Genomic DNA, 72089 nt, shown 5'->3' with positions numbered 1-72089 from the left:
CACACACACCGAGGTCGGCCCGGTGGCCCAGTGATTAGCACTGCTGCCTCACTGTACCAGGGATCCAGGTTTGCTTCCAGCCTTGGCCGACTGTCTGTGTGGAGTTTGCACATTCTCCCCGTCTCTGCGTGGATTCCCGCTGGGTGCTCCGGTTTCCTCCACTGTCCAAAGATGTGCAGGCTTGGTGAATCGGCCACGCTAAATTGCCCACGGTGCTAGGTGCATTAGTCTGAGGGAAATGGGTCTTGGTGGGTCGGTGTATACAGGTTGGCCTGTTTCCACAACGTCGGGAATCTAATCTAATCTAATCTTGGTACAGGTTACAATAATCCCTCACTTTCCTCTCTCCAGCTCCCTTTGATCCTCACTGCGAGCTCCTTCCGGTCCTCTCCTCCAGCTTCTCCCGATCCCCACCGCCAGCTCCGTGCGAAACAACCATCCCATATCCTTTGTACTTCACTGTTTCACCCAGTTCGTTTCCCTGAGTTTTCCTTTGCCCTCTTTTCCGTTTGTCCCCCTGAGTTTGCGCTCCCTCCTGCTCCCTGTTCGTTTGACTGTTTCCTTGTTTTGTTTCCTTTCTCTCTTTGACTGACTGTCCTCCTGTTTCTCTCGCAAACTATTTTGGAACTGCCTGTCTCCCAGTTCACTGTATACTGGCAACTGAAAGCATTATATTCGAGTGCATAGTCGTCTGATATGATAACTGTCCTGCCAAGGAACATAAGACGGCATACAGAAATTTGTGTGCACAGCCCAGACCATCACGGAAGCCAACATCCCATCAATGGACTCCATTTATACTTCTCATTGTCGCAGAAAGTCTGGCAACATCAAAGATCACTCTCGCCCCGATAAATATCTCCTGCAAACTTTTCCGTCAGGCAAAAGTTACTTAGGCTGGAAAACTTGCACCAGCAAGTTCAGGAACACCTTCTTCTGTTCTGTTATTATACTGATGAATCTTCCGCACTAACTTCAAATGATATAAACGTGCTAACGTCGATCTTGCTTTGCACGCCACCTGTGTGGGCTAAACTTGTATGCCTCACCTTGTCTAAGAACCCTGTCATCTCTGTTTTCTTGTTTATGACCACGGGCTTCCACTACTCTCCAAACAAAACCTTCGACTGTACATGGGACTAGGAAGTGTGGACTTTTCTGAATGTTCCTCTCACTGCTCAACTAATGCAACTTTGGAACTTCCATACTGAATACGCTTCAGTAATGTATTGATATAAATTGAAAAATATTTTAATGCAGTTTTATTTGCTTTTAAGCAGTAATTTTTTTCGCTTTTTGGCCTCAGTCCAAAACCAAAAGTGATAAGTACAATGAATTTTTCATTAAGACCTATGAATTACTGAGTCAGATTGAAATGAATATGACATTGGCTGGGAGATAGAATGAAATGTTGGTAGTGGGTGTGGAGAATGAATGAGGAATACAATGATATTCCCCAATCCTGTTCACTTTTTCTGACAGATAGATTTAATCATAATGCACAAGGAAACAGCCAACGCTTGGGAGATGCAATGCTGAATGAGAATGTAAACTGAGCAGGATAATTTTAAATGTGATGAAGTGAACTATATTTTTTATGAATATCATTTAATCATTGGGAATACAGCTTGAGGAATGGTCACCAAAACATAAATATTAATTTCGATTTCTCTTCACAGATACTGCCAGACCTGCTGAGCTTTCCCTCCAACTTCTGTTTTTTTTTCTTGAGATTGATAATATTTATTACATCTGGACAGGATACTTGTATTTAAAACAGACACTGATAAAAAAAAAACTTGAATGGCAAAGGGGGCAATACAAGAGAAAAGCAGTAGAGATACAGATCATTACAAGCTGGAAGACGCGATGGACTGAATTTCCATCATCTTTGCTGTAACAATTAGGTGATATACATTGAAAGGTTTTGGAGAGTGGGGAGATAAGCTTGATAAATGAAGGATACAGAGTGTTCCATCATCAATAATCTATTCCGATTAGTTCATGAAGTTCAGCTGCCTTTAAAATGTCTTTTCAAACAAAGTGGCTTTCCTGAGATTTGCAGGATATTCTTAAAAAGATTTTTTTTTCAGTTGCAACTTCAAAAAGAAACAGACTTTAGTTGTAATACAAGTGTCATAGACGCACCAAATATAATAGGAATAGAAAAGGACTTCATTGTCCAAATATAACCAAGTTCAACATGTAGACCTGTCACATGAAATATAATGATATGAAAATATGAAATACAAACTGAAAATTGTAGAGAAATGCAACAGATGAGGAAGTATCTGCAGAGAGAAACAGAGTTAACATATCGAATATGGCGTGACACTGTTCTGAAAAGTCACATTGGAATCAATGGTTAAGTCTCTGCATCTCCGCGCAGATGTTATCAGACCTGCGAAGTTTTGCTCCAGTCCTTTCTATTTCTTTTTCTTTCTGAACTGTGACAAATTGTCTGATCTGATTGATAAAAATTAAGCCGTTATCTCAGTTCAATCTCGAGTAATTTGCTATGGGCATTAAATGAGAAATTGTGAAGTACCCACGTTTGATAAGGCTCTTAATATCGCTGAAGTATTGCACAGTGAGAATTTGCCTGAAAATGTTGAAACAAAAGTAGAAGTTGCTGCAAAACTCAGCAGGTCTGGCAGCATCAGCACAGAGAAATCAGAGTTAATGTTTCAGGTCCAGTGACACTTCTTCAGAACTGAAGCTATCTAGGAAAATGTTGTTGATAAGCAGAAGAGGCTGGATAGCTGTTAATGGAGACTATTAGTAGCTAACAATAGAGGGTGAGCAATATTAGAACTAGGCCTGGCTTATGGGCAGGGGGCAAATACATTGGGTAGCTCAGGCCCTAAAATTATTGAACTTGATTTTAAGTCTGAAGGGCTGCAGGGTCGGTACGTGGAAAATGACGTGTTGTTCTTTCAACTTGCGCAGAGTTTCCCTGGTACACCATAGCAAGCCTGGCACACAGATAATGGCCAGTAAATAGGATGGGGTATTAAAATGGCAGGCAATTGGAAAGTCAGGGTCTTTTGCAGATGTTCAACGTACATGTTCTGCAAAGTAGCCACCTAGCCTACTCTTCATTTCCCCAGCATAGAGGCGACCACATTGTGAGCCGCGGTTGTAGTGGGATATATTGTGGAAAATGTTGGTAAAGTGCTGCTTCAACTGGGAGGTATGGTTGGGTCCTTGGATAATGAGGAGGGGGGCAGTAAATGGAGAAGTGTTACACCTTCGGTAGGGGAAAGTGAAGTGGACATGTCGTGGTGGGTGCAGGGAGGTTTTGGGAGTGAATAAAGAGCGGATAGTTGTGTCCTGGAGGGATTGGACCCTGCAGAAGGCGGACAAGGGAGGGGAGGCGAATATGTGCCTGGTGGTGGCATCTCACTTGAGTTGGGGGGGGGGGAGGATGCGGCTGATGGTCTTCTGCAAATTAATGCTGGTGGGATCGTAGGTAAAGACAAGGGAAACTGTGCTGCAGGAGGGAACGGGAGGGTCGGCTGGACGTGCAGGAAATGGGTCAGACCCGGTTAAGGACACTCTTGCCAATATCTCTGTAAAATCTTTGTTTGAGGAACATTGTGGGCATTTAAAAGGCGTCCTTGTTGAATTCGGCATCATCAGAACAAATGCGGTGGAGAAGGATGAACTGGGAGAATGGAATGGTGTCTTTTTCAGGAAACAGGGTGTGAGGATACTCCAGATAGCTTTAGGAGTCCGTCGGTTAATACTGAATATGAGTGGTTGTTCTATCCACACAAATGAAAGCAGAGATGTCGAGGAAAGCAAGGGAGGAGTCACAGATAGAACAGGTGAAAATGAGGGAGGGGTGCAAATTCAAAGTTAAATGAATTCTGAACAAGAGAGAGAAGCAGCAACAATGATAACATATTTGTATCGGAGAAAGAACTGTGGAAGGGAGCTGGAATAGAACTGGAACAAAGAACGCCCTATGTATGTCATGAAGAAACAGGTAGAACGCCGCCACGTGTGTATCCAAGCACTCCCTCTGTGTGGCAGGAGCAGGCTGTATCAATGGGTCTACTCAGGCAGTTCTGTTTGTGGATTTTCAGCATGAGATAGAAACGAGCTCTGCTGTTAGACAGCCATTAGCGTGCGGCCGTTCAGGGGGGAGGGGTCAAGTGGGGCGGGAATCTCCAGATGGAATGTGGTCAATTATCGTAGTTGAGACAATGGCCTGATGTGCCATGTTGGGGTCATGGTCCAGGGAAAGATAGGAGGTGGTATCTGAGAGCGGGTGCTCAGTCTCTGCAATGTTGAGGCCTGTCCACCAGACTGCAGCAACACCACCCTTATCAGCACAGGCTGAATAACACAGTCAGGGTCGAATCTAAGCACATGGAGTGCAGTTAGTTCAGAGGGTGATAAGTTGGATTCGGAGAGGTGGAGAAGAGAAATAAAGACAACCAATGTCACGTCTAGAGTTCTTAATGAACAGATTGAGTTCAGATATAAGGGTAGAAGGAGGAGTCCAGGTGCGGAGAGAGTGTTGGAGCTGGGTGACCGTGTCTACGGGACATGGAGAGGAATCTTGTCCAAAACACTGGGCACAGAGGCGAAGACAGCAGAAGAACAGTTCAACATCAAGTCAAGCCCGAAATTCGTTCAGGTGGTGGCACGGAGAGGCAAAGTTCAGATCTTTGCTGAGTTCAGAACATTCAGTACCAGAGAGTGGAAGTTCAGGAGGGATGGTGAATATATGACAGGCGGTGGGGTGGGGGGAGGTCATGGAGTCTGAGGGCAGGGTATGGGATGACAGGAGGCTTCCAGAGTATCACGGGCATCTCTACATTGTTGCCAATTGGGGGCTAGTACATCTGGTGAGTATGGCGAATGAGCTGGGGAATAAATTAGAATAATGGAGTGCTGCAGCCTTGACCCAATGTGATGCGATGCTGTTGGGCAGAGAAAATGTTGATCACAATGGCACTGCCATTGTACGATCAGTCCTCAGAAAATAACTGATTGAAAATAATCGGGATCATAACCGTATTGAAACGTACTGACTTTAGTGGAATGGCACTCAACCTGCAAGCTCTTACCTTTCTGAGAGTTTTGACCAAACTGTGAATAATTCTTGATGCTATTAACAGGACAAATGTATCCATGGTTTTGGAAGGCACTAGCAAGGGCAGAGTTTATTTATCATTTCCAATAGCTCTGGGAAGGTGTCACTGTACAGTGAGGAAATTAACAGCACAGAACTTGCTTCGATTCACATTGACCACAGTTCACTGAGGGTCCCTGATGCCACATGAGCCAAATATTAATTTGATGAAAGGGACGTTACCTTGATCTCACGCAACTGACATTGGAAAATCAGTTAAAATAATAAAGAGCAAAAGGATCAAACACGTCTTGCTTGAACAATGTGTTCCCTCTCTTCACAATGTTGAAAGAAAAACTGATACATGGACTTCTGGTTCTGAGGATAGCTTTGTCCTATTTGTGATGAGGCTGTTTGTTTAAGTGCTGTGACACTCCACTCTGTACTATGGGCAGCAAAAGCACCCTGTTTACGGTGCATCAGACAGTGACAGACACACACTATTGTCTGTTCCTTTTGGACATTGAACGTCTCAATCTTAAAATTCACTGATGACCAATAGCAGCAGAGAAACAAGTAGCTCACATCATCCCAGTTGGAAAGCAAAAAGGAAAAGGGATGGCCATGAGAATTTGGAGTAACCGGGAAATTGGTGTAACTTACAGTGGCAGCAGCAGAAGTGTGTGAATGGATATCGTCAGTGGAAGAGAATGTACCAGCGCAAGGATGTAGGATTTTAAGGAAAGAGTAGGAAGGAGAAGCACGAATGGTTGATAAAGTTTTAGTAACAGGGAAAAGCTTGTTTTGGGGAAAGTGAGATTGGGTGAGAAAACATCACTGTTCAGGAAACTCGAGATCCGGTTTGTATTGAAAATTAAGAAAAGATTTCCTGTACTTTATTTTCTATCATTCGATTCTTGTTTGGATTGTACGTGTAATCTATATTTCGGCATTTCCACCAAGTGCAGACGACATTTTTTGTCTCCTCCAGTGTGATGCTTCAACATTTTTGAATTTTTTTATGTATTTATTTCCAATTCAAGGTAGACATGAGAATATGATTTGCTCTCTTTCAGTTTGTCCATAACATAGAATTTAATTGAATATTTATCCTCATCACACTAGCTGATTTAAACAAACAATGAATGAGTCCATGTCCATCCTGCAGATGAAAAAAATCTTCAGCTCTGGCAATTTCAGGGAATGTTACAAATAACAGTGCCACACAAAATGCTAACCTTCCAGGGCAAGGTGCCAAACCCTAGATTATCCTGAATTAGTTAACACTTTATGAAAAACGCTGCACAGGGGCAGAGTGCAAAATATGAATTCAACTCTGTGTACAAAATGCTATTTGTGCCACCCTCATAAAAGATCTTAACTACATCACTCTGTAAATTCACCAAAACAGGAAAAGGAAGAGACTGGAATTCTCAAATCTTCCTATGAATAACATTTGGATGACAGGAAGGAAATCATGGTTTGTATGTGATATCCATAAATGACGATGGTGAGAATGTGGAAGATGGGAGCAGTCGAATGATGAATCGTGTTGTGGATGACACAAAGTTGAGCGGTGTTGTTCACAGTGAGGAGGAAACTGTTAGGCTACAGGAAGATTAAACAGATTATTCAGATATGTAGGTTCATGACCGATTAAATTTAACACTGATAAATGTGGGTTGATGCACGTCAGGAGTAATAAGACAAGTGAGCACTCAAGCTGTGAATAGGGAGGGCTATATTTGCTCGTGTTTTCTTTGCAGCAGGGAAGGTTGAGGAGAGAACCTGCTACAGGTGTACAAGAGAGTAAGGGGAATGGAGAAGATGAACAGTCAGCAGCTGTTTGCCATACTTGAAGAATGGAAAACAAAGGGACACACTTTTAAACTAAAAGGCAGGGGATTGCGAGAGAATTTGTGGAGTCTGTTTCGAACTGAGAGGGTGGTAGGAGTCTGGATTGTATTTCCGAGGAGGGTGGTTGACGCAGGTAATCTCACAGACGTTTAAAAGGACTGTAGATATGCACTTGCTGGCGCAGACGTGATTGACCTGTTTTTCGTTGTATGATTCTATGCTGTGGCAGCCTTGAACACTCTGATATATTCTGAAGCAATAAGCAATGGCAATTGCTGGTTTGTTCCTTTGACTGTACTCGATAAGTTGCTATATTACAAACCAGCATCATCTCACGTAGCTTCAGTACTTACTAACACCAGGACAGCCCAGTCATCTCTGGGAAAATTCAGGATAATTCAAAGGGTCAGTACAAGTATGGCCCAACAACAGCAGTGAAATTATTCCAGCTGTTTTCCACCATTATGATAACTACAGCAATATCATGAACACAGTTTTTCCATCAATATAATACAGATGTCTTGCTATACGGGTGGTATTTCTCTAAAGTATAATAAATTCCTTCCCAGGTATTCGCTTTGACACACAGCAAGTTTTCATGTGCTTTGATGCCAGTTGTTCACCACAGCATCCCCCACCCCACTGCACCCAAAACCCTTTCTCATTTAGTATTTTCTTGTGCACCGTCTTCCTGATCTCACACAGTTCAATCCCTCACATTCCTCACACTCGCCATCGTTATTTGTTAATCCCTGAAAAAAACCTTTGCCTCATCTCTATCGTTTATTCCAACTTCCATATCACATTTTGAACGGACATAACTCCTTCTCTCAGCGTGATCATTAGACTGGTCCTGCCTGATGCCCTATTCACTTTTACATTGTGCTCAGTTTCTGACTAGCTGCTTTGGTTCCCACTCTCATTTTTTCAGTTTAAATCCATTCGACTTGCACTAACATACTTCCCCACAAGGATGTTAGTGCTCCTCCAGTTCTGTCCTGTCCTTTTTGTACAGGTCCCACCTGTCGTGAAACAGATCCCAATGATCCAAAAATATGAAATGCTCACCGCTGACCTAGTTTATGAGCAACATGTTAAGCTATACTGCCTTCCTAACCCTTACCTCTTTTCCACATGGCACGGGGAGTAATTCAGAGATTAGAGACGTTTGCTCTGTCTCTCTCATACGCACACGCATTCACACACACAGACAGACAGACACAACATTACTTTTCAGAAGAATACAAATGACCTTATAAACAAACAGAATGAAAACTGGAATGAAGGATTTAATTAAAGGAATGATGAGAGAAATCGAGTTTATTCTGGATGTAATTTTGCTGGCAGGGCTGGAAGGTTCATTTTCATAAGTTTCATCACCATACTAGGGAACATTATCAGTGAGTTCCGGTGAAGTGCTGGTGTTATGTCCCACTTTCTACTTAAGTGTTTGGGCTTCCATGAGTTGATGATATCGTTACCTGTGTTGTTGATGTCATTTCCGGTATTTTTTTTTCTCAGAGAATGGTACATGGAGTCAAAATCAATATGTTTGTTGGTGCAGAACCGGTTGGAATAACATGCATGTCAGAATTCTTTTGCATGTCTCCGTCTTGTCCTCAGATGAATGTGCAGACTCAGTCAAAGTGGTATACTTTCTCATCTGTATGTAAGGATACGAGTGATAGTGGATCATGTCTTTTTTGTGGCGGGTTGATTTTTATGTATCCGGGTGGCTAGTTTCCTGCATGTTTTTCCAATGTACCGTTTTTTACAGTTCTTGCAGGCCATTGGGCTTATTCTTCCTGGAGCAGAACAGACAAAGATGTGAACTGATTGCGGTGCTCAAAATTAAGAAAAAAAGTTGCAGAGTAAAACAGGAATACTCTGTTTCCGATAGTTGGCATTACAGCATCAATGAGTTCTAATTTCAAGGCTTTCAGCAATAGAGCTAGCAGTGAAATAATGAAAAACTTATTTATTGAGACAGTTGTTTGGATTTGGAATGCACTATCTGGGAGAATTGTGGATGAAGATGCAATGGATAACTAGATATATTTGGAAATTATGAATTTAATGGGCTACAGAGATAGGGCCGGCAAATTGGAAGGACTTGGGAGATATTTCTGAAGCTGAGGCACACACAGTGGCAAATGGTCTCCTCCTGTACTTTAAACCTTTGTACTCTGTCATGTGTCAGATGCGCATAAAAGTAGAATCAGGTTATTTTCCATTGTAAATTCTCACAAACATTTGATTATTTGGTGCAGCATAAGCATTTAAATGCAAATATTGCAAGGTCAACTTCATTATGAAATCTAATTGTTACTCAGATTATGAATACTTTAAATGTTGTATTCCAATTGCTAAACGAAATATGCTATCGTTTATGCACGAATCTCTTTGAAAATGTCTGCTTTTGCACTCACATTTATTATCAAATTTCATACTTCCTAAAAATTGAAAGTTTTCAACTTATTGTTCGCTAAAATTTGATAACACTGATTATTTATTTAGTTTAATAATTAGTGCATGCTGAATTATTACCATTTCTACACTGCTGACAAGTAGCTGAAGCTTGTACATTTCAGTGAGAAATTAAACTGATTGATTATATGTGATTGTATAAGAACGCTAATTCCATTTGATTGTTTAATCGTTTGCTCATTCTGAACATGTAATCATTCAGAAGCAAACCAATTTCAAACTATTTTAGTCACAGTGCATTGTTCTGAATCCTGATATTGAATATGTAATTCTGACCACCAATAAAGTTAGATACCATTTTGTGTTTTTCGATATAATATAAAATGTACGTTATTTACTTCTGTGTTAGAAACTTTTGACAGGAAGTTATATTTTAGTTCCATAAATGTAGAAACAAAACCTAATTGGATTAGATTACTTACAGTGTGGAAACAGGCCCTTCGGGCCAACAAGGCCACAGCGACCCGCCGAAATGATCTAATTAAATCTGATTAATGCATGGGTCTCCCAACAGATTATATCTGAAGAAAACACCAGTCAAGAATCACGTTAATAACTCAACTTGGCGACTTCTGTCTGGTGTATGTCATCACATACACATTTTGTACGAGCACTCAGATGACAGCACGCTCCATAACTGGACGTTTTGGACTAATGCCCCTCTCAGATTCTTGATCTCATGCACATCACTCCCCCACATGTTCAACAATTAATGAGAATCCACCAGATGGGTGAAACAGGAAACATGGAACAGTGCAGCCCAGTAAAGGCCCTCCGGCCCTTGACGTCCAGCCAAGCTTTTATCCTACTCGAAGATCAGACTAACTTGCATACCCTTCATTGTACTATCATTCATGTGCCTATCCAATCGTCGCTGAAATATCCCTAATGCAGACTCTACTGCAAGCGGCAGGTAAGGGTAATCCTAATGGTCGATGCCAGTGATAACATTCTCCACCCATCCTCCAGCTTTCCAAGCGGAGGGAGCTGAGGTTACCTGACGTACGCAGGGCAGCTGAAAGTGTGCCAAAGTATCCTGCCTGAGTATCCGTCACCATCTCCGAGGTTATGGAGGTGATGGACGGGCGCCTGTTCGGGGAAATGTCCTCAGCGTGGAGTCGGGCAGCTACCTCAGCCCTGCGAGGGTCCAGCAGTTCGCTTACACCACAGGAAAGCAGACAGCTACCCCAGAGAGCACGACCAACAGCAAATAGACACTGGTAACATCATAAACGGTTAAAATGGGGTTCCAAATTGCCAGCATTGATGCGCATAGCATTAAATCTGCTATGCGATGTGTTTCTACATTGGCCTTCATGGCCAATGTTAAAGCTGATGTCCTGTTTCTGCAGGAATGTGGGATATCGCACCTCACTGGCTACCGGAGATGGTCGAGCTTCTGGACCCATGGGCCGTCGGTTTGGTCGTGGTGCAACGATATCCGTGCCTCCAGCCTGAGTATCCGTCATCATCTCCGAGGTTATGGAGGAGGTGGTCGGGCGCCTGTTCGTCACTGTCTTCATATACAGGAATGCTACCCAGAGACTGATTTATGTGTCCGCCTCAGTGGGTAAGAGTGAATGGTTGGCTCTTCTGTAATAGCTTCCTCTGTTGCTAACTACGTCCAGGCAGGGCGTTCTGGCCGTAGACGTCGACTGTATCATTGATACAGATGGACGATCCGGGGGTGGGGGCAGTAAACTGGATGCCCTGATCGAAACAGAGCCCTGAGGGAAACAGTGAAAGATGCCAAGCTGCACGACGTCTTCAGCACCCCTGCACATGGAGCACTATGTAGATATATGTTGTCCTGGGCAGACGATTCTATGCACTCAATGATAGATGACCTGTTTGTATCCCGAACATTCTCCGTCAGATCCACCGACGTCAAGCTGGTGTTCTTCTCTGACAACTGCCTCCTGCTGGTCGACTGTCACCTACGGGACGAGAAGTGGTCTGGTAAGGGAACGTGGAAGCTGAACACAAAGCTGTTGACCGCAGGTAACATTGAGGAGCTCAGGAGTTACACCGCAGGTTGGAGAACCATGAAGCCCCTTTTTGAGTCTCCAGACTGGTCAGACACAGTAAAAGGGAACATCAAGAGTTTCTTCACCCTCAAAGGTGTTGAGCAGGCGAAGGAGAGGTGGGCAAAACTGTCCCCATTGCAGGATGGTATGCAGAACCTGCTTCTGCTGCAGACGATGGGGGTCAATGTCATGGAGGATCTCTAGGAGGTAAAGGGCCAGCAAGCCTCGCTCTTTGCCTCAGAGGACTCCAACATAATCTTCCGGTCCAGGGTCTGCTCCGTGGATCAGGACGAGACGGGCGCACGTTTCTTCTTCCAGAAGGTGTACAAAAAAGGAAGAAGATGGCTCACAAACGTCATCTCTGGATGACTCCATGAGGATCAGCAAATCCTTCTATGCCAGTCTGTATGACTTGAACCCAACCGACAGCGCAGACTCCCAATTATTCCTTCGGTCTTAGATGACCGAACACTGGAGAGACTGGACCAGCCGTTATCTCTGGATGAGCTGACCAAGGACCTCGAGTCCTTCGAAAAGAATAAAACTCCCGGAAGTGACGGCTTCCTGGTCGAGCTCTCATCTGCTTTGTGGGACTTGATTGGCCAGGACCTGCTGAAGGTGTATGTCAGTATGTTTCCGGCATATACTATAAGTGAATGCATGAGGAAAGGCATCATCACCCTCATCTACAAGTGGAAGGGGGAGAGGGAGGAAATCAGAAATTGGAGACAAATCTCACTATTGAATGCGGATTACAAAATTCTGTCAAAGTTTATCGTCAACCGGGCCAGGTCTGCCCTGGGATCAGTGATTAATCCTGACCAAACCTATGCTGTATCGGGCAGGAAGATCGCTGAGAGTCTCGCACTCCTCAGGGATACGATCGCCTACGTGCAGGATAGGAGGTTGGACACCTGTCTCATCAACATGGACCAGGAGAAAGCCTTTGACAGGATATTGCATACATATATGAGTGATGTTCTCTCTCAAATTGGCTTTGGAGAGGGAGTCTGCAATTGTATCAGACTGCTCTACACCCACATTGTCAGTACAGTCTCAATCAATGGGTGGGAATCCGATTGCTTCCCTGTAAGATCTGGAGACAGACAGGGCTGACCTCTCTCTCCTTCCTTGTTTGTGTGTTGCATAGAGCAGTTTGCCGAGTCCATCAGGAAGGATGCGACCCTGACAAGGCTGACTATTCCTGGCAGTGGGGGCCTACAGGTTAAGGCCTCGCTCTACATGGGTGACGTCGCAGTTTCTGCTCGGATCCATTGTCCGTGCACAGACTCGTGCGTATGCGACCTGTTCGAACGGGCCTAGGGGGCCAAGATAAACCGAGGAAAGAGTGAGGCCATGCTCTTCAGGAAATCGACCGACCAATACTCCATCCCCTTCACCGTCAGGACCGACCATCTAAAAGTGCTGGGTATTTGGTTTGTAGGGGCTGTGGCATGTGCCAAGTGTTGGGAGGAGCGTATCAGGAAAATGAGCCAGAAACTGAGCAGATGGAAGCTGCGGTCGCTCTCCATCGCTGGAAAAAACAACCTGGCCATCACATGGGAGGCACTGTCTTTGCTGTTATATTTGGCACAGGTCTGGCCTATTCCAAGAACCTATGCTGTTGCAGTTACCCATGCTATCTTCCATTTTATGTGGAGTTCAAAGGTGGACTCAATGTATAAAGATTTGGGCAACGGGGGAGAATACACGACCAATGCTACCCTCATCCTGATGGCTACCTTTGTGTGTGGCTGCATCAAGCTGTGCGTGGATCCCCGGTACGCAAACACCAAGTGTTCCCGGTTTTGGGAAGGATTGGCCTGGCCTCGCAGCCGTGGAATGCTCCAAGTTGTTGGGCTGTCCCACATTAGCTGTCCTTTGTGAAGAAAGTTATGAACAAAAACTCCTATGGCCACAAGTCCATCAGGAAGTGGTCAGCACATAGTGTCCTTGAGACCCTTCTGGAAAAGGAGAGGGCTGATCCTGTTGAGCGGTTTCCTGGGCAGACTATCAAAGCTATTTAGCAAAATGCCTCATCGCCAGAACTTTCCAACAAGCACCAAGATATGGCCTGGCTCGTGTTGAGAAGGGCGCAGCCTCTGAGATCCTGTATGCAGTCCCGGATTCTCTGCCTCTCTGCACACGGCCTTCGAGGTGGTTGTGGAGGGGATGAGACTGTCACACACCTCCTTCTGTAATGTGTCAATGCAAATGAAGTCTGGAGAGGAAAACAGTGGTGTTTGTTGAGGTTCGTTCCGAGCAGCTCCGTGCTTCAGGACTCCATGGTCTACGGTCTGTTCCCTGGGGTGCACACCGAGACGAACATCAACTGTGCCTGGAGAATCATCAACTCGGTCAAAGACGCTTTTTGGTCTGCCTGAAACTTGTTGATCTTTCATCTGAAGGAGTTGAGCTCGTCTGAGTGTTGCAGACTTGGACATTCCGAAGTCCAGGATTAGGTGATGAGGGACGCACTGAATCTTGCGACAGCTGCCGCCAAGGCACGGTAATGTCTGTCCAACAAAGAAGAACGGGGGGCCCACTCAGTAAGTGGGCTCTGCTGACACCTCAGCTAAATATAGGGATGGTTAACATACAGACTTGTACATACTAAATATTAATTCTAATCTCTGTATCTAAAGAAATGTAATGTGCACATAAGAATTGCATCGTCGATTGTATAAATCATCAAAATATTTTATGAATAAAGTATATTTTTGAAATTAAAGAAGTGTTTCCCTCCTTCCTTAATCAAAACTATGTGGAGTTGTCGTTTAACATGCTGTAAGAGGATTCAGTGAGCAGCAGCTCAGAGAAAAGTGCAAGTAAGTTCAGGAAAAGTCCCTTTAATGCAAGTCTGACAGCAATCGAGATGGCAGGTAGGGCAGTCACATGTTCTACCTGCGGAATGTGGGTGCTCAGGGAGACTTCCACTGACCCTGATGACTACACGTGAATGGGAAGTTTTCAGGAGCTGTAGTTGGCTGCTCTTAGGGTTATCTGAGATACGGAGAACTTCATGCATAAGAGCTTTAGTGAGGTGGTCACACCCAACTCCCTCACTTAGCCTGTTTCTGCAATGACTGTTATATCCCAGTCCCATGTAAAGATCCATGCCCTGAGTTTATCTGCCTGAATTGTCAGCCCTGTTGCCTTTAAATAAACGCTATTTAATCCAACAGGCGTTCTTGCTTCCTGTCGTGTTCCAGGTAGAGAGTAGGTGGGCGACCATTAGGAATGGCAAAAGGAGTAGGGAGAGAGTGCAGGAATTGCCTGTGGCTATTCCCCTTGAAAACAAATATATCATTCTGGGATACTGATTTTGGGGTTGGGGGAGTGGGTGAGTGTCGGGAAATGACCGTTCAAGGGAAAGCAGCAGTAGCCAGGTTGGTTGCAGTACAACTGGCGCTGGTGCACAGCGGGAAAGGGTAACGATAAACAGGGTCTTAGAGGTAGAAGAGTCGATTGTTAGGGGGACAGATCGGAGATTCTGTGGCCTCAAACGGAAATCCAAGATGGTGTGTTGCCTCTCAGGTGTCAGAGGACAGGATGTCTTCGAGCGGCTGCAGAACGTTCTCAAGAGGGAGGCTGAGCAGCCAGATGTCATTGTGCGCGTTGGCACAAATGACAGAGGTAGATATAGGAATGAGGTCCTACAAAGTGATTACAGAGAACGAGGAGGAATGTTAAAAACCAGGTCATCGACAGTGGTAATCTCCAAATTACTTCTAGTGTCATGAGCTAGTGAAGGTAAAAATAAGAGAATATGGCAAATGAATATGTGACTAAAGATGTGGTGCGGGGGCAGGGATTCAGATTTTTAGATCATTAGGATCTTTTCTGTGACAACGGTGACCCGTTCAAGAGGGACAGGTTGCACATGCACAGGAGGGGGCAGCAATATCTTCGCAGCCAATTTTGCTAGTGCTACAAGGAAGAGTTGAAACGAGATTGGCAGGAGGTGATATCCTCAAGAGCAGGAAGCCAAGTGCGATCCTGGAAAGAGATACTGTAATCAGGATTTGTAATATGAAAGGACAGGTCAGGCTGGAACCAGGCGGGGAGCAAGGAATGCCTGTTGGATTAAATTGCATTTATTTCAATGCAAAAGTGCTGATAAGTAAGATCGATGAATTCCGGTGTGGATAATCTAATCTAAATCTAATCTAATCATAAGTACGTGGGGCTGGGATAGGATAGCTATTACAGAAATATAGTTTAGGAATGACAGCTTAACATACCAGGGTAAAGTGCATTAGGCGGGACAGAAATGGTTGGAAGAGGGGAGGGGGACTTGCATTTCTGATTAAGGGGATTATCACAAAACATCAGAGAAGAAAGAACTAAAGGATCAATCAGGGTCTTTTTGCTGGTGGAACTAAAAAAATAAGAAGTGGATGGTGATATTATTGGGGTTTTACTATGGGCCCCCAAATAGTCAATATTAATTGGAGGAACAAAAATATGTAGAGAGATTGGGGAGACTTGCAGGAACAATAGGGTTGTCATAAAACGAGTTTTACTTTTTATAACACAGACTGGGACTGCCAGAACATTAAGGGCTTTGATGAGATGGAATTCATTAAGTGCATCAGGAAAGTTTCCTCAAGCAGAGGGTATGTAGAGGGTCCGAATCGGGAAGAGGCAAAATTTGAACTTTTCTTAGGAAATAGGGCAGGACAGGTGAGTGAGGTGACAGTGGATGCACAGTTTGGGACTCATGACCATAGTTCTATTAATTTTTTAAATAGTTATGGAGATGTGGGAAAAAAAACTTGTCCACAGATTGAATTTCTAAATTGGGGCAAGGTGAATTTTGACTGAATTAGGAGCTTGACGGGTTTGATTGCAGTGGTTTGTTTGCAGACAAAGGGACCTCTGGCAAGTAGGAAGCCTTTAAAAATGAGTCAGGTAGAGTTCACTGGACAATGGAGTAAGACGATAATATACAGCCCTTAAAACTACCCTTCGTTCAGAAAGGGCACGGCTGATCTGCACTCGACCGCAATTTCTCTTTCATGCTCAATTCTTTGTAGCACTCAACTTTCTCTCGTGTCAATTTTCATGAACACCGCGACGTGCCCCCAAATACTTCAATGATGTAGCTCCCCCGAACTGTCTTGGATAGAGAGGCCCCAACAGTCGCAACCCTCTGAGAGAAGGAAACACTCTCCACACATATACCGTGACTTATTGACATGAACATGACAACAACATGAACACAGCGTCAGATTGACTCTTCCTGACATCACGGCAGGATTTGACTGAGCAAGATGTCAAGAAGACTGAACAAAATTGAAATTAATGAGAATCAGTTGTAAACTCCTTATTGGTTGGATAATTCAGACACAGTGTGGCTGGTGGACACCAATACTCTCAGTCCCTGGATATCACTGTGGGTAATCCTCAGGGAAACTTTATCGGCACAAACAATTACATCTCGTTCATCAATTCTTTCCCTCTGTCATACCATCAGAGGTGGGGATGTTCAGTGAAGATCACACAATGTTCAGAACAATGTGTCATCTCCTCAGGTGCTAAAGTATAAAAACCTGGACAACATTCAAGCTTGTGCAGTTCAAGTGTCGTTAACATTCATGTAACAGTGGGACTAGACCCTGTACATATCCGGGGTAAAAATAAGAAGCTCATGCAGCATCTCAAGCTGCTTTTAAAGGAATTTGAGAAAGTCATTCAGCCCATCAAAGCTATTGGATAAGAACAGACACTGCTCTTTCGCTTTCTCTCGCCTATTACACAGGAAGAGATTTTGAAAAAAACCTGCAAATGTTGAAATGCAAAGGAACCAGGCAGAAGGCTGGAAGAACGCAACAAGCAAGGCAGCATCAGGAAGAACATAGAAAAACACAGGAAAAATACAGCGCAGCACTGGCCCTTTGGCCCTCGATGTTGCGCAGACTGAAGCCGACCGAACCTACACAAGCCCAATAACCTCCATATGCCTATCTAATGCCCGCTTAAATGACCATAAAGAGGGAGAGTCCACCACTGCTACTGGCAGGGCATTCCATGAACTCACAACCCGCTGAGTAAAGAATCTACCCCTAACATATGTCCTATACCTACCACCACTTAATTTAAAGCTGTGTCCCCTTGTAACAGCTGACTCCATTAGCGGAAAAAGATTCTCACTGTCAACCCTATCTAAACCCCTAATCATCTTATACACCTCGATCAAATCTCCGCTAAACCTTCTTTTCTCCAATGAGAACAGCTCCAAGTGCCTCAGCCTTTCCTCATACGATCTTCCTACCATGCCAGGCAACATTCTGGTAAACTTCCTCTGCACTCGTTCCAATGTCTCCACATCCTTCCTATAGTAAGGGGACCAAAACTGCACACAATGCTCCAGATGAGGCCGCACCAGAGTCTTATACAACTGCAACATGACCTCAGGACTCCGGAACTCAATTCCTCTACCAATATAGCCCAGTACACCATATGCCTTCTTCACAGCACTATATACCTGGGTGGCAACATTCAGAGATCTGTGTACATGTACACCAAGATCCCTCTGCTCATCCACACTACCAAGTAGACTACCATTAGCCCAGTAATCCATCCTCTTGTTACTCCTACCAAAGTGAATGACTTCACACTTAGCTACATTGAACTCCATTTGCCACCTTTCTGCCCAGCTCTGCAACTTATCTATATCCCGTTGCAACCTGACACATCCTTCTTCGCTGTCCACAACTCCACCGACTTTCGTGTCATCCGCAAACTTGCTCACCCAGCCTTTAAGCCCCTCCTCTAGGTCATTTATAAAAATGACAAACAGCAATGGTCCCAAAACAGATCCTTGTGGAGCACCGCTAGTAACTGCACTCCAAGATGAACTTATACCATCAACTACTACCCTCTGTCTCCTTCCAGCCTGCCAATTCCTAATCCACACCTCTAATGCACCCTCAATGCCATACCTCCGTAGTTTTTGCATTAGACTGCCATGGGGTACCTTATCGAACGCCTTGCTAAAAATCCATATACACCACGTCTACTGATTTACCCTCGTCCACTTCCTTGGTCACCTACTCAAGAACTCAATAAGGTTTGTGAGGCACGACCTGCCCTTCACAAAAACATGCTGACTATCCTCGATCACATTATTCTTTTCCAGATGTTCATAAATCCTATCCCTTACAATTCCCTCGAACACTTTGCCCCCAACAGAAGTGAGACTCACTGGCCTATAGTTACTAGGGCTATCCCTACTTCCCTTCTTGAACAAGGGGACCACATTCGCTATCCTCCATTCATCTGGCACTATTCCCGTAGACAACGACGACATAAAAATCAAGGACAATGGCTCCGCTATCTCCTCCCTAGCTTCCCAGAGGATCCTAGGATTAATGCCACCAGGCCCAAGGGACTTATCTATTTTCATCCTTTCCAGTATTCCCCAGACCTCTTCCCTACATACCTCAAGGCCATCCATTCTAATCACTAGTGAATCAATATTCACATCAGTAACAGTGTCCTGTTCCTGAGTGAATACTGACGAAACGTATTGATTTAGTGTCTCTCCAATCTCCTCCTCCTCCACGCACAACTTCCTACTACTATCCTTGACTGGACCGATACCTACCCTAGTCATCCTTTTATTCCTGACATACCTATAGAAAGCCTTTGGGTTTTTCCTAATCCTACCAACTAAGGACTTTTCATATCCCCTTCTCGCTGCTCTTAGCTCTCTCTTTAGATCCTTCCTGGCTACCTTATATCTCTCAATCGCCCCAACAGAATCTTCCCGCCTCACCTTCACATAGGCCGCCCCCTTCCCTTTCACAAGGGATTCTAATTCCTTAATAAACCACGGCTCCCTCACAAGACCCTTTACTCCCTGCCTGACTAGTACATAATTATCAAGGACACCCATTAGCTGTTCCTTGAACAATCTCCACATATCATTTGTGTTCTTCCCTTGAAGCTTATTTTTCCAATCCACGCATCCTAAGTCATGCCTCACCGCATCATAATTTCCCGGCCCCCAGCTATAACTCTTGCCCTGCAGTGCACACTTATCCCTCTCCATCACTAGAGTAAAAGTCACCGAGTTGTGGTCACTGTCCCCGAAGTGCTCACCTACCTCCAAGTCTAACACCTGGCCTGGTTCATTACCTAGAACCAAATCCAATATAGCCTCACCCTTGTTGGCCTGTCTACATATTGTGTCAGGAAACCCTCCTGTACACATTGGACAAACACCGACCCATCTAACAAAGTCGAGCTATAGCTTTCCCAGTCAATATCTGGGTAGTTAAAGACCCCATATCAACCACCCTGCTACTTTCACTCTTCTCCTGAATCATCCGCGCAATACTTTCCTCTACTTCTCTCGGACTATTAGGAGGCCTTTAGAAAACTCCTAACAGGGTGACCTCACCTTTCCTATTTCTAACCTCAGCCCAAACTACCTCAGATGACAAGTCTTCCTCCACCGTCCTTTCCACCGCTGTAATGCTATCCTTGACAAGCAATGCCACACCTCCCCCACTTTTACCCCCATCTCTGACCCTACTAAAACATTTAAACCCTGGAACCTGCAACAGCCATTCCTGTCCCCGTTCTACCCACGTCTATGTAATGGCCACAACATCGAAGTCTCAGGTACCAACCCACGCTGCAAGTTCACCTACCTTATTTCTTATACTTCTGGCATTGAAGTGTACACACTTCATGCCAACTTCCTGTTTACAGGCACCCTCCTTCGAGATCGATGCCATGTTCCTAAACTCCCTACACTCAAGGTCCTGTACCCTAAAGCTACAGTCCAGGTTCCCATGCCCCTACAGAGTTAGTTTAAACCCTCCCAAAGAGCACTAGCAAACCTCCCCCCAAGGATACTGGTGCCCCTCAGGTTCAGGTGTAGATCATCCTGTTTATAGAGGTCCCACCTTCCCCAGAAAGAACCCCAGTTGTCCAGAGACCGGAATCCCTCCCTCCTGCACCATCCCTGTAGCCACGCATTTTACTGTTCTCTCTCCCTATTCCTCGACTCTTTATCACGTGGCACGGGTAACAAACCAGAGACAACAACTCTGCTCGTTCTAGCTCTGAGCTTCCAACCTAGTTCCCTGAAAGCCTGCCTAACATCCTCATCCCTCTTCCTACCTATGTCGTTGGTGCCAACGTGGACCACGATCTGGGGCTGCTCCCCCTCCCACTTAAGGAACCGGAAAACACGATCAGAGACATCACGTACCCTTGCACCTGGGAGGCAACATACCAATCGTGAGTCTCTGTCGCCACCGCAAAACCGCCTATCTGTGCCCCTCTCTAATGAGTCCCCAATAACTATCGCTCTACCTTTCTCCACCCTTCCCTTCTGAGCAACGGGGACAGACTCCGTGCCAGAGGCCTGAACCTCGTTGCTTTCCCCAGGTAAGTCATCCCCCCAACAAGTATCCAAAACGATATACTTGTTCATGAGGGGAATGACCGCAGGGGGCCACTGCACTGGCTGCTTCCTCCCACTCACCCTCACTGTCACCCATCTCTCTATAACTTTCGGAGTAACTACTTCCCTAAAGCTCTGATCTATGACCATCTCTGCCTCCAGAATGATCCGCAGTTCATCCAACTCCAGCTCCAGTTCCCTGGAGGTTTTGAAGGAGCTGGAGATGGGTGCACTTCTTGCAAGTGTAATCAGCAGGGACGCTAATGGCTTCCCTCACCTCATATTCTGTTTGCACCTGGGAAGGGGAGAAGTCAACTGATTGGGGATAAACACTCTTCAGGACAGGGGTGGGGTGAGGTAGCTTCAGATAAAGAGGCAGGACGAGAGAGGAGGATACAGGGTGGTTAGGTGGGGATGGATGAACACAGGTAAAGGGGTACCACTGGGTTGGACGATGGGAGGACTGAATTCAGTTGAATCTGAAAGAAGGGTAGCTAGAATGAAAGGGAGGAGAAGTGTGTGGGGAAGGAGTTGGGGGATGGGAAGGCAGGTTATTTGAAATTGGAGAACTCAATGTTGCCTGACTTGCTGTGTTGTTCCATGCTCCTGCCTACCTGCCATTACACAGGAAGATAATGAGCTCAGTCAGTACATTACGCTGGTAAGCAGGAACCAAGGGTCGCCCAATAATGTCTGTGAACCTTTTTCCCTGTGACCAGAAGGAGGACTTTCATGACGAGAAGGAACTATTCAGCCCCTCCATTCTGTAACACAAAGTAGGATGTCACCGATGCTCCAACATTGCAAACCAATGAAACATAGACTGCACAGACAGACTGGTCCATGTTGTTCCTCCTAGCACCATTTGCTAATGGTACATATATGTTATGTTAACGATACCGTGGTTTGCTTACAGTGAGGATGGACAGATAATGGTTTGTGCCAAGTCTCAAAGAAGTGTCTCCCAGAAGGCAGGCTAGTGTTCTGTATGCAGGTCAGAAGTTGGTGGGAATGGCAAACTCTATCAAAGTGTGGTTTGTGAACAACATGAGGTTCTGTGCAACGTCACACACTAACTGCACATTGAGGCAGTGAAAGTTCTTTTAGAGCCTGCAGCTCTCGCTTAACCAACATGAGGTCCCATTCAGGTAAGTATAATATCATAGAATCGTAGAATCTGACAGAATGGAGACAGGCCGTTCAGCTCAAGTTGGTCCATGCTGACTAAAATGTCCATCCATGCTCACCCCATTTCCGTACACTTCTCTCACATCCTTCTAATCGTTTTATTTCTGTATATTTCCCCATGTGAAAATATGTATCATGCAAAAACATATGTTTTAGTGAACACTGACAATGTTTTCTTTTGAAAATAATGAATGCTGTCCATAACTCTCAAGTTTTAATGAAATCGCCTTTATTTTCTTTTGCAGTGATACAGATTATTTCCTTCACAGCCTCCTCTTGATAACATCAAAACACCGATTAGTCTGTTGAAACTCCTTTACAATGACTCTGTGTGGCAAGGTGATAATTCCTCATAAAGAAGAGATAATCTGTACACGGTGCCCCAATTACCTTCTGAACAACACTCTTGCACTGCAGGAAGGTGTCTCACTCCTATTCTTGATTCATTGTGCAATGAAGGACAGGATACAATTTACTGTGTTGATTACTTGTTGTGTGGTATGAATTCTGATTGTGATTCCTGACCAAGGAACTCACCTCATTTTCGCCAAAGGCCGTTCTGATCCTCTAATGTTATAATTAGTACAAATTTAAGAAGGGTGGTATGTTTTGACAAATCATTCCTTAGCCTTGCGACTAAGTGTGACTCAAGCACAACCACACAAACAGCAAAACCACTATTGCCAGTTGAAATGGTTGGCGATGCGGGGAAGGCAATGTCCTCACAGTATTATCTCCAGCTTATTAATCCACGGACCCGGGTGCTGATTCCCACCCCGAATCCGAATCCTGGCATGACAAATTGTGGCATTTGAATTCAATAAAATCAAATGAAGCTATGAAACCATTGCCGATTATCAGAAAACCCTACCTGACACTCTAATGTTCTTCAGGGAATGAAATTTACCACCTTCAGGTGGTCAGGCTGACATGTGAATTCCGCAATGCATTTGACTCTGACTTGCTTTGAAATAGCCAACCCAGCTGCTCAGTTATATTACTCACTACAAACATCAAAAAAAATGAAACCGGGCGGACCACAGCACTGACTGATTACAGCCCACAGACAGCAGTGGATCTGGAAGGCAGCTCACCATCACTTCCTCAAGGATAAATGAGCAAAGGGAATTACATACAGGCCCAGCATCCCCTTAATAAATAAATAAATAACACTCAGGGAAGAAAGACAAAGGAACATAACTCACTTTAAACAGGGACATTGATGTATACCCTACATGGGCATGATTTTCAGTAACAGGAGAAAAAAATAAATAAGATTAATCTTTTTATTATTTCCATTCCAGCTGATCATCTTCAATCGCTTTGTTTGCTTATTTTCTTTAATCTCTTTCTTTCTCTGTCTGTTCAACTCTGCCTTGTCCCCTTCATAATAGACATCCCTGTCACCAACATCACTCACAATATTGTCAAGCTGTGTTCAGTTCTGATGGTAGGTGAGCGGACTCGTAATGTCAATTCTATTCTTCCCTCGACCCAAGGATGCCAAATCTGATCAGTTGCTGCGGCAACTTGTCGTTCGTTTGTTTTTGTTTCTGATCTCTTGCATCATTCTTTCTTTTATTTAAACTTCAATGTTGTTATGATATGGGATGTCTGCATCGCTGGTAAGGGCAGCATTTATTGACCTCAGTAAATGTCCTTTATTGTGAGGTCATTCCTACAGACAGTATAGAGCCAAGCACATTGTTGTGGGTCTGACGTCAGTGTTAAGACAGACCAGCAATAACGCTAGATGTCTTTACCAAAGGACATCAGTGCTATAGATAAAAGTATTGACAAAATACTGGTGCTGTTATTGTAATATTAGTGAAATTATCTTTTCTTTCCAATTCCTGTCATTTGATTTTAAGCTCTGGCATATCTGAGGTAGGATTTAAAACAGTGTATTTTGTGCAGTAACCTGGGCCTCTGAATTACAAATCCACGGACCTCACTTTACTGACACACTATTCCTTTAACCCTGTTACTTTAGAGAGAAGAAAAGGGTTGTGATGGTCATATTTGTAACGGAAAGACTGCTTGTAGAAGAACTGGACCATAAACTCTGAATTTCATCAATGGATGGATAATGGGTTATTTAATACCCGCACTGACGTCAAGGTGGAGACTGCTGATATTATGGAGCTGGTAGTGGGTAGGTTTAGTGATGGAGAGAATACCTAGAAATCAATCAATTCGGGTTCGAAAGTTACTTTGGGATTGTTAACAGTCTTGTTCTCAGACGGGCCTGTTGGGCGGTTCAGAAGTTTATGGTAATGAATGGAATTTATATTTGAAACTGAAGACATTAAATTCTGTCTTTGTCAAATATAGATAACAGAAATAGCAATGAGGTTCACCATGCTTTATGGGACTAATAAATGGATAGAGATGAATAGACTTACCAGGATCAACAACAATAGCGAGCATGGGATAGTTGCCCGCCCGAATAATCATCAGTGCACCCATATATCCGACCTGATAATGCGAACACAGACCAGGAAAAATAGGAAAGACCACAGGATAATCTCCTGTCCATTGTTGCAGCATTCCAGTCTAAAATTATCAAAATCTGATCCATTTATGGAACATTCCAGACTATTCTCAGGTTTTTAACTCTCCTCTCCCTGTCTCTGCAGCTGATGATCCCTGTTCGTGTTGCAGGTGATGCATCTGCTTCTAGAATGGGATAATGCATTGCAAGAAGCTCCTTACTATAAGAAGAGGGAAACCATACACTGCCACAGTTAGGATCGATGAAGTCTGACGTCAATCACAGTCACTGAACAAACAGATCCAATTATCTCCTTTCAGTCTGGTACTTTCCGTTCACAATAAGAACTGGTCTGGATTAAATGTTGGCATCACTGGCAATTGGTCATATCTTCCATCACCAATTACTGTCGTGACGTTAGTTGTGAGGGACAATGAGGATGTTTTCCTATCACAAGTTAGATGATTCTGCTGTGTTGTCCGTTTGCAATGTTATAACCACTTGAATCTCCCATCACCACCCACCCCACCAAAATACACAATCCAGATGTAGTTACCGAACTGATGACTCCTCCACTGGAACAGGGGCTAGCCAATAGATTTACAGTGGGCATATTTGCCCTGACCATACACAGGAAGAGCGTATATGTCTGGACATTTCTCCAATTGCTCTAATTAGACAACCTTGTATCTTAAATACAAAATGCCCTTCAGCACTGTTTTATATAAACTCACAAAAACGTCATTTTTAAAATTCATTTCAAAGCCAAATGTGGCATGTTATCACAAAGCTCGTTCGTTTACAGGGTTATGTCGTTCTTGATCTTTTTTTATCAGAGAGCTTCTAAATGACCTGAGATTCCAATATGGCTGATATTTAAAAAGGTTTATTGGCGTTTTTTCGTTTCTACATAACAGATAATGCCTCAGGCCGAACGCTTTCACGTCTTTAAAAAAAACCCTGCATAATCAAGAGGATGTGGCCAGCTCTGTAGCTGGGCAGGTCTGTTCAGTTTGGGGACTAGTTGAGTCAGGGTCACTGTTGAAATTGGATGCTCACCCCCTCCTTCTGCACTTCTGACCTCATAGCCTGCAAGCATTTTGTGTCAGATTTACTGTTTGTGCTAAGGAGTTTGTTTATTGCGATTGGTGCAAATATTTTGGTGCAGCATCCTTAATTCAGGATAGCCTGTCGGTTGGATAGGATAAGTTATTCGGCTATTCTAGCTTCAGTTCGTGCGCTTCATGTTGTAATTAGGGAAATAAATACTGGTTGCTGAAAATACTGCAGTCTGACCACTTAACTCACTCTGCGAATATCCACTATACACTGACCTTTAACAAATAATAATGTTACGGTCTGTGCTACTTGCTTAACATTTTTTGAGGGGTCTGAACATGTCCATAACTGATTGGTGGCACTGCAGGATTTAGGCAGCGAGTGGCAGGCGTTAGTGTATCTTAATTTGTTGGTTGATTTGGTTTGATAAACAGAGCTTCAAATGGCAATGGCTCTTGCAGGAACCAAGGATGTTTTGGAGATGGAAGAATCGACTTTGGGATTTTAGAAAATGCACAAAAGTCCAAGCTGGGGAATTAGTCAACAAGCTGCAGTTGAAGCTGTCTCCTAATGTGAGGAAAGATGAGATGATTGCAGCAATCGCTCTGCATTCAAACTTGCTGGAAACTCCATCGGGATCTGTACAGATGATTAAACTCCCAGCCTAAAAAAGCAGCTTGTGTTAGAAGCCGAAATGAAGCAGTTTGCGTTGCGACTAAAATCAGAAGAGAAAGAAAGAGGACGAATAGGTTTAATCCAGGAAATAGAAAAAGAAAAAAAATAAAACAAACGTTTAGCAGGAGAAAAAGAAAAAGAGCGTTTGAGTTTCAGAGATGGACATTTGGAATGGAAAGTCAGCTTATAATGATGGAAATAAAGGCTGAAGATAAGCTTAGGGATCTGGGGAGTATGATGATATAAAGAAAGTGCACATGAACTTGTTCCAGAAGCCGATAGACAACATTTCAGGAATCTGAGGGGTTGCCCGGGTCAAAGGTATATTGTGTTTGAAATGATCAAATAAAGTAATTTTGCAAGATGGATAAGAACATTAAAAATCAAGCAAATCTGTGATGCCCTTAGAGAGTAACCTTTTGGAGGTATTCAAAAATTCGCTGCCTGAAATAGTGCAAACTCATGTGGGAGAGCAGAGAGTGTAGATAGCAAGGTTAGCAGCTGTAGTAGTAGCTGAAGCTTATGAAATGGCCCATAAAACACAGTTTGGCACACAGACTCAAATTCAGTCTATGAGGGAAGTAAACTGGGGCAAAGAGAAATCCTCCTGTGGAAAGGGATATTAGATCTCAGTGAAGATCATAAAGATAACTTACCACAGGGGTAAAAAGGAAACCCGAGAAGAGGGCAAAGAAGTTAATAAACTCTTCTGTTTTCATGACAATACATGAGGTCACAGGGAATCACTCTCTTGTGCGCTAGAAAAAAAAGATGTAGGAAAACAGGATAAGCCTGGGAGTTTTGTTGGAGTGGTAACAGAAAGCACAGTGGAGGCGAGGAAGCTGCATCAGAGTGTACAAGCTGATCGGAGATTGGTCAAGGAGGAAGTGCCGAATCTGTTTATAAATATACCTTCAAAGGGAAAGTTTATTCACATAGGCCAGAAATAGCAGGTACACAGGATGCAATATTAAGGGACACCCCGGATCCTCTCAGTCTGTAATGCTGAAAGATGAGGAGATATGTACTCCTGAGGGACTATTTCCAGAAAAGGTACTATTAAAGGGAATTCATTGTGAGACAAAAAAAAGCACATAGTTATGATAAGCGAGGGTAGAGTGTCCAACGAAGTGTGAAGAAATTGTGATAAGAGTACTGGGCAAACTCTCGGCTCCAGGAATACAATTTTTCCTTGTATAGTATGCAGCTGATTCACTGGCAAGAGTGCTGCCTGCTCTGGTTAAAAGCCAATGGAGACACAGCCAACTGAAGCAATGCCTTTTCTGGGAATCTTTTCTGAATGTGGGGTAACAAGGTCCCAATGTCACGAGTTCAAACACGAGAGTCAAAAAATGTAAAGATAATATCGCTGAAGTGGCATTAGGAGAGACTTCGTTCCATCAGATAGTTGAGACAAAACAGGAGAAAATAGGTGATCATGCAAACATCTTCGAGGAGAAAGAGAGGTCTGCAGATGCTGGAGATCAGAGCTGAAAATGTGTTGCTGGACAAGCGCAGCAGGTCAGGCAGCATCGAAGGAACAGGAGATTCGACGTTTCGGGCATAAGCCTCCTTCATTCCTGAAGAAGGGCTTATGCCCGAAACGTCGAATCTCCTGTTCCTTGGATGCTGCCTGAGCTGCTGCGCTTTTCCAGCAACACATTTTCAGATCATGCAAACATGTTTAGTTCAGTTAAACCATTTGGGTTACAGCAGAAAGATCAAATGTTTAAGTAGTTGTATCAAAAGGGCATATACATTAGCGATTCTGAATGTATCCCTGAATGTTATTACCTTAAAAATGGTGTCTGCATGAGGAAATAGAAACTATCACACACTGAAGGAGATTAGAAATGGGCAGAAATTCATCAAATTGAATTGCAAATGGGTTACAGAAAGGAGGAGCTGCGACTGAAGTATGGATTACCACGTGGAGGTCATTTCAGAGTGAGGTCATTTCAGAGTGAGGAAAACACAGTCTAAAATAGAAGGCATTCTTACTAGCCTACACTGCGCCAGCATGTTGTTGAATTTTGCCAGACGTGAAATACACGTCAGGTAATTAGAAAACCACAGGTGTTAATAAAACCTGCATCTTAAATAACGATTCCTGCAGTTGAGGAACCTTTTACAAGAGTTTAATTGACTGGCTAGGTCCCCGATATCAAACAAAAAAAAAGTGTGAATCAGTATTTGTTAACAATAGTGGATGCATCTACGAAATTTCCAGAGGCTATTGCATTAAGCAACATCACAGCAAAAAGGATTGTAAAGGCAATACTCTTTTTTAAAATATATACAGACTACCAATCGAGATACAGTGCGACAAAAGTTCAATTTTGACATCCAAACATTTCAAGGAAGTTAAGGGCAGCTCTGTAATAAATCAATTTAAATCCACTGTGAACCATCTAAAATCGCAGAGAGCATGAGAAAGGTGACATCAAACATTAAAATTCTTGTTGAATGTTTATGGTAAGGATTATCCAACTGATTGGGGAAAAGGAATTCCAGTTGTGCTTTTTGTGATCAGAGATGCACAAAATGAATTGACCAAATTCTGCCCATTTTAATTCGGTTATTAAGAGGTAGGATCGTTAAAGTCGAGTAAGGAAAAATTAAAATCAGAAGTAAAAGGCCATACTATTGGACTATGTCTCAAATTTTCCAGAACGATTAAAAAGCATTGGGAAGTTGGTTAGATGGCATTTAGAAGTATTGCAGAATACATCTAAACAGGAAGTGGACAATAAATCAAAAAAATTACAGTTTTGCTATCGGGGCTAAGGTATGTATGTTACTTCCAGTGATGGGTGAATCTTGAAAAGCAAGGACTGGTGAACCTCATCAAATAGAAAGAATATTGAGTGAGGATAACTATTTGATAGGGACTTCAGACAGAAAGTAATCTCACAGAGTAGGTCATGTGAATATGCTCAAAAGGTATTCCGACAGGGAAGGAAGACTTTTGAGGGAAGGTGGGACAAGCAACTTGCATTTGGTATTACCTACATCTGATTAAGCAAAGCCTTTCAAGGTGGCTATAAATGCGAGTGATGTGAGTGTCGGTGCTGCACACCTGCAGGAAGACGATGAGAAGATAGAAAGACTTAGTAGTATTTATCCAGCAAGTTAAACATTTATTGGTAGAAATATCCAATAGCTGAGAAAGAGACTTTGAGCTTCGTGTTGGCACGACAAAATTTCAGTTTTTATATTATCAGCAACGCAGCTGAGACGACTGTAAGTACTGATCATAACCCTTTAAAGCTTTTAGAGAAATTTAAGGACAAAACTGCGAGTCTGTTTAGCTCGAGCCTTTAATTTCAGCCACATAATTTGAAAATTGAGCATGTGACAGATCTTGAAAACATGATTGCCAAAGCATGATTGCGAAACTTGAATGACAGATCGACACACTCAGTGGCAGGTGTATCACACACTGAATTTGGATGTAGCTCTGCAGGTTTGCATTTTTCTACTAAGTGAATGCATATGTGTGTTTTTGTGTACTAACCACTACTTTTGGTGATTTTGAGAACTGAAGATATCTTTGGATATCAACGATTCAGTTTTATATTGTCCCTTCACAAGGCTATGTTGTGCTTGATTTTTTTAGAGCTGTTCTAACCCACCCAAGGTTCCAACATGTCACAATTTTGAACGGCTCATTGGGTTCCTTTGGTTTATACCAAACTGGTAATATCTCAAGAAGAAGGCTTTCAAGTCTTAATGAAAAACTGGTGTAATCAAGGTGACGTGGCCAGCTCTCCACCTGCGCAGTTCAGTCAGTTCGAAGGTTATTTAAATGAGGGTCACTGTTGAAACTGGACGCTCTTCCCGTTCTTCAGTCCTTTGAATTCGTAACCAGTAAGCTTGGTTTGTGTAATTTTTACTGTTTGTGCCAAGGGGTTTGTTTATTGGGAATGTTGGTTGGTTGTTCAGTTGGTTGTGTTTCATCACTTAATGTTTTAAATAAATTCCTTTTGTTTAAAAATCAGCAGTCTGACCAGCTAATTCACTCTGGGGATATCCACTATACACTTACCTTCAACCATTAGCAAATCTACTGTCGGGGCGACCTGCTTAAAATGTTTTGAGGAGTCGGGCATGGTCCATAAAAATGCACAATAATCTTGTTCATCAAAAGTTATGATTTAACGAGTAAGGGAAGGAACGAATATGATATTGGCTATGACACAGAAAGGATTGGGGCCAACAACTGAGGAGACCCCCTCAGTTATAAAAAGTTCTTGATCAAATGGTCAATCGGCTGACAAATAGCAGACAGATTTCAATCTGGATGAATGCGAGGTGCAGGTAGTAGTGTGTGTTGGCTACTGTCTGATGCACCAGGAATGGGATGATTTTATTCCCCATCTCCTGGGTTCAGCACATCGATGTCCTTCATGATCTTTGAGAGGCCTTACTCTCCTGGTTAAGTATTGCTGTTAATGTAGTTGCACAATATCTTTGAATTATCATTAACCTTATCTGCCCATGTTATCTCATATCTCTCTTTGCCTTTCCTTATTTCTGTCAAAATGGTGCCCCACTCTCTTTATATTGATTAAGAGATTCAACTCAATAAAGTTGTCTGTATCTAAAGTAAGTCTGTCTTTTATTTTTGAGTGGAACCTCAATAACTTTAGTCATCAATGGTTCCTTAACGTTACCAGCTTTACCCTTTACTCTAGCAGGAACATAATGCCTCTCAACTCACGTCGTCAGACTGTTAAATGCCTCCCCTTGTCAGACATCATTTTACCTGCGAAAGGCCTATTCCCATCAAACTTGGACAGTCTTTGTCCCATTCCATTAAAGATGATGGTACTTCAATGAAAAAGATAATATTAATGGAAGGTGTATTATTTTCCACTATTAGTTATGATTGCAAGATCCAAAAGTATTCTCCCTTGTTTACTTCAGTCGCTTGCCCAACCGATTTCACAAAAACAGGTCTCGGTTTTCTTCTTCTCTGTTAGGATGATCCTCGTACTGATGAAGAAACGTTTTTTCGACACATTAGACAAATTCATCATGATTCAACCCTTTAACACTATGGTGGTCCCAAACATTTCTTCAGAAAATTAAAATCCCCATTACTACAACATTATTAAGTTTTCATATATCCGAGATCTCCCTACATGTCTGTTTCTCAATTTCTTTCTTACTGTTGGAGAGCATATGGTGCAACAACATCAACGTACTCTTCCCTTTCTTGTTTTTAAGTTCTATCAATATATTTTCATTGAACGATTTGTCACAAATGAGCATATAGTACAATCTCTTCAAAGTGATCTTAAATTTATTATTTTTAACACTGATTTTTGAGAAATGAGTTCTCCAGTTACACCAATAATTTATCCCTTAATCTAAAACGACAGGCCTCCCTCTCTCCACCCACCATATGCAACTTTTTCTATCCATTCTATGACACCTATCACCTTGAACATTGAATTGATAATCTTGAACATCTCTCAGGCGAAAGTGAGGACTGCAGATGTGGAGATTAGAGTCGGGAACGTGGTGCTGGAAAAGCACAGAAAGCCAGGCAGCACCCGAGGAGCAGGGAAATCAACGTTTTGGGCAAAAGGCCTTCAATAGCCATTTCCTGATGAGGGTCTTTTGCCCGAAGATTTTCCAGCACCACACTATCGACTTGAACACCTCTTCACAAACTTTCAGTAATAAATATGATATCCCAATCCTACGTTTTTAAACATGCCCTGAGTTCATCAACCTTCCCCATAAGACCCCTTACATTGAAATAAATGCAACTTAGTGCTTCAGAATTACTATATACTCTGACTCTCTCATATTTCGTTTCTAATGGACATGCTGTATTCACATTCCTAACCTTCTCCATCCATCCATCCATTAACACTGCCAATTAGAATAACCCCCTTGCCTTCTCTATCAATGCAATGTTTCCCTATATAGAGTGAGCAATTCTCCCTGCTAAGATATTGGTTGATTTCCAGTTTAGATTAAACCAATCTTTTTTGAACATGTGTTTGCTATTCCAAAACACATTCCAATTTCCCAAAAATCTAAATCCCTCAACCACAACCCAGCTCTTCAGCCATTGATCTTTCTCCTTTAACCTTTCGTTCATCCACCAGTTGAGCTTGGCATTGGGAGTTAAACACAAATTACTACATTTAAAGTTTTATTTTAAATCTATCTCACCTCTTAAATTCACTCTATACTGCTTTAATCTTTTCCCTAAAAATGTCATTCCTAGCAATATGTACAACAATCTATGACTATTCAATCTCATCTTTAACAATGTGCTTGAAAGGTTTAGAGCCATTCTTAAGCCTAAAACAAACCATCATAAACTCATGCTCACTGCCTCAGAATCTCCTGCTGATTCCTCTGACTGAAAAGTTCACTGTAGCAAAAATTCTATTCAATCTTCTCTAACGCCGCCTAATATAAAATGGTGCCATCAGTCCAATAACTGATGGCTCTTCCATTTACCTCAGAAAGACTACCTTCTTCAACATTTCCAAAAAGTGAAAGTCTTTTTGATAGCAGAATAGTCACCGGAGACATTTGAACTACCTTCTTATCTTTCCTGACAGTCACCATTTATCTGACTGCTTTGCTGGGTAGTACTTTTTTCTAAATCTTCTTGCCATCCTCTCTGTGGCATAAATAACATTATGACTAAAAGCAGGATTTTTCACACCTTATTTATATGTTACCTTTCATTACCTATAGATAATAATGTTAAAATGGAAGAAAAACAAATACACATCAAACATATAAAATTAGGTAAAATCTACCCTTTAGCTAATTCACTCAATATAAATACTCATCTTCAATATATCCCTAGACGAAAACACTTCTCCTTAGCCGAAAACAGACAAGACTCTCTGGAATCAAGGCACAAATCCGTATTTTAAAAGAAGTGTTTAATTTTTCGAAACGGCAGCAAACTTTCGCAGCGTTAAAATTGAAACCTTTAAAACAATGTGAAAACAGGAAGTGCTGGTTTTGCCTATGCCATTTCTGGGTTTACTATTATTATCTCGCTGTTTTCATCCTCTAAGTTGCTAATGTTTAATGTTAACATTCTTTTACTTTTTGTCTTCTGCGAGAAATGTTATTTATCAATTCTTATGCTTTCTACATATTTTGCTTCTTAGCCATTTTGATGTTTTTCGTCACCGTTTGCTGTCATTTAAAGCGTTTTTCTTTAATTTATTCATAGGATGTGGGAGTCGCTCGGTTCGACAGAATTTATTGTCCATTCCCAGAGGGCAGTTAAGTATCAAACAAATTTGTGTGGGTTGAAGTCATACATAGATGAGACCTGGTAGGAATGATGGTTTCCGTCCCTAAAGGATATTCGTGAAATGTATGGCTGTTTCTAACAATGAACAATGCTTTCGTGATCATGAATAGACTCTTAATTTCAGGTTCATATTGAATTTGACAGCATTTGAACACGAGTCCCAAGAACATTATCTGGATGAGCAGTCGGTGATAATACCACCAGCCCATCACTGTCATGTTATTGTTCACATACGGATCACTTTTCATCTTTTTACAATTCCTTATCCATTAAGGATTGCACTTCAATTGAGGTGTTTTGATTATCTTCTCAAGTAGTTAACACTTTTGTTCAACTGTCCTGCCCTTTAATGTTTTTGCCAAGTCCACTTGGGCAAATTGCTTCCTCAGGCCAGTAAAGTTATCATTGCCCAACACTAAACCTCTCGTATGTGACTGTCTTCACTGTTTCAATCTGAATGTGAACCTCCAGCATGCTGTGCCACTCTTTCTAAGATGATCCTTACGACAATATGATTTATCACTCCTTCCTCATTACGTAATACCAAGTCAGTTTTCTGGTTGGTTCAATGACACGTTAATCGAAGAAATAATCCCTTATAGATTCGATGAGTCGTTCTTTGTGTCTCCCCTTGCAAATTGATTAATCCAGTTAATATGCATGTTCAAATTACCCATAATCACTCATATGCCCTTGTCTCAAGCCATCATTATTCCCTGGATCATGCTATTCCCTACTTTGAAAGTAGCTTGCAGGGATGGGGTGGGGTTGTGGGCTGGAAATGTTCCTCCCAATGGGTTTCTTTCAATATATTCTATTTCGAACCGGAATGAGTTATCATTTTTGTCCCACGTGTTAATATCATTTCTTAATACAACCTTGACATTACCCTAGACCAATACAGACACTCCATCTACTGCTCCTCCTTGTCTGAATACTATGTACCCATGGACACTTAACAACTCAGTCCTGACCTTCCTGTAATCACGTTTCAGTAATCTCCACCATTCCATATTTACTTATCTCTGTTTGAGCTGTCATTTCATTAATTTTATTCCAAATACTGCACGCTTTCAGTTAAAAGTGTTTTTTAACATAAATTGCATTGATATGTCTTTAGTTTTTAATACTTTTGTGCGCAGGCACTCCATCCTTATTTATTGATCGCCAATAACAGTGAGCAGATCATTTACTCCAACTTTCTACTCATATTTTTAAATTGTTATAACTCTTTCCCTCAGCATGTTCATTGTACTGGCCCTGCTTTTTTATTCGACCACCCTCTACTTTCTGTTCAGTTTCTGACCTGCTGATTTGGTTCCCAGCCTCCTGAGTTGCACGATCAAACCTCCCTTCCAGGATGTTGGGGCCCCTCCAGTTAAGGTGCACACTTTCATTTTTGTACAGTTCCCACCTGACCTGGAAGCAATCAGAATCATCCAAAACACAGTAACACTCCTACCAGACCAGTTCTCTACCTCCACTCGACTATCTTCCTCTTCGTTGTCTCACTTTCAGGTGCACAGGGAGTAATCCCAAGAATACAAACCTGGAGATTCTGCATTTTGTACTCACTCCTAAGTCCCGAATCTTTCTTTGCAGAACCTTTCAACGTTCCATTCTTCTTACCTATGTCATTGGTGTCAATGTCAAGGATGACCGCTGGCTGTTTACCCTCCCAATTCAATATGCCCTGACCATGCTCGGTGGCATTCTTGATCCTGGCACTGACCGCCCTTTTTATGAAGAAATCATAGAATCACAGAAACCCTACAGTGGGGAAGCAGGCCATTTCACACAGCTCGTCCATGCTGACCCTCCGAAGATTAACTCACCCTGAACCATTCCCCCACTCTATTACTCTGCACCTAACCGGCATGTTGCTGAACACTATTAGCAAAAAGTTAACAACCCAGACCCATTCCGCAATGCTATGCTGAATCTGCATTCTCACGACAGATACTGCCAAAACTACTGAGTATTTCCAGCAACTTCTGGTTTTGTCACCAATGATGATTGCATTTTGATTAAAAAAAATGTATGTAACTCAGACTTGAAACAAAGCTGAATTTAAACTCCCAGGAGAAAACTAAATATCTGATCATTCGATGACCCCAGTAAAGGTTCAGTAAATGACTTCTGTTTGTTCGTCCTTGTCTGAATACTGTGTACCCATGGACACTTAACAACTCAGTCCTGACTTTCCTGTAATCACGTTTCAGTAATCTCCACCATGCATTATTTACGTATCTCTGTTTGAGTTCTCATCTCATTAATTTTATTCCAAATACTGCACGCTTTCAGTTAAAAGTGTTTTTTTTTCACATAAATTGCATTGATATGTCTTTATTTTTTAATACTTTTGTGCGCCATGAACGTCATTTGTTCATTTTCCCAATCAATGGATAAAGGCGATTTTTTAGTATCTTCTTTGATGTCAGAAAACTTGGAAACGTTGCACTTTTACTCCTTCATAGGGGTGTCATTACATCTCATTCTTTCATCTTAGTGCAACTAAAGATGATTATTCACAAGACAAACACACACACACACACACACACACGCACACACACACACACACACATTGTAATACTTTTTCGAAGAATGCAATTAAGATTGTAAGTAATTGAAATGATAACTGGAAAGAAGGAAATAAGTAACGGAAAGATGAGAGAAAATGAGTCTTTTTTGGAACAGAAAATACTTTTATGTGAACTTACTAATTTGATCAAATTTATGAAAGCCTATGCAGGGCAGAATAAAAGATATTGTTATGAAAGTGTAGAGGTATACTATATACAGTTAAGGGAGACAGCAAGCTGGTACAACGTGTTCTGAAAGAAGTTAAAATGTAACATTTGACTGTGAAACCAATCAGTTCCATGGAATAAAAACAAATGCGAAATCAGCCAGACAGTTTAAATTATGCACCAACAGACTGAAATCAAATAGAGATTGAAATATAATGTATTTGATGACATCAATATCAATGAAATTATCCGATGATTTGTGGTATAAAACTGGATATTTTGAACATTTAGGGGGACAACTGCTAAAGACATCCACAAAGATAGACAGCGAGTTGAAGAGCTTCCTGAAGGCACCTGTCCATAAGACATTTGCACAGCACAGCATCAAAGCCGACGGTGAGTACAATCTACAGAGAAACTCTACAAGGGAGAATCGACAAAGTTGGCTGGTTTTGAAACATGATTATATTTATTTGTCAACGTTTATCGGTGTTTTCGTTTCATCAGACCAGTGTTGTAGAGTGGGAGGTAAAAGATACGTTTAACACAAGGGATTTCTAAATCATTGTTTATTTAACTATTCTCTGTTGGACTTAAATAACAAAATTGCTAATTTTACTTTAACTTGTGACTCTGTAAATGGATTTTTGCCTCTCGACACTTAAGATATCATGGCATGAGGTGAACTTTTTTTTATGTGGCTGGTTTAAATTAGGAGAGCGGTTAAACCTGTGTTGTAACAGCTTGGGGGCTTTCGTACACGATTTGGACAGGTTGAGGCAGATCCAAACTGACATTTGGGTAGATTTGAATAGATTTGAGGTATGAGAAAAGCACAATATATTAAAACATTTGCATGTTCGTGTCCGAGATCTTTAAGTAAAACGTCAGTAAGACAACTTGTTCAATTTCGATGAATTGTGGTTGGTTAAAGAAAAAGTGAGAGAAATGGTTCTTTAAAAAAATAAGAGGGGTTTGAAGATGATTCTCAATTTTTCCAAGGAAGTTTAAAAAGAAAAATAAAGGGCAAACCTTTAGAATTAGAAAAGAACATAGATTTGTGTTTCACCAAGGACAAAATAAAGCTGAAATTTTCGGGGAATTACTCAAACGCTAAGGTGTGTCAGAGAAGCAGACAAGTGCAGTAGAGTGAGAAAACCTTAAATTATAATTGAGGAAAATGGAGTTTAAAGATAAACAAAGGAAGAGAGAAAGAGAGAGACGAAACAGAAAGCAAGAGAGAGGAGAGAGAAGGGGAAATGGAAGGAGAAGGTTCGTAGCTGAGGAAAGAGAGAAGAAAAAGAGAAAAAAGAGAGAAGGTTTTTAGTTGAACAAAAAGAGCGAGAAGTTGAACTTTAAGGTACGATGTGGTCAACAAAGTCAAAGTAACAGGATGGAGATTAAAGGGGAAGGTGGTGATACATACAGCTATGTCAAAACGCTGCCACATTTTAATGAGAAAGATTTTGAAGCCTTCTTTGTTTCATTGAAAACTTGGCTAGGCAGATGGAATGGTCCAAGTAATTATGGGTAATGCTAGTTCAGACTAAACTGGTAGGCAGGGCGAGTGAGGTATTTGCTCCGGTGTCAGAGAAGGGTCAAGAGATACTGAAGATGTCAAACAAGCTATTTTAAGAGCTCACGAATTGGTACCAGAGACATGTAGACAGCAGTTCAGAAACGTTAAGAAGTAAACAAGTCAGACTTATGTTGAGTTTGAAAGAATTAAACATCAGCATTTTGACAGATGGATGCTTGCTTTAAAGATGAATATGACCTATGAGGTTGTAATGGAGATTTTTCTGCTGAAGATGTTGAAAAACACACTTCCAGAGATGATACGAATTCATGTGGAGTAACAGAAAGTTCAGGAATTGAGAAGGGCAGGAGAATTAGCAAATGAATACATTTTGCTGCATAAGACAAACTTCCAATCAAAATTTGGTCCTGCGAGGGATCGAATTTGGGAGTAGCGGAGATGCTACACTATAAAAGAAAGAGTAGAGGATAAGAGTTGACCACAGGTTAAAGAAGATGCCCAAGAGGGTGGACATAAGGAGAAAGGCCTCAGGTGTTTTCACTGTAATAGAGTGGGACACGAAAAATGACACAGTGTCCAATGGTTTCAGAAGGGCACTAATGGAAGTATTAAAGGAAACAGGGCGAGGGAATGACAGGGTGTGATTTCCAGGAATCCAATTTATTCTCGGGAATGATTTAGCACGGTCGAAGTTGGGAGCGACACTGCTTGTTGTGGAAAAACCTAAGGAAGACCAAGAAACTGAGGAGTTAAAACAGACGTTTCGTGGTATTTTCCCAGACTGCACAGTAACCCGGTCCCACTGATATAAGTCACAGCATGAAGCACACAAACTAAAGACAAAGATGAAGGAGTTGAGGTTCAGTTGGCGGACAGCCTGTTTGACATAATGGTGCAGGGAAAACTTGAACAGGCAGTAGGTCAGACAGAGGTATTTAGTCATGTAAGGCGAATGGACTTGCAACAGACAGACAAGACGATAAAATATATATATATGTGGATGCGTACTCTGAAAAGAAGGCAAATGTATTCCTGAGGGTTATTATCTGAAAGTGACCACAACTCGGTGACTTTTACTTTAGTGATGGAGAGGGATAATCGTGCGCCGCAGGGCAAGAGCTATAGCTGGGGGCAGGGAAATTATGATGCAGTGAGGCATGACTTAGGATGTGTGGATTGGAAAAACAGGCTTCAAGAGAAGAACACTAATGAGATGTGGGGATTGTTCAAGGAGCAGCTACTGCGTGTCCTCGATAGGTATGTACCAGTCAGGCATGGTGTAAAGGGCCTTGTGAGGCAGCCGTGGTTTAGTAAGGAATTGGAGTCCCTTGTGAAAGGGAAGAAGGCGGCATATGTAAAGATGAGGCGTGAAGGTTCAGTAGGGGCGATTGAGAGTTATAAGGTAGCCAGGAAGGAGCTAAAGAGGGAGCTAAGAGAAGCGAGAAGGGGACATGAAAAGTCTTTAGCTGGTAGGATTAGGGAAAACCCAAAGGCTTTCTATAGGTATGTCAGGAATAAAAGGATGACTAGGGTAGGTATCGGTCCAGTCAAGGATAGTAGTGGGAAGTTGTGTGTGGAGGCGGAGGAGATTGGAGAGACATTAAATCAGTACTTTTCATCAGTATTCACTCAGGAACAGGACACTGTTGCTGATGTGAATATGGAATCACAAATAATTAGAATGGATGCCCTGGAAATATGCAGGGAAGAGGTTTTGGGAATATTGGAAAGGATGAATATAGATAAGTCTCCTGGGCCTGATGGCATTTACCCCAGGATCCTATGGGAAGCTAGGGAGGAGATAGCAGAGCCATTGGCCTGGATTTTTATGTCGTCATTGTCAACGGGAATAGTACCAGAGGACTGGAGGATAGCGAATGTGGTCCCATTGTTCAAGAAAGGGAGTAGGGATAGCCCTAGTAACTATAGGCCAGTGAGTCTGACTTCAGTGGTGGGCAAAGTCTTAGAGAGAATGGTAAGGGATAAGATTTATGAACATCTGGGTAGGAATAACGTGATCAGGGATAGCCAGCATGGTTTTGTGAAGGGCAGGTCGTGCCTCACAAACCTTATTGAGTTCTTTGAGAAGGTGACTAAGGAAGTGGACGAGGGTAAAGCAGTAGATGTTGTGTATATGGATTTTAGTAAGGCGTTCGATAAGGTTCCCCATGGTAGGCTAATGCTAAAACTTCGGAGGTATGGCATTGAGGATACATTAGAGGTTTGGATTAGGAATTGGCTGGCTGGAAGGAGACAGAGGGTGGTAGTTGATGGATTATGTTCATCTTGGAGCGCAGTTACTAGCGGTGTACCACAAGGATCTGTTTTGGGACCATTGCTTTTTGTTATCTTTATAAATGATCTAGAGGAAGGACTTGAAAGCTGGGTAAGCAAGTTTGCGGATGACACAAAAGTCGGTGGAGTTGTGGATAGTGAGGAAGGAAGTGGTAGGTTACAGCGGGATATAGATAAGTTGCAGAGCTGGGCGGAAATGTGGCAAATGGAATTCAATGTGCGAAGTCGTTCACTTTGGTAGGAATAACAAGATGATGGATTACTGGGCTAATGGTAGGCTACTTGTTAGTGTGGATGAGCAGAGGGATCTTGGTGTCCATGTACACAGATCTCTGAAAGTTGCCACCCAGGTAAATAGTGCTGTGAGGAAGGCATATGGTGTACTGGGCTTTATTGGCAGAGGAATTGAGTTTCGGAGTCCTGAGGTCACGTTGCAGTTGTATAAGACTCTGGTGAGGCCTCATCTGGAGTATTGTGTGCAGTTTTGGTCGCCATACTATAGGAAGGATGTGGAAGCTTTAGAACGAGTGCAGAGGAGGTTTACCAGGATGTTGCCTGGAATGGTAGGAAAATCTTATGAGGAAAGGCTGAGGCACTTGGGGCTGTTCTCATTGGAGAAGAGAAGGTTTAGGGGAGATCTGATAGAAGTGTATAAGATGATTAGGGGTTTAGATAGGGTAGATACTAAGAACCTTTTACGCTAATGAAGTCAGGTGTTACTAGGGGACATAGCTTTAAATTAAGGGGTGGTAGGTATAGGACAGATGTTAGGGGTAGATTCTTCACACAGCGGGTTGTGAGTTCATGGAATGCCCTGCCCGTATCAGTGGTGAACTCTCCTTCTTTATGGTCATTTAAGCGGGCATTGGATAGGCATTTGGAAGTTATTGGGCTAGTATAGGTTAGGTAGGATTCGGTCGGCGCAACATCGAGGGCCGAAGGGCCTGTACTGCGCTGTATCCTTCTATGATCTATGTTCTAAGACGGAAATGGCGACCGTGACAAGTTAGTGCAGAGGAGAAATGTGCCGAGGTACACCATATCTTTTTGCCGTGAACATAGAGAAGGGAAGCGTTAGTGTAGCACATGAACTACCAGTGGGAGGTCATTTCGAGTAGAAAGACTCCGACTAAGGGACAAAAAAATCTTATTAACCTGCAATGCACAAAGATGTGGTTAACTTTTGGCATACATGTCGTACATGCCAAATGGCCACAGGCAGTAATGAAACTAACACCTCTGTTGCAATTCGCACATTCGAAGACCCCTTCATGTGCGTGTGTAAATGAGTGTGTAGGTCCCCTCCTGAAAAGTAGAGGAGAGAGAGAACTGGAGAAAGAGGTGTTAGTTACTGCCTCACAGAGTGAGGAATCGAATCCAAATGTTCTGGATTTTGATATGCCCCAAAATATGTTAAAAATGAAGAAGTCCTTGAGCACTGTGGCATATTCATAAACTATCTGTCTCAGGAGCATAGAACGCAGCTGAAAAGTTTGCTATTGCACTATGAGGACATATGTAAGAATCACATGAGGAGGAGTAATGCTATTGTACATGAAGTAGACGTAGGGAATACTGTTCTGAAAAAAAACAACACACATATCGACTTATCCTCTCAAAGCCAGACAGGTCCAAAAGGAGGTGGAGGCCATGCTCAAGGAGAACATCATCAAACCAAGCCCAACGGAGTACAGCTTGCTTATGATTAGATTAGATTAGATTAGATTAGATTAGACTTACAGTGTGGAAACAGGCCCTTCGGCCCAACAAGTCCACACCGACCCGCCGAAGCGCAACCCACCCATACATTATCCCTTACCTAACACTATGGGCAATTTAGCTTGGCCAATTCACCTGACCCGCACATCTTTGGACTGTGGGAGGAAACCGGAGCACCCGGAGGAAACCCACGCAGACACGGGGAGAACGTGCAAACTCCACACAGTCAGTCGCCTGAGTCGGGAATTGAACCCGGGTCTACAGGCGCTGTGAGGCAGCAGTTATAGTCTTAGTTCCCAAAGTGAACGGTGTTGGCTGATGCTGTGTGGATTATTGGAAGGGTCTGTTTGCGATGAAATGATAACTCATCTTTTATCATTAATTCTTTATTCTCCTCAATTCATTTCCAAGTCAAACATCCTCTGTAAATTCTTTCAATGATCTAATTTCCTGAACTTTCTTAAACAGAAAATTCCTGGCATTGATGTGGTGCTGTTGAACACAGCAGCAGCAGGAGCAGAATTATATTTAATACAATCAGTAACTTTTTGCCTGGGATAATCCTCAGCAGAGGCCTCACCCTCATCCCCCTGTGTTCCCTGATGAATTAGTTCAACACGCGGCAAAACATCGAACAATTCTTCCAGCGCCTATGCCTCCACGCCTACTTCTTCAATCAGGATTCTAAACCCACCTGCTCCTGCCCCACCGAACTCATCCCTGTATACCTCGACACGGTTCTGTCCTCCTTCCTCCAACAACTCCCCACCTACGGTCTGGACAACACCCACGCCCTCCACCTCCTCCATGATTTTCGCTTCCCGGGCCGCCAAAGCCTTATCTTCACCATGGACATCCAGTTCCTGTACACGTCCACCCCCCCATCATGAAGGCCTTCAAGCCCACCGCTTCTTACTTTCCCGCCGTCCCAACAAGCACCATCGCACTGACAACATCGTTCGACTGACTGAACTGATCCTCACTCTGAACAACTTCTCATTCCAAGCCTCCCACTTGCTCAGAACCAAAAGAGCAGCCTGGGCACCCGTATGGGCCCTAGCTATGGCTGCCTCTTCGTTGGATATGTGGAACAGTCCATCTTCTGCAGCTACACTGGCACCACCGCCCCCCCCCACCCACCTTTTCCTCCGCTACACCGATGAGTGTATCGGCGCTACCTCGTGCTCCCACGAGGAGTTTGAACAATTCATCCACTTTACTAACACCTTCCAACCCGACCCCAAATTTGCCTGGACTCCTCCCTCCCCTTCCTAGAACTCTCCATTTCTATCTCTGGCGACCGACTCAACACGGACATTTCCAATAAACCGATCGATTCCCACAGCTACTTAGATGACACCTCCTCCCACCCTGCCCCCTTAAAAACGCCATCCCATATTCCGAATTCATTCGCCTCCGCCGCATCTGCTTGCAGGACGATCAGTTCCACTACCTTACAACACAGATGGCCTTCTTCTTCAAAGACTACAATTTCCCCTCAGACGTGGTTGACGATGCTTTCCACTGCATCTCTTCCACTTCCTGCTCCTCTGGCCTTGAACCCCGCCCCTCCAATCGCCACCAGGGCAAAACCCCACTGGTCCTCACCTAACACCCCACCAACCTGCACATATATCCTTGGTCATTTCCACCACCTACAAACAGACCCAAACACCAAGGATATATTTCCCTCACCTCCTCTATCAGTGTTCCGAAAAGACCACTCCCTCCGCGACTCCCTCGTCAGGTCCACACCTCCCACCACCCTAACCTCCACTTCCGGCACCTTCCCCTGCAACCGCAAGAAATGCAAAACTTGTGCCCACACCTCCCCCTTACTTCCCTTCAAGGTCCCAAAGCCATATCCGTCACAAATTCACCTGCACCTCCACACACGTCGTTTACTGCATTCGCTGCACCTCATGTGGCCGCTTCTACATTGGGGAGGCAGACCGCCTACCTCCGGAACGTTGCAGAAAGCACCTCTGGGACACCCGCACCAACCAACCCAACCACTCTGTGGCTGAACACTTTAACTCCCCCTCACACTCCGCCAAGGACATGCAGGCCCTTGGCCTCCTCCATCGCCAGACCACGACAACACGACGTCTGGAGGAAGAGCGCCTCATCTTTCGCCTAGGAACCCTCCAACCACAAGGGATGAATGCAGATTTCTCCAGCTTCTTCATTTCCCCTACTCCACCTTACCTCAGCCCCAACCCTTGGAACCAGCACTGCCTTCTTGACCTGCAACCTTCTTCCCGACCTCTCCGCCCCCACCCCCTGTCCGGCCTATCACCCTCACCATAACATCCTTCTACCTATCGCATTCCCAAGCCCCTCCCCCAAGTCCCTCCTCCCTACCTTTTATCTTAACCTGCTTGGCACACCTTCCTCATTCCTGAAGAAGGGCTTATGCCCCAAACGATGATTCACCTGATCCTTGGATGCTGCCTGACCTGCTGCACTTTTCCAGCAACATATATTCCAGCTCTCACCTGGGATAATCCATCAGACTACCATTACCAACAAGCCAATCTATGTTTCAGTGGAAGTGAATGGAAGTGAATTTTGTTCTGGTAAATTCTATGCTTTCCTGGCCTAGCCTAAAAGTGACTCCAGAAACACAGACATGTGATAAACTTTTCAATGGTCTCTAAACCGGTCAAGCAAGACACTAAATTGTAATGATGTGCTCCGAGGTTTGGAAGGGTAAAACCGACAGAGCACACAGCTGCATCCTCAGTATCGGAAAAGGGAATGGGAAACACAGTCATGTTGACCCCGAAGAGACCTTCCTAATATCTCTGAGCTTGTGACAGCGGTTCCCCAGCTGTTTTAAGTTCCCTTTAGTGTCTAGAAATCGTTATTTATATCCCGTGTTTTGGCTTCCACAGCCTGATGCGGTAGAGAATTTCCCAGGGTCACCACTCTCTGAGTGCACCACTCTCATCTCAGTACAGAGCGGCCTGCCTGCACCTAATACTGTAACCTCTTGTTTTAGACAACCCAGCCAGAGATATTACTATCCTTGCTTCCAATCTGTCTCGCCATGTCAGTGTGTTAAATATTTCATTGAGATCTCTACTCATTTTCGTAAAGCCCAAGGAATACAGGCCCAGTCGCCCCAAACTCTGCTCCCTGAACAAGTCTGTCATCCCATCGATCAGTCTGGTCATCCTTCACGACTCTCCCTCAATGCCAGGATTGTCCTTTATTAAGTAAGGAGACCAACATTGCACACAATACTGCAAAATGTTCGAGATAGGCATCTCCCCAATGGCCTGTACAATTGCAGTAAGACACCCTTACTCCTGTGTACACATCCCCCTGAAATGACGATCAACACACCGTTTACCTTCCTACCTGGTTTGTGTTTCTGCAATATTGCTATCCTGACTGTTGTACAGGGAGATCCTGAACTTTTCAATGTAGCAGCTTCCCACTTGGTGGGTCTATATACATTGGTTAGTGTGCCAATATCATTCCCAGTATTGACTTCTGCCTTCAGAACTCACTGCTCTGCACTGACCATGGAGGTCTGCGCAGAAGAAACCAAAAAAAAGGCATAAATCCCTTTAAAATCAAAATATTTCGCCCAACCCATTTTCAAATTGTCGGTTGCTGTTCTATTGTTTCCACCAAAATACAAACCGTTACATCCACCCCATTGCTCTTCATCTGCCACGTATTTGCCCATTCACTCTACTTGTCTCAATCACTTTGGCCCTTTTTTTATTGTACTCCTCGTCCACTCACAATCCGACATCATTTAGTGCCGTCAACTGACTGGTTTATACTGCATTTGATTCTCTCAACCAAATGTTTGTGATGCATTGGGAATAGCTGGAGCCAAAGCACCCATACCTGCGACACTCAAAGATCCATGCACTTCAAATAGTCCGGACAGAGTTGTGGGCAAAGTGCAAACATGCTGTGGGGCGAATATGGGGCTGAGTTCATAAGGATAACCCTGAAGTCTGAGTATCATCCTTGCAGAGCACAATACCTGTTAAAACCCGAAGCCATAGAAGGAATTACTCCAGTCTTTGAATCCCTCTTGAAGGCTGGAGTGATAATTCCCTGTGAAAACTCACCAGTGACAACCCCCATTTTTTCCAATCAAAAAGGCAAACATTCCCGATGAACCGGAGGAATGGATATGTTTTCAAGACCTGCAGGCAGTCAATAACGCTGTTGTTCCACGCGCCCCACATGTTCCCAAATCCGATACAATATTGGCTAAAATTCCACCGGACAGCAAATGGTTCTTTGATGTGGATATATCAAATGCATTGAGCTCTGCAGGCTGATCCATCGAGGCAAGAAGGAAGACAGCCTGTGGCCCAGAACAGTGCTTCTGTCAGGACCTTGGGGAGTAGTTGCGGAATTGCCAGTTGTACTGTAAACTTTTTTTGTATTTGTGCGTCTTGTTTTGTTTAATTCTTTACAGGACATTGTTCACGATTCCGGGTTGAGGCGATCGGTTTGCGAGAATCTATTGGGCTGACTGAAGCGCCAGCCCCCAGGACAGTTCAATCCTGTTCTGTTGTGCAGGCCGTACCTCGTCTTTTGCCTCCTCAGGGGCCATCGTGAAGCGTCATGGTAAACAGGCAGCACACCCCCAACCCCAAAAACCATTCGAACATTTACAGATGGATTTTATTGAACAAACACGCAGCGAAGGGAAAGTGTATTGTCTGGTAATAGTTGATATGTTTTCCAAATGGGTGGAAGCGTTCCCCACGTCTAAACAGGATGCCAGTGCAGTAGCCAATGCGTTGCTAACTGAGATAATTCCGAGATGGGACATCCCTGAAACGCTTAGTTGTGACAATGGGACACCATTTGCCAATAATGCCTGACAGCAGATCAGTGATTATTTGGGAATAAACATGGGACAACACTGTGCTGGCCAGTCAGCGAGCGGTGGGGCAGTGTAAAAAGAAAACACAGCCATAAAAATAGACAAAATATTGAGGAACTATGTGTGACATGGAGAAAGGCACTTCCAATGATGCTAATATATATGAAATCTAGGAGGAGAGGAAGAGCTAATCTGAGCGCGTTTAAGATTGTGTTCGGCAGGCTGCCCAAAACAGGAATTGGCACAAGACCAAAGGTAAGACGGAAAACAGGCCACTGTGAGGATGAGATATTGTGTTACTATATAAAACTCTCTGCACGTTTGACTGAAATACAGAACCAAGTGAAAGCAACACTACCCCAACCAGCAAGAGGGAAGCTGCACGATCTAGAACTTGAAGACTGAATAGTGGTGAAAGACTTCAGGAGGAAAAAAAATGGAAGGTTAACAGATGGCTGGGACCGTTTCAAGTGCTCCTTACAACACAGATAGCAGTTAGGATCGCATAAAGAGCCAAAGGGATACGCACCCGCCATTGCAAACGTGCAGCTGGGCCTGAGGATATGTCAGACAGCACCGGAAACAATTAAGTGCAAGCGGTGATTCGAAGCCTCATACGAATATGGGTCTCCTCCAACTCACACATTTAGCAAACACCCTGGTAGGACTATACGTAAGGGCATGGGCATTGCGTGGATCCTACCCTACCATGGCTTTAACGAATGTGACGTGTGAACATGGGGTTTGTACCGGGCAAGTGATGAAAGCACCACAAAGCTGTGTTTCGGGTAGATAGTGTCTGAGGAAAGGCCTGGTGTTTTTTAAACATTTTCTGATGTATAGTTATTCTGGCGCTTTTTTAAATGTTGCTGTAGTTCTTGTTGTCATAAAATGACAAAAAGGGTGAAATGTAATTGAAAATTATCCACTTACTGTGAAATTAATTATCCATTTACTGTGAAATTTGAAAGAGAATGCTTTTCTTTAAATCAATGCTGTACTGAACTTTGTAAACGATGTTTTGATGAAGGTTTGCAGTTATCTTATCTCTGTTTCAATTCTCTAAACATTCACCTCGACCTTGCAATAGTCGAACTCTCTGAAAGCTGAAGAACTGTTATGTCTATGGCCAGGGGATGAGAGGATAACAACTTGAGTTTTCCCAGTCTTTGCCATTGGGAATGTGATAAGGAACTCTATAAAGCAGGAGTCAGTATAATGTTTCAGTACTCCTTGCATTGAGGCCTCTGACTTAGTGTAATGAGTCAAAATCCTGCAGGAATTTAATAAAGACCCTTTCCTTGCTTTTGCTAATAATTGAGTCAAGTCGATTTAATTTCCATGACACAGGAATGGCCTCAGAAATGAAAAGCCTAACGTATGAAGTCTCTGGGATTAAACTCGCTGATGAGGGGGTTCTAATTGAATCATAAAAATACTAAATGCCTGGTCAGAGTATATATCAGAAAGATGCTTCCATTATTAGGAGGGAAAGGACCCAATGACATAGTCTTAATGTTAAGGGAAGATATTTTATACCGGAGATAAGGAAAAACGCCTTCACCAGAGAGTAATGAATCTATGGTAAGGATGGAAGTTTCGTCCTTAAAGGACATTAGTGAACCACATGAGTTTTATCTTACAATCGATTCATGATCACTATCAGTCTCTTAATTCCACATTTGGTTTCAAGTTCCATAATCTACCGTGGTAGAATTGAAATCCATGTCATCACAACATTATCTGGGTCTCTCGCTTAACAGTTCAGCGATAACACCACCAACCCACTACCTTGCCCAGTCCTCCAGAGTGTGACTAACCTGTGTAATATGATTTTCCCGAGACTTTTCCCACATGCTCTTATTGATTTACTTGTCAAATCATGGATGACTTTTATTCTATTCCGCAATTCCTCTTCATCTCACCAATATACTTTAATTGTGAGGTTATTTAATATCTCCTTGCGTCTTTGCCTGTTTTTTTTATCTGTCTTGCCCTTCATTTTTTTCCCTGGCCAGTCCACCCAAGCCAACTCCTTCCTTCGCCCAATATAATTATCATTGCCTAATATAATTACCATTGCCCAATATAATTATCATTGCTCAAAAGTAAAACCGTCATAAGTGACTCTGTCCTCATTCATTCAATCTGAGGTTGAAACTACAGCATGTTGCAGTTACTGTTTCCAAGAGGATCCTAAACTGCAAGATCTTTTTATCAATCCTTCCTTGTCACATAAAATCAAATCTGAAGTAACCCGTTCTCTGGTTGAATCCATGACATGTTGCTCTCAGAAACAATCCTTCATACCGTCTATGAACTGTTCTTCAAGGCTACTTTTGCCAAGTTGATTAATTGAGTCAATATGCATGTTCATCCCACTGTTGTGTCCTTGTCACCAGCCGTCATTTTTTCCGAACTCAGAAATACTTAGAGGGGACAGTAGCAAAACATTACTCTTCACAAGAGGTTTCTTCTCTTGATTTTTATTTACACCTGGACTGATTAGCATGACGTTCCCTCATGCCAACATCATTTCCTAATGCAGCCTTGATATCATCCTTAACCAATACATCAATTCCACCTCCTGCTCCTTCTTGTCTAACCTTCTGGAATAGTGAGTTCCCGTGGACATGTCACTGCCCAGTCCTGATCTCCCTGTAACCATGTTTCTGTAATCCGCACCAGGTCATACCCACTTCTCTCTATATCTATTGTCAGCTCATCGATATTTTTCCAAATACTGTGTTCTTTTAGGTACAAAGTTTTTAAATGCGTTTACTTGGTTTGTCTTTCCCTTCTAATACTTTTTTGTACACCAGCTTCCTGATCTCACATACGTCATACCTCACATCCCCCACAATATTCAACCTTATTTGTTAATCCCTGATAACTTTGCGCCTCATCTCTATCATTTATTCCAATCTCCAACTCACATTTTGAATTGACATGATCCATCCTTCATTGTGTTCATGAGACTGGCCGTGCTTGATGTCTTATTCACCTCTACCTTCTGCTCAGTTTCTGATCTGCAGCTTTGGTTGCCAACCTCTTGGTTTATTAGTTTAAATCCATTCAATTCCCACTAGCAAATCTCCCTACAATGATGTTGGTGCTCCTCCAGTTACGATGCAACCTGTCCATTTTTGAAAACCCTCACTTGCACTGGAACAGATCCCAATGATCCAAAAATTATAACCCTCACCCCGTACGAGCTCTTTAACCACTCATTAAACTCTCCCACCTTCCTAATCATTACCTCTTTTCCACGTGGGACTGGGAGTAATTCTGACATTACAGTGGATTGTTCTCTCTCTCTCTCTCTCTGTCTCTCTCTGTCTCTCTCTCTCTCACACACGCACATAAGCAAACACACACCATATTACTTTGTAAAAGAATACCAGTAACCTTATAAGTAATCAGAATGACAACTGGACTGAACGTTTTACTTAAAGGTAGGATGCGAACAATTAAGGTTACTCTTCATTAAGCAGAACAGACAAAGATGTGAACTTATTGCAGTGCTCAAAATTATGGAAAAATTGCAGGTTAAAATACGAATACTCTATTTCTGTTCGTTGGCATTACAGCGTCTAGCAGTCGTAGTTTCAAGATTGTCAGCACAAGAGCTAGAAGTTAGATAAGGACAAACTTCTTTATTGAGAGAGTTGTTAGCATTTAGAATGCTCTGCACTGTGAATGAAGATTCAAAAGGGAAGTGGGTATATATTTGTAAGTTAAAAATTTAAATGGCGACAGAGACCAGGTGGCAAATGGGAGGAGTTTGGGAGACATTTCCGGAGCTGATGCATACACCGCGCCCCAGTATCCTCCTTCTGTACATTAAAGTTTTGTACTCTATCACATACAGATGCAAGTCAACATCAGTATCTGATTATTTCCTGTTGTAAATGCTGGCAAATATCTGATTATATTTGCTGCAGAATAACCATTTAAAAGGCAAGTATTGAAAAGTCAGCTTGATGATGAAAACTAATTAGTACTCAGCACACCAATATTTTAAATCTTGTATTCCAATTATTAAAACAAATTATTCTTTGCTCTGGCACAAACGCTTTGTAAATGTTTGAATTTTCACTCATACGGAAATACATTCATTGTTTTTATTCATTAACCAAATTTTGCATTAAATGCCATTAATTATTTTAAAAATGGGAGATTTCAAAGTATTGTTCTCTACAATGTAATATCACAAATCATTCATTTACGTTAGCATTTACAGTGCATGTTGAATGATTGTCATTTCTTAATTGTTGGCAAATAGCTGAAGCTCGGACACTTAAGTGAGGAATTAAACTGATTGCTACTTAAATATGTAAGAACGCTATTTCTATATGATTGTTCAATCATTTTCTCAATCTGAATCTATAACCGGTCAGACACCAACCACTTCCTAAATGTTGGTGCGACAATGTATTTGTTTGAATACCGACAATGAAAATGTAATTGTGATCATGTATATGTCAGGTAGCATATTCTTTGTTCGATATAAAACAAAATGTATATTCTTTATTTTTGAATCATAAAATGTTGCCAAGCATTAGTTCCATAAATATAACATCAAGCTAATTGCTTTAAGAGAGGATGCAATTATTGTTCGGTTGAAAAATCATACTTCACTCTCACTTTTGCGTAATTCATGAAACATGGCAAATATCTGATTATTTTTCGGATCACTAAACTCATAACTTTCGTTGAAAATGAATTTAGAAGGATCTGAATTCAGGCAGAGTGTTATTGAAATCATAGTTGCCTTTGCATTGAGTGAGATACTGGCCTGCACCGAAATGTATCCGGAGCATTACCACGTGGTTCAGGGCAGTCATTCAAGCATTATTTCACAACAAAAATTTGTAATCCATCTTGAGCCATGTGGAAAATAGCCAAATTGGACATCTATGACTGGCTAGCAACCATACTTTACAAATTTATTTTCAGTTAGACCCTGGTGCAGAGAGCAAATGTGTAGACATGGAGTGTCAGAAGCACATCACACAACTTACTTACGGTGATGTCATCTGGCCCACGTCCCAGACTCCATACATCTGCAACCTGGACAGGTACTGAGTGGAGATGTTAACAAGGTGAAAGAGAAGACAGCAGATGCTGGAGGTTAGAGACGTGAGGGTTGAGCTGGAAAAACAAAGCAGCTCAGGCAGCATGCAAGGAGCAGGAAAATTAACGTTTCGGACAAAAGCCCTTCATCAGCAATAAGACAGGGAACCATGAGGGTGTAGAGATAAATTGGAGGGGGTGGGACTCTGTAAAGGTAACTGAGAGTGCGATAGTTGGATAGAGGTGTGGGGAATGGTAATACATGGGAGGGGAGTGTGGAGTGGATAGGTGGCAAGGAAGAAGGACAGGTGAGTCCAGTGGCTTAGTGGTTAGCACTACTGACTCACTGTGCCAGGGACCAGTTTCGATTCCAGACTCAGGCGACTCTCTGTGTGGAGTTTGTACGTTCTTGCATGTGTTTCCTCCGGGTATTCTGTTTTTCTCCCACGTTCCAAAGATGTGCAGGCCAAGTGAATTGGCCACGCTAAATTTCCCATCGTGAGAGGTTCATTAGTCAGAGGGAAATGGGTTACTCTTCGGAGGTTTCGTATGGACTTGTTGGGCCAAAGGTTCTGCTTCCACTCTGTAGGGGATCTAAAAGAACTTACCCTTTCCCACTTTGAATAAAAAGAAGGGACAGGTCGTGACGGCGGTGCTAAGCTGTGTGTTTGAAACTGTGATAAGTTGGGAGAAGGGGAAATGAGGAAACTGGTGAAATCCAAATTGATACCACGAGTTTGTACGGTCCTGAGGTTGAAGATGCGGTGGTAAGGGAGTGGCGATGGATGAAACCCTGGACCTGCATGTCCTCAGCAGATTGGGAGGGTGAGTTGAAGCGATCGGCCACAGGGCAATGAGGCTGTTGGTGCGGGTGTCCCAGAGATATTTTCGGCAGTGCTCTGCGAGTAGGTGTCCTATCTCACCAACGTATAGAATACCACATTGCGAGCAACGGATACAGTAGCTGACATGTGTGGAACTGTAGCTGAAACCTTGATGAATGGGGAAGGATCTTTGAGGTCTTGCTGGGGTGGGGTGAGGTGTGGGCACAGGTCCTGCAATTCCTGTGCGAGCAGGGGAAGTGCCTGGAGAGGAGGGTGAATTGTTGGGGACCTGACGAGCACGACCTACCTTTTATCCTGTATTCTGCATTCAAAGTCGATTGTCCACATGAAACGCTTCACACTTTTCCAGGTTGAAATCCACCTGTCACTTATCAGCCCACTTCTTCATCTTGTCAATGTCCCAGTGCAAACTACAACAATCCCCACACTATCCATAATTCTGCCAATCTTCTTTTTTACATCGACAAATGTAATAACATACCCTTCCACTCCCTCATCCAAATCATTTATAAAAAAGCACAAACATCAGAGTTCCCAGAACCGAACCCTACTTTTCACTGAGATCCAGAGTGAATTGATTAGATTACTGACAGGAAGGAAACAGGGCCTTTGGCCCAACAAGACCCTCCACCCACCCAGACCCATTCCCCAACAATTATCCCTTCACCGACCACTACAGGTAATTTAGCATGGCCAATTCATTTAACCTGCACATTTTTGGACTGTGAGAGGAAACCGGAGCACCTACAGGAAACCCACGCAGACACGGGGAGAACGTGCAAACTCTACACAGTCAGTCGCCAGAGGTGGCAATTAAACACGGGTCTCTAGCGCTGTGAGAAAGCTGTGCTAACCACTGTGCCACCTTACCAACCACTTCCCATACTCCCCAATTACCACTGCTTTGTATCTTTATGGGCCAGCCAATTCTGTATCGAGATAGATAGGTTTCCCTGTATTCTATACCTCCTTACTTTCTGAATGAACCTACAATGGAGAACGGGATCAAACGCCTTATTAAAATCCGTGCACACCGCATCCACTGCTCTACCTTCTTCAATGTGTTTGATCCCATCCTCAATGAATTCAATAAAGGTTGTGAGGCATGACTTGCCCCTCACAAAGCCATGCTGACTATTTCTATACAAACTATGATCTTCCAAGTAATCATAAAGTCTGTCACTCCGAATCCTTTCCACTACTTTGCGCAATATGGATTCAAGACTGACTGGACTGTAATTCTGAGGATATTCCCTTGCCTGAACAAGGGAGCAACATTTGCCACCATCAATCATCTGGCACGACGCCAATGCAGAGTGAAGGCACAAATATCATCGCCAAAGTGTCATAAACCTCTTTCCTCTCTTCCAGTAGCAACCTAAGGTTTTTCCCCTCTGGCCCAGGGGATTAATCTCTCCTCATGTTTGTACTGCAATTAGTCTGTACTTCACCTCAAGTTGTCTACGCCCTGTCCAACAAACCGATTGACTGCTTTCATTTTCAGGGCTATACACCGTGCTTCTTCACTGAGCATGTATGTTTCGCAATATTCTGTGAACCATGGAATGAAAAATATGGGAAGGCACGAATGCGCTCCTGATGAAGGGGTGAAGCCCAGATCTTTGACTCTCCTGCTCCTCAGAGGCTGCTTGACAGGTTGTTCGTTTTCAGTGCCACACGTTTCGACTCTGATCTCCATCATCTGCTGTCCTCAATTTCCCTATTACTGACCGCTATACCACCTGCACACTGAGCAAGGAATTAATCAGCAGAAACTCATTGTATGTGGAGCAGCGTGCTCAGTTCTGGAAAATTGCATTTGATTAATGCATTTATTAAAACCTAAATTACATTTCAACAAAAACATAATTCAGTCCCAGAGTTACAGTTTTGGTTCATGAATTGGGCAGCTTGATACTGAACACTGATTGATTGATGAACTCTGAGGTACAGAGGATTCCAGGTGCTATACTCCAGCATGGATGTACTTTAGCTTAATGCTGGGAATATTATCGGACAGACAGATGTGACAAGGTAACAAGGTGGCATGTGGAAATATGACATTTTTGCCATTACAGAGATATGTTTGTGTACAGATATGCTGTGGTACAAGAACGATAGGCAGGACACGAGAGGGGTAAAAGAAGAGGTGGTGTTGCATTATTAGTTATGGAGTCAGTTACTACAGTAAGGGGGGACAATATCTTGGGATGATCTTCTCATGAAGCATTGTGGATAGAGCTCGGGATCAACACCATTTCACAATTTCAGAGGCACTGCTGGGGATATATTATAGACTCCGAGATAATATAAAGTACAGGAGCAGATATACAGCCAATTTGCTGAAGTGTGTAAAAACAATAATACGATTGTTACATACATGCATTTCATTTCCAAACATTCATTCGGGCAGTGATAACTTTTCAAGAGGGGACAGACGCCTTGAAATTTATTTCAGAGAGCTTCTTATATCAACATGCAGCAGATACAACAATAGGCGGGTCAATGCTGGGCCTCACTGTGGGGAACGAAGGCCGTCAGGATATTGCAGGCAGGATTGAAAGACCATTATACAGCCAGTGACCGTGACATCATGCATTTTAAGTGTGTTAAGTAAAAGATAAAACAAAACACCATCTGGAAAATAAAACGTTAATGGATTGGGGAGATGGAATTTATGAAAAAAACTATGACGGGATATGGTCAAAGTGCCGTGGTTACTGGGTGAAACTGTAGCAGAACAGCGTGTGGCGGGACCATGGCAGATAACTTGCTCAAAATGGAATCAATGAGAGTGTCGCCCAACATATTACACGGAAGATGAAAATTTGGAAAACAAGCACAGAGAACCTCGGATGTCAATACACATTCAGAACAGGATTAAAAACGAAAGAGAGACTTAAAGCAGGTACAAAGCAGGAAAACGGATGCAATAAAATGATAAAGTAAGTGCAGGGCTAAATGTTAAAAGTTAGTAGAAGAGCAGAAGGGGGATTGGCATAAAACATTAGTGAGCAAGATTAACATGAATCCAAAGACATTTTATCAGTTTATGAAGAGGAAGAGGATAACATCAGAAAGAAGGGGGAGTATTAGAGACCAGTTGGGGCAGCCTGTGCACGGAGCCACAGAATATATTAAACACATACTTCATATCGGTCTTCAGTTTGAAGAAGCCGTTCCTGGATTCAGGGAGATTGACCATGTGACCCGTGAATGAATTGATAAAGAAGCCAAGGATGAATTGGAAGTTTATGCATGGAAAACAGTGGGAAAATCCCCAGATCCGAATAAGCTGCAACTTAGGCTGATATGGAAGATGAGGGAGAAGATTACAGGCTCAGACATTTTCATTTTTTTTTTGTCTCTGGCCACAGAGAAGTGTGATAGGCCACGATAACATCTAATGTCGGCACAATTCACAAAGGGTGCTAGAAATAAGGCATGGGATTAAAGACCACCAAGTCTCCCAACAGTGAGAGGGAAACAATTGTAAAAATTTCAGAGGGCTGTTGAGGCTAGATCTTTAAATATATTGAAGGCTGAGTCAGACTGATTTTTAGACTAGGGTTAGTTATGGGGAAAAAGGCAAGAAAGTAGAATGGGGGACTCTCAGAATAAATATAACCGAATTGAACAGAAAAACAGATTCAGGAGATAATATTGCTCCTACGTCTAATTTTTTTTCGCAATAGCCATGTATTCGAACATCAACCTCCCTCCCTTTGGTGTGAGACACAGAATGGAATTTAATCGACGGATTCAAGTAATTCATAAATACAGTGCTAATAGACAGATAGGACCAGAGCACTGCGACAACGCAGATTGGGTGTTGGGGTGAAGGTTTGGATCAGCGCAATCACCTCTACCAGGAGGAAGACCTCAGTAAGACCTGCTCTGGACAGCAGGTTATCAAGGGTTTGGTGTTAAGGAGTGTGAAGACACAAACATTACATCACTGTCGTGTCTCCCTACATTCCTGACTAAAAGTAAGTGTGGAGGAGTAGAGGAAATGCAGTTGGTAGGAGAGTAAGTAGTATTTCATTGGATTGAGAGGTTTCAGACAGCAGTTGTTCAGCAAAAAGTACAGGCACGCCCAAATAAAGTCCTTATAATTTAGTATTACTGCAGTCGATATGGCAGTTAGCCCAGTTGCACGTTCCTCCTGTGGGATGTTGGAGCTCCGGGAGATGGCCACCATCCCTGATGACTACACGTGTGGAACGTGCACCTGTCTCCAGCTCCTGGGAGACCATGTTTGGGAGTTGCAGCTGGATACACTCAGGATCATTGGAAATGCTATGAACGACATGGGTAAGTTCCTTAGTACGATGGTCGTGGCCAAGACCCACCAATAGCCATTTTTCTGTAACGACTATAATGGTCCAGTCCCACATGAAGATGCATGGCCTGAATTCATCAGCCTGACCTGTCCGCCCTGTTGCGTTTAAATAAACACAATTTTATTCAACACCCAGTCCTTGCTTCCTGTCATGATCCAGGCAGAGAGTAGGTTTAGAATGAAAAAGGGAGTTGGCAGAGAGTGCAGGAAACCCCTATGGCCATTCCTCCCGAAAACAAGTAAATCATTTTAGATATTGTTGGGGGGGGGGGGGGACGGGAGAGAGACGATTCAAGGGAATGCAGCAGTAACCATGTTGGTGGCAATACCACTGACTCTGGGGCACAGTGGGAAATGGTAAATATAAACAAGGTCTTAGAGATAGGACAGTCGATTGTTGGAGGAACGGATTGGAGATTCTGGGGCCTCAAACGGAATCCAGCAAGGTGTATTACCTAACAGGTGTCAGGGTCCAGGAAATCTCCGAGCGGCTACAGATCATTGTCGAGGGGGAGGGTGAGCAGCCAGAAGTCTTTGTGCAAATTGGTATAAATGATTCAGGTAGAAATAAGGATAATGTCCTACAGAGTGATTATAGAGAGCTAGGAGAAATGTTCAAAACCAAGACTTCGATGTGGTAATCTCCTGATTTCATGAGCTCTTGCAATTAAGAATAGGAGGATAAAGCAGATACATGCATGACTAAAGAATTGGCGCAGGGAGTAAGAACTCAGATTTTTAGATCATTGGGATCTTTTCTGTGACAGAGTTGATCATTTCAAGAGGGACATGTGGCACATACACTGGAGGGCGGACAAACAACTTGGCGGCCAGGTTTGCTGGTGTTCCATAGGAGGGTTCAAACGAGATTGGCAGGGTGTGGGATCCTCAAGAGCAGGGAAGCAAGTGTGAGGCTGGAAGGAGATGCAGTAATCAGAAACACTAAAGTGAAGAGACTGGTCAGGCTGGAAAATGATGGGGAGCAAGGAATGCCTGCTGGATTTATTGCAATGCATGAGGGCTGACAGGTAAGGCCAATGAACTCAGGGCATGGATAGATACACGGGACTGGGATATTATAAACATTGCAAAGGGGGGTGGGATATGACTGGCAGCTTAATGTGCCAGGTATTAGCTGCTTTAGGCAGGACAGCAACGGTGAAAGAAGTGGAGGGGAGTTGCATTTCTGATGAAGGGAAGTATCACAGCAGTACTGAGAGATGAAATAACTGAAGGATCAAACAGCGATGATTTATGGACGGAGCTAATAAATAGGAAGGGGGAATGTGAAGTTATAGGGGTTGCACTCAAATAGTCAACAGAAATTAGAGTAATAAATATACAGGCAGAGAGGTGGGGCATGCAGAAGCAAAAGGATTGTCATAATTGAGGATTTTAAGTTTTATAACATAAACTGGAACTACCAGAGCATAAAGTGATTTGGTTGGGTCGAATCCATTAATTGCGCCAGGAATATTTCCTCAAGCAGTATATTCAGGGGCCTACTCGTGAAGGGGCAAAATTCGACCTACTGGTAGGAAATATGATAGAACAGCTGATAGATGTGATAGTGGGAGAGCACTTTGGAACCAATGACTGTAGTTCTATTAATTTCACGTAGTTATGGAGAGCGACAAAACAGGTCCACAGCTTCAAGTTCTAAATTGTGGCAAGACGAATTTAGATGGAATTACTCAGGAGTTTGGAGGGATTTGTTGGAATAGTTTGTTTGCCGGCAAATGGACTGTTGGCAGGTGGGAGGCCTTTGAACGTGACATACTGGTGTTCAAGGTCTATGTGTTACTGTGGGGGTTAAAGGAAAGTTGGCAGGAATGGGGAACACTGGATGAAAAGAGATATTTAGGCTTTGACTGGAAAAAAGGGCAGCTCAGTTACTGGCAGCTGGAATCAAGTGAATCCCTGGAGGTATATGAAGGATACCGGAATTTACTGAAGAAGGAAATCAGTAGAGCAATAAGGGGGCATGAAAGAACCTTGGCTGAGAAGATTAGGATGAATTCAAAAAAGGTACTTTAAGAATATTATAGGAAAAACAATAAATAATAAGAAAATATGACCCCTCAAAGACCAAAGTGGACTTCTAAGTGGGGAACCATAAGAGACTTCTGATGTCCTCAACGAATATTTCTCCTCTGTACTTAACGTGGAAAAAGAAATGAAAACTTAGGAACTTGACGAGGTTCGTGGTGATTTCTTAGGGACAGTCCATATCACAGTAAAGGAGGCACTGGACATACTAGAATGCTTGATGTTGGATAAATCTCACATTCCTTACCAGATATACCCAAGAACACTGTCAGGGGCTAGAGAAAAAATTATGGGGGATCTGGTTGATAAGTTTGATAGACAGGCCCCAACAGTCACTATCCTCTCAGAGAAGGAAATACTCCCCACACATATACCTTGGCCTATTGACATGAACAAAAAATATTAACACAGCGTCAGAGTTACTGGCCCTGACATTACTGAAAGATTTGACTGAGCAATGAGTGAAAGGGTTTGATCAAGATTCGTACTTAATGGGAATCTGTAGCAATCTCTCCACTGGTTGGGTCATTCAAAACACAATGTGGCTGTTGGAGATCAATCCACTCAGTCCCTGGATAACTCTGTGTGCAATGAACAGGGCAGCTTCCTCGACATGAACATTTTCAGCTGATACATCAATGTCTTACCTTCCGTCATTCGATCAGAAGTGAAGATGTTCAGTGAAGATCACATAAAGCATCAAAAGCTGGACAATATTCAAGTTCATGCTGATAACGTGCAGGTAACATTCATGTGATCGCATTGCTGGACACTGCAAATTTCCAAAGTATAGAAAGAGGAGGTCATTCAGCATCTCAAACTGGCTTTACTGGAATGTGAGAAAGCCATTCAGCCCATTGAAACTATTCTGTAAGAAAAGGCACAGCCCGATCACTCTCTGTTGTTTCTTTCATTAGAAGAGATTTTTAAAAAATCTCCAAATGTTGGAATTCAAAGTAGACAGGCAGGAAACCGGAACAACAAAACAAGAGAGGCAGCTTCAGGAGGTGGGAAGTCAATACCTTGGGTAAAAGTCTTCTTCCGGACTGAGGATGCGGGGTAAGGGGGCCTACATTTAAAGAAGCGGGGTGGAGGAGGAGGAGGCAGGGTGATGAGGTGAGGATAGCTGAACACAGGCAGAGGGTATGACGGGGTTGGTGGTTAGGAGGAATGAATCTAGTTAGTAGTTGGCAGAAGGACTGATCAGAGGAATGGAAGGGAGGAGGAGGGGCTGGGAATGCATTTGGGGGATTGGAAGGGGGGAACTTTGAGACTGGGGAAATCAGTGTTGAGTCCCCCGGCTGTAGGCTGCCCAGGCGAAAGATGAAGTGTTGTTCGTCCAATTTGCGGTTTGTTTTATTGTGGCAATGGAGGAAGTCAAGGATGGCCACACTGGAAAGGGCGTGAGAGGGGGAATTGAAATAGGCAGTGTAGGTCATGTCAGCCCTTACAGGCCCAAATGAGATGCTCAGCAAAACATTCCCTTAGTTTACATTTGGTCTCCCTGATGTGGGGAAGAACACATTGGGAGTACCAGATACAGTAAACTGGGTTGGATCCCATCACCTGGCACATCTTCCACAAGGACCATTCCCTTCGCTAATCTTTGGTTCGTGCCACACTCTTCACCAAATCCTCCAATCCCCACTGGTACTACCGGTGCAAACGGAACAGGTGTATTACTCGCTTGCACACCACCTTCCTCACATCCATTCAGAGGCCCAAACGGGTGAAACGGAGGTTCACGTGCCTTTCCACCAACCTAGTTTACTGCATCAGGTAATCCCAATGTGGTCTTCTCTACACCAGGGAGACCAAACATAAACTAAGGGTACATTTCTCTGAACATCACAACTGGGCACAAAGGGGCCGACCTGACATCCCAGTCACCATCCATTTCACTTCCCCTTCTCAATCCCTTTCCAACATGATTATCCTTGCTGTCGTCTGTTGCCGCCGTGTGTCAGACCGCAAATTGGAGGGACAACACGTTATCTTCTGCCTGGGCAGCCTACTGCCTGGAGGACTGAATATTGAGTTCTCAATTTTTTAATAAACTACCCAGCCATGCCCCTGCTCCCTTTCCAGCCCATTCCCCACTCTTCCATTTCGTCTAACGACGCTGCCTTCCAGATACCAACCGGATTCATCCCTCCAATCGACCAAGCAGTTTGCATTCACTACTTGTGTCCACCAATCCCTACCTCACCATCCCGCTGCTTTCCCCAGCCCAACTCCTCCCGTCCCTCTTTATCCGCAGCTCCCTCTAACTCCACCCACAATCCTGAAGATCGGTTATACCTGAAATGTTGACATCTCTCCCTCCTGATGCTGCCTGGTTTGCCGTGTTCTTCCAGCCTCCTGTTTGTCTATTATTACACAGCACGATATGGAGTCCTGTCAGCACAATACGCTGGTAAGCAGAAAACATGGGTCTCTCAATAATGACCCTCTTCCCCGGGACTACAAGGAGGACATTCAGCCCCACGAAACACTGACACATGAACAGAAGAAGCCATTGAGCCCCTCCAAACTGTTATACTGCAATAGGAGGATGACATTAATACTGCAACACGAAAATCCAATGAAGCAGAGACTGCACAGACAGACTACACCTTGTTGTCCCTAATGGCTCCATTGCTAATGGTATACAAGTATTACATTAACGTGGTTTACAGATGGTTAGGAGGCACAGCTGATGGTTTGTACCAAGTCTCAAGGAGGCATGTTTCATCTCCAAGAAGACAGGCTAGTGTTCTGCATGGAAATCAAAAACTTTTGGGAATCGACAATTTTATCAGAGTGTGGCTACTGGCAGGTTTGAGAACAATGTGATGCTCAGTACAGGGTCTCACCCCAACTGTACATTGAGATGGTGGGAGTTTATTCAGAATCTGGAGCTCTCTCGCAACCAAATAGTGGTTCCACAGAAATATGTAAACTATCATAGATTCATAGAATCCTTTAGCACGGAGATAGACCCTTCAGCCTGAGTGGTCTATGCCGACCAATATGTCCATCCATGCCAAACCTATTTCCTTACACTTGGCCCATATCCTTCTCAACGTTTCTTATCCATGCATTTGCTCAAATATGAAAACATGCATTGCAAGAAAACGCGATTTATTTCATGCCATCAATGTTTTGTCTTGGTTCGTAGCGTTGAAGTTATATCGCAATCACTTTTTATTCTTTTGTAGGATTAGAGATTAAATACTCATTTTCTTCACACCCTCGTCATGGTACCATCACTTCAGGGATTAGGCTAGTGCAACTGCTTTACAATGTCTCATTGTGCCAAGGAGACCATTCCTTATAAAGGAGAGAAAATCTGTTCACAGCGGCCCAAGTACTTTTTCAATATCACTCTACAACTGCAAGAAGGTGTCAACGTTCATATGCTTTAATCAGTTTGCAATGAAGGACAGCACACATTTACTGTGTTGATTACTTACTGCTCCGTATGAATTCGGTTAGTGACTCATGACCAAGGACATCCAGGTCCTTTTCTTCAAGAACACTTCCCATCATCTCGCATTCTCATAAATACAAAATGAGAAGGATGGTATGTTTTGCCAAATCATTTCTTTGATTTACAAACCGCGATTCTTCAAGCACAGCCACGCCAACTGCAACATCACTATTACCATTGGAGATGGTTAGAGATGCTGACGACGTGATGGCCTAGCTGTATTATCTCTGGAATATTAATCCAGACCCAGGTAATGACCGAGGGCCTAGATTTGAATTCCACCACAGCAAATGTTGGAATTTGAATTCCACAAAGTATTCGGAATTAAGTGTCCAATGAAGCCATTGTCACTTTTCAGAAAAAAAAACTTACCTGGTACCTTAATGCCCTCCAGGGAAGTTAATCTATCATCTTCACCCGGTTTGCATGTAACTCTAGATCCATTGCAATGCTTTTAAGTCTCAGGTGCCGTTTGAAATGGCCAAGCCAGCCGCTCAGTTGTATTAAAGACCATAATGTCTCAAAGAAATTAAACCGGACAGAACTAAGCACTGACTACTTACAGCCCACCGACTGAAGTGGTCATGAAGGTAGCTTGCAAATGCCTCCTCAAGTTCAATGAGGAAAGGTAATTAAATGTTGTCTCAGCATCCTATTAATTTATAAAAGAAGATGATCATACTCAGGGAAGTGACAAAGGGACATTACACACTTTAAATCTGCTCTTTGATGTACATCTTAGATGGAATGATTTTCTTTAATATGGGGACAGGAGAAAAATACACAAGATTAATCTTGATTGTTACTTCCATCTCAGTCGATCAGCAACGATCCCCTTGTTGGCCTTTTTTTTCGTCTCTCCCTCTTTTTGGATCTATTCAACTCAGTCCTTCTCCTCTTCACAATAGACATCCCTGTCACCAGCAGCGATTACACTCTTCCCCAGTCATGTTCAGTTCTGATGTGTGGTCAGTGGACTCGAAATGCCAATTCTGTTTTTCTCTCTATCCGAGGCTGACAAATCTGCTCAGTTTCTCTGGCACTTCCACGTTCTATTTCATTCTGATCTCTTGAATCATTATTTGTTGTATTTAGCCTTGAATGTTGTTATTAAATGGGATGTCGGCATCGCTGACGGGACAGCATTTGTTGACCTCACTAAATACTCTTCCCTGTGAGGTAATCTTTTCATGTGGTATAGAGCCAAGCACATTGCTGTGAATCTGAATTCAGTCTTAAGACCGACTAGACAATACTGTTAGATTTCTTTACCAAAGGATAACAATATAATAGATAAATTTAGCGACAAGGTGCTGGTGGTGTTATTGTTGATGTTGGTGAAATTCACTGACATCCTCTGACGTCGGAGTTAAGCAATGTCTTTAGTGTAATAACTTGAGCCACTGAATTACGTGTCTAGCAACATTACTTCTCTGACACACTGTTCCTGTCATGGATTTACTTTAGCGACAATAATAAGGTTGTGGTGGAAACATTTGCAACAGAAAGAGTGATTAAGAGGGAGCTGGAACTATGGAGTCTGAGTTTTACTGAGGCATAGATAATGGTTTATTTAGCAACCACACTAATGTCAAGCTGGGGACTGGGGATAGGATGGAGCTGGTAGTGGGTAGGTTTGGTGATGCAGAGAATACCTACACATAAATCAATTCAGGGCGAATTGGTACTTCGGGATTGTGATCAGTCTTGTTCTCAGATATTTGTGAAGGCAGGGATGCAGCCAGTCCTGAAATTTGCGCAAATGAATGGATTTGCATATGAAACTGAAGACAATAGTTTCCATTCTTGCCACGTATAGATAACAGAAATAAAATGAAGTTCACCATGGCTTATTGGATTAATATATAGATAGAGATGGAGAGACTTACCAGGAACACCAACAATAGCAAGCATGGGATAGTAGCCCACCTTAATAATCAGCAGTACACCTAATATCCGATATGATAACATGTGCCCATACCAGGTAAGATAGAACTGAGCCCAGAATAAACTCCTGTCTATTGTTACCGCATTCCACTCTACTGTTCTCAGATTCTGATCCATTGGTGGAACATTCCAGTCTGCTGTTCTCAGATTCTGATACATTGCTGGAACTTGCCGTCTATCTTCAAAATCTGATCTCTCGTCTCCCTGTCTCTGCAATTGCTGATGCTTATTAGTGTTGGAGGTGTGGCATCTGAAGCTATAATGGGATTATGCATTGCAAGAAGCCCCTTATTAATAGAAGAGGGAAACCGTCCAGTGACATAATTAGGATCCATGGGGACTGACATCAGTCACAGTCAATAAACAAACAGATCCAGTTAACTCATTTCAGTATGGTGCCTTCAGTTCACAATAACAACTGGATTCAATTGAATGTTGACATCGCTGGCTATTGGTCATATCTCCCCTTACCAATTGCTGTCCTGAAGTTCGTTGTGAGGGAGAATGATGGATGTTTTCTTACAGCAGGCTAGATGATTCAGCAGTGTTGTCCGTTTGCAATGCTATATCTGCCTAAACGTCCCACCATGATCACCACAGAAAACACAATCTAAATGTTGTTATTGCTCTGATATCTCCTCGACTAGAACAGGTACCAGCCAACAAATTCTGAATGAGCATATTTACGCTCCAATACACACGAAGTGTGGATCTTCCTGGGCATTCCTCTGCCTTCACCCATGCGACAGTTTGGTAGTTTCAACACTCAATGCGAGTCAGCACTGTTTTATGTAAACTGACAAATACCTTATTACATTTTATTGGATTCAAATCAGTAGGACTTAAATTTTTTGATTGCAGTCCAAAACCAAACGTGGCATGACGATACAAAGTCAATCGTTTTACATCGTTACGTTGTTTTTGTTTTTTTTTCCTTAAAGAGGACCTAAACAACCCAAGGTTCCAACGAGCCAGAAGGTTGATGGATTCATTGGGGTCCTTTTGTTTATACATAACAGATAATGCCTCAGCCACAAGGCTTCAAGTTTTTATACAGAAACATGTATAATCAAGAGGACGTGGCCAGCTCTCTCGCTGGACAGCTCGGAGCAGTTCTGGGGTTAGTTGAGTCAGGGTCACCATTGTAACTGGATGCTCTCCAACTCCTTCTGCCTTTCTGACTTTATAATCTGTTAGCCTTTATGTCAGTTTTATTATTTCTACAAAGCTATTCGTTTCCTGGGATTATTGCAAGTAATTTGGAACAGCATCCTTAAGACGGCATAACCTGTCAGGTTTGGATAGGATAACATATTCAGCTATTCTATTTTCTGTTCCTTGTGTTTCATTCTATAATTTGATAAATAAAGTCTGTTTGTTCCCAACTCGGCATTCAGATCAGTTAATTCACTCTGTGATTATCCACTATATAACAACCTTCAACAGAAGATTATTGTTAGGGATACCTGCTTTAAAATGTTTTGAGGGGTCGGGACAGCTCCATAACAGATTTGTGGCCCTTTGTGGGATTTCGCCGGTGTGTGCCAAGTATTATTGTGTTTTATTTCATGTGTTGGTTTGGTGGAGAAACAGAACTTGAATAGCAATGGCTGTTGCAGTCACCAAGGATGTTTTGGTGGTGGAAGAATGGACCTTGGGGTGTTTTACAAAATGCACATAATTTCAAGCTGCGGAAATTAATAGACGAGCTGGAGTTGAAGCTACCTCCTAATGTGAGGAAAGATGAGATCATTGCAGTAGTAGCTCAGCATTCCAATTTGCTGGAAACTCCATCAGGATCTGTGATGACTAAACTTCAATCGCAAATGAAGCAGTTTGAGTAGAAGCAGACATGAAGCAGTTTGAGTTACGACTAGAATCAGAAAAGGAAGAAAGGGAACGAATAGGTTTAGCAGAGGAAAAAGAAAAAAAATCAAATAGCTTTCGCGGAAAGAAAGAAAAGAAGAGATCATTTGACCGTCAGAGATGGGCACTTAGAATGGAAAGTCAGCTTAAAAGGATGAAGATGAAGGCTGAAGGTGATCTTAGTAAGGAGCAGAGTGAGGATGACCAAACCCATGGTAGTCAAAGTCCTGGTGAGAAACATTTTACGTATATTCACGCCTTGCCTAAAGTGATTAATAGGACAAGGAAATCTTTTTCATTTACTTTCAAAAAATGGCTAAAACATTGTAGTGGCCAATGGCCATGTGGGTATTGTTGATCCAAACCAAACATTATAGGTAGAACTCGTGAGGTATTCACAACACTATCAGACGAGAGATCTGGGGAGTATGAGGAGTGAAAGAAAGTGCATATGACCATGTGCCAGAATCCTACAGACAACGTTTCAGGAATCTAAGGAGGTGTCCTGGTCAAACCCATATTGAGTTTGAAAGGGTGAAACAAAGTAATCTTGATGGATATATAAGAGCTTTAAAAAGAGAGCAAACCTACGATGCTCTTCGAGAGACATTTACTTTAAAGGAGTTAAACATTTACAGCTCAGCTAAAGTAATTGAGTTACAGCAGAAAGATAAAAGGTTAAAGCAATTATATCAAAAAAGATATGTGTTCGAAATTTTGAATGCATCCTTGAGTGTTATTACCCTTAAAATGATGTCCTCATGAGGAAATGGAGACTATCACATATTCAAAGAGATGATAATTGGGCAGAAGTTCATCAAATCGTATTGCCCATGGGATACAGAAAGGAGGTGATGCGCATGGTGCGTGAGCTACCATCTAGAACACATTTAGTACGGAGGAAAACACAGGCTTAAATACAGGGACGTTTTTATTGGCCTGGACTGCAAAAGGAAGAAGTTGAATTTTGGCGGATGTGTCATCCATGTCAGGCAATTGGAAAAACACAAGTGATAATAAAACCTGCACTTTTCTGAACAATTACTGCATTTGAGGAGCCTTTTTCAAACTTTTAATTGATTGGCTAGCTCCCCAACCTAAAATCAAAAAACAGGCAACAGCATTTGATAACAATACTGGATGAATCGATTAGATTTCCAGAAGCTATCCCAAGATGCAATATCACAGCTAAAAGAATTGCAGATAAATTACTCTTTTTTAAAAATAGATAAGGACTACGAATGGAGATGCAGTAAGATCAAGGCTCAAGTTTCACATCCAAATTAGTCGCTATAATGCTTTTTGAATGTAGCAATTCAAATCTACTGCGTACCATGCAACATTGAAGGGAGAGCTAGAAAGGTGACATTAAATATTAAAGACCATGTTGAGGACTTATGCTCAGGATAATCCAGATGATTAGGATAAGGGAATTCCATTTGTGCTTTTTGTGATCAGGGGTGCATCAAAGTAACGGAGCAAATTTAATCCATTTGTATTAGTTTTTGGTCATTATGTAGAAGGACCATTGAAATCGATAAAGGAGAAAATAGTAAATCAGCATTTAAAGATCACACTTTAAGGAATGATTAATAGCGCTGGGGAATTGGCTAGACAGCATTTAAAAGTATTGCAGCATGTAATAAAACAGAAAGCGGGCAGGAAATAAAACAATTGCAATTTTGCTACCGGGGACAAGGCATTACTGTTACTTCCAGCGATAGGTGAATCTTGAAAAGCAAGTGGACCTTATGAAATACAAAGGATATTGAGTGAGGGTAATTACTTGATAAGAACTCCAGACAGAAAAAAAAATCTCAGAGCATTTGTCATGTGAATACGCTCAAAAGATGTTTTGATAGGGAAGAAAGCAAGAGGAGAAGCTTTTAATGTTTGTGTCACAGAAGGAAGAACCAAGTTCAGAGGCTTCTGAATCGAACATTCCTCAAATTAAAGTGCACAATGAGATAGTTGTCTAAAATTGAGATACATTATTGAGTTACCTTCTGACAAAAAATGAAATGACCAGAAAGAGTTATTATTATCACATGAGGAGATATGCATTAATTAACTTGGAAGTACTAACCCAACTGTGCATAATGAATCTGTAGGAGTTGCTGGTATGATTGAACAACACCCTTACAGACATAATTCTCTAAAGTTGGCACAGGCGTAGAAAGAGATTGAATGCATGCTCTGAGATGACATAATCAGCATGTGTTCCAGTGATTTGAGCTCCCCATACTCATTGTACCAAAACCAAATGGCACCCAAAGGTTATGTGTGGACTTTCATAAAGTCAATGCAGTTAAATAGGTTGATGTATACCCAGTTCCACGTTTGGACGACTGTGTTGAAAATCTGGGACCAGCAGCTGACATTTGGTGTGAAACATGTGCCAGCCACGTTTCAGGGACTAAACAAGAAGTTGTCAGATATCCAACGTGTGGTGTACATTGATGACCTAGTGGGTTTTAGTCATTCATGGGAAGAACACTTACAGCATTTATCAGGCTTTCTCTATTGACTTCAGAAGTCAGGCTTGGTGGTAAACCTAACGGAATGTGAATTTGTCAGTGCAAACGTTAACTTCCTGGGCCATGCTATTAGACATAGATAAACGGTGACATGGGATGTAAAAGTGTAGGTAATTGGGGAATATCCCTTACCGTTGACAAAATGACCAACATTATGCTTCCTGGAATTGTGTGGATTTTATCGAAGGTTTGTGCCTCATTTTCGCAACATGATTGCTCCATTTGTTAAAGAAAGCCAAAAAATTCAATGTACAGAGGACGGTCAGAAGGCATTTGACAGCATGAAATATGTGTTAACCATTGCCCCACTATCAGACAAACCTGATTATACAAATCCAGTCAAGGTGGCTTTAAATGTGAGTGATCTGCGTATCAGTGTTGGACTACTGCAACAAGACGGCAAGAAGACAGAAAGACCTATTGGATATTTCTCCAAGAAGTTGAACGTTCATGATTCAACGGTTGAGAAAGAGACTGTGAGCTTTGTGTTGGCACTACAACATTTCAGTGTTTGTATTACCAACAAAACATCTGAGGCAACCATGTACAACGATCATAACCCATTGATATGTTTGGAGAAACTTATGGACAAAAATGCGAGACTGTTTAGCTGGAGCCTGTAGCTACAGCAATTCAATTTGAAAATTGTGCACGTGGCAGGTCTTGAAAACATGATTGCCAATGCATTTTCCAGACTTGAATGACAGATCAAGACACTCAGTGATGGAAGTACCACACACTGGGTCCGGATATTGTGCATATTTGCAAGTTCATAGTAAATGAATATACATGCGTATTTTAGTGTACGAACCACTATTTTTGGGGGATTAGAAAACTGAAGCCATCTTTGGATATTGATGATTCAGTTTAATATCAAGAGAGTTGTCACAAAAGCTGGTCCCTTAAAAGGTTATGTTGTCCTTGTATTGTTTTCAGAGATTTACTAAACGACCCAAGGTTCAAAAATGTCCTAATTTCGAATGCTTCATTGGGGTCCTTTGGTTTTTACTTAAAAGACAATGCATCGGGAAGAAGGCTTTCAAGTCTTTTTAAAAATACTGGCATAATCAAGGGGGCGTGGCCAACTGTCTAGCTGCACAGGTCAGTTCAGTTCGTGGGTCAGTTGAGTCAGCGTCATTGTTGAAACTGGAAGACCTCCCCCTCATTCAGCCCTCTGATTTCGTAACCTGTAAGTTTATTGTGTGTAAGTTTTACACTTTCTGCTCAGGGTTTTGTTTATTGAGATTGTTGATTAATTTGGAACAACATCATTAAGTTTGTGGTAATCAGGTCCAGATAGAATGAATTATTCAGATATTGGATTTTCTGTTCGTTGTGTTTCATTCCTGACTTTTGTAAATAAATTCTGTTCGTTTAAAAGTTGGCAATCGGACCAGCTAATTCACTCTGGGAATGACCACTATACACTTATCTTCAGCAAAGAGCAACTTTACGATCTAGGCTACGTGCTTAAAAATGTTTTCTGGGGTCGGTCCTTGTCCATAACACTGTACAATAACGTTGTTCATTCAAAGCATGAATTGAGATTCAAAATGGCAGCGACGCAGCAAGTGTAGTATTCTGCCCAAGACTCAGGCAAACTTGGGTACCGGCCTCCACCGCATTCTCTAAACAATTGAAAATAACTTTTGCCCAGCATATTTAGTCATTTTGCACCACGCTTGAACAGTTTGTTGCTGTGCTTAAAATGACTAAAGGAAAAAATGCCCGCAGCTCGCAACAGGTGGGGAACCCCTCCTCCACCCTCTCCAGCAGCAGCCAGACGCCCGCAACCACCTCGGGGGACATACCTGCAGAGACGAGCCTGCTAACAAGCTGCAAGAGATGACCGAAACCTTCACCGAGGAATCCAGGAGCAGGTGGGAGTCGTTCTCAGTACAATCGAGAAATTGACAAGCTCGAACATCGTGTTGGAGGGGCGGAGCTAAAGGTTGCGACCTCGCAACTGCGGCTGAATCGGCCGTGGGCCGGGTCCGGGCTCTTGGACAGTCTGTTTGGACCTTGGATGAGCACATGGACGAGTTCAACAATCTGGGTCATCGAAAATATATCCGGTTGCTGGGCCTTTCTGAGCTGGAAGAGGAAGGCAAGATGGCAGTTCTTTTTTGGAACAATGGGTCCCTGAAATATTAAAGCTGGAGTCTGGACCAGGCCAGACGTGGATTAATTAGGCTCACCGGTTTCCTATACGCAGGCCCGGGTTGGACCAGCACCCACACCCAGTCCTGGTCCGGTTCCAATGCTATAGAGAGAAGCTCCTGGAAGTCTCTCGAATCGTGGGGAAGGATGGTGTGCAAGGCTTCTAGGATTATGCTATTTCAGGGTTTTTCTCCAGCTGTGCTCCGCAAAAGAAAGGCATTTGATGAGGTGAAGAAGCTCTGAGAGACTGACACATCCAATAATCCTTGTGTTACACAGCAATGCTGCGCTACAGTTATGAAGGATCTGTTTATAACTTTGGATCACCAGAGAAGTGTTAAGAATTTCTGGACTCTCTTAAATAGACTGTAAGAATTAAACAGTATGGCTAATGATGCTATTAAGCACCCCCCATCCGGGTTTAACTTTTCTTTCCTTTTTCATCCCCCTTATTGTTTAATATCGCCTCCAGGGAGTAGGGAGGGGGGCCTATTTGTTATCCACTACGTGATTTTCTTAATTTTTACAGGCTGGGTGGTTTAGTTGTTCGTGTGGTGGGGTGGGGGTGGGGTGGGGGTGGAGGACTTTGCTGAGTCCTTCCTCATTTCTTTTTAGAGTGGGATTTCTTTCTCCTTCTTTAATTATACGTAGTTATTTATTACTTGCCAGGATTGTAACTTCATAGTTTTTTATGTTTATACTTTGTATTATATTTACTAAACGTATTCAAGTGTTGGTGGGCGTGGGGGCTGGGAAACTCACTTTTAACTTTGGTTTTATGGTACACGAGAATGTATTTACTCTATTATATGGTGCCTGGTTCGAGGGCGGGGCGCTGGTTGGGAGAGGATACGTGGGTTTATTGACAGGTAGTGATGCCCCCGAGAACATGGTGGAAAATATCCTTTTAAAAGTGTTTTGTATTTTTCTGTTTTAGAAATGGACTTTAACTATATTGTCGTTAAGATGTTAAAGAATTTCTACTTGTGTGAATTTTCTACGGTCTGAGCTCGGGGTGTTT

This window comes from Hemiscyllium ocellatum, chromosome 5 (assembly GCF_020745735.1).
Source record: "Hemiscyllium ocellatum isolate sHemOce1 chromosome 5, sHemOce1.pat.X.cur, whole genome shotgun sequence".
Taxonomy (NCBI): Eukaryota; Metazoa; Chordata; class Chondrichthyes; order Orectolobiformes; family Hemiscylliidae; genus Hemiscyllium; species Hemiscyllium ocellatum.
The sequence above is the reverse complement of the archived record's forward strand: the minus strand, read 5'-3'. Positions refer to the sequence as shown.